The sequence below is a fragment of the Aethalodelphis obliquidens genome, unplaced genomic scaffold (genome assembly GCF_003676395.1).
Source record: "Aethalodelphis obliquidens isolate GAN/ISIS:26980383/991018 unplaced genomic scaffold, ASM367639v1 scaffold1, whole genome shotgun sequence".
In the NCBI taxonomy this organism is placed as follows: domain Eukaryota; kingdom Metazoa; phylum Chordata; class Mammalia; order Artiodactyla; family Delphinidae; genus Aethalodelphis; species Aethalodelphis obliquidens.
In genome coordinates this window covers 22,427,671-22,496,379 of record NW_020837945.1, presented here as the reverse complement: position 1 = coordinate 22,496,379, position 68,709 = coordinate 22,427,671, and the positions used below count along the sequence as shown (strand labels likewise).

General features: G+C 35.1%; 1 pseudogene; it reads right to left on the bottom strand.

The window, feature by feature from the left end:
• Positions 1-9,808: 9,808 nt before the first annotated feature.
• On the bottom strand, positions 9,809-56,937 carry LOC113624778 (malate dehydrogenase, mitochondrial pseudogene; annotated as a pseudogene).
• Positions 56,938-68,709: the final 11,772 nt, after the last annotated feature.

Sequence of the window (68,709 nt, the reverse complement as noted above, 5' to 3'; positions counted from 1 at the left end):
GGCCATGGCTCACGGGCCTAGCCGCTCCGCGGCATGTGGGATCTTCCCAGACTGGGGCATGAACCCGTGTCCCCTGCATCGGCGGCAGGCGGACTCTCAACCACTGTGCCACCAGGGAAGGGAAGCCCTTAGCGCAGTCCTTTTAAAGTAAAGCTATTGTCTTAGTCTGTTCATATTGCCATAACAAAATACCACCGTGTGATTTAACTAATAGAAATTAATTTTCTCACAGTTGTAAACGCTGGGAAGTCCAAGATCGCTGTTCTGGCAAGGTTCAGGTTCTGCAGAAAACTCTCTTCTTGGCTCACAAAGGTGACAAAGGACTCTGCTGAGTCCTCCTGTGTGCTTGTGGAGAAAGATCTCTGATCTCTCTGCCTCTTTTAAAGGACACTAGTTCTTTGGATTTAGGCCTCAACATTATGACCTCATTTAACCTTAGCTATCTCTTAAAGGGCCTGTCACCAAATACAATCACATTGAGGGTTAGGGATTCAACATATGGATTTTAGGGAAGCACAATTCAGTCCATATACCATCCATTTACAATGAAGGAGTGTGTTATACTCAGTAGATTCTTTAGCATCTTCATTTTATCTCAATTTATTTTCCAAAATTTTCCATTTTTAACATTAGTTCAACAAATATTTAAGTAAATACCATGTGATTGGGGATGCAGGAAAACAAAAAACAAAAACAGCTTGACTCTCCTGTTTACTTCAGACTGATACTCCAGTATTATTTATGGTTAGGAACATGTATTTTAGTGTCCAGCGAACATGAGATAGAGTACATATTCCAGCACATAAGTGTGCTTAATTTTGTTAAGCCTGTTCATCCTTTTTAAAACTGAGATTGATGATTGTGTCTATCCATAGAATCATTAAGAGAATTCAGTGTGACTAAGCACAGAATGTGATCAGCATGGCTCCCAGCAGAGAACCCGTGAATCACTGGTAATACCCATCATCACCATTTGCAAGATCACTTGTGAGGCTGGCATTCATTCCACTGTGTCATGTTTGCCTCAGTGTTAGCTCCTCTCTTTCTCCACAGCACTGTCATTTTCTCTATTTATAAATGTATACACTGAGCAATATATTTTTTAATCAGTTTGTCCGACCAATATTAAGAATGATAATATCAAAATGTTTATAATGGATAAGGGTAACTCAAAAAGATTTAATGCATCATTTCCTGTTCAGTAGAATTTTACTTAAATCATTCAAAGAAAGTTGTAATCAATTTTTATTTTTGTCTTTATAGCAACTTATGTTGGTATTTTTTCAAGTATTTGGAAATCATCCCTCATATGTAGTCTGTCATGTTACTCTTAGCTCTTAATCCCTTCCAAACTATAAAGCTTGGTGGAAGTGGCCTGGACACTACCCTTTGCAGAACATAACTCTTAGTCACCTTTCAGTATGGTCAGTTCTTATTTACTCTTCCTTTATTGAAGTTATTAATTAACAATTTATATTTCCTTTCTGCGTATCTGCCCCATTTTCCACAAAGCTCCTTGATTGAAGTGTAAAAAAAAGAAAGAAAACAGACAAAACACTGAGAATATAATTTGAGAATCTGCATTATCTCCGGGTATACTGTTGCTACTTAGAATTTAACACTACATTTGCTTTCCCTGGAGCTGATTCACTGATCATGGCTAGTTTGTTATCTACTATGACACTTAGCTATGTATCTGCCACACTTGCACATCTTATATTTTTGCATTTTAAAAATTATTTTCCTCTCCAGTTTTATTTCCCTCATCTCATCTTTAATGCATTTTGTTCTGTGTCTTTACACTCTTGGAGGTCACGTTAAATCGTTATCTTAGCCTTTTAGTTTTAAGCCACTTCCTTTCCCCCTCTTGCACTTTAATGTTATCTGAAGAGTTAATGAGCACAGTCCATATTCTATCATCTTGATTTCAGGGGTCCTTCTATTAAGTGATTCACAGTTTAACAGTGATCATACACTTCTAGTAAGAATTCAGTTAATGAAATGATCATTCTGGTTATCTTTAATTAACTAGAGCCTGGAATTTAAACACTCATGTTCTTGCCTGAATTCTTCTTAAAAATTTTCTGTGACTCCACACTGTTTAACAAATTAAGTCCAATTTACTTTTTCTAATATTTGTCATTGTTTGTTATTTGATCCCAATATATTTTTCAGGTTTATATTTCACTACAGTTATAACTTGCGAAGATTGGACTGTGGCATGCTTCTATGGAAAGGGGAGAAAACTGGGAGAGATGGAACCAAGGGGTTTCTTTTATTCACGCTTGCATTCATTCATCTGCTCAGTATGAAGACAGACCTACTGTGAGCCAGGCATTTTGTAGGTGCTGGAGACACAATAATATAAAGAGATTATCATGCTTTGTTTAGAGATAAATAATTACAAATGCAATTGAATTACCAAAAGTTAATTGGAGGGGAGATGAGTACAAAAGTATAGAAAGAGAAAATGGTGTGGACAAAGGATTAGAGAATTAAGAGAAAATAGCCCCTTTGTAGAAGGGAATTTTTTTGTAAAGGGACTTTTGAATGAATGACGGGGGTATCATGAGATGCTATAAAAAAGCTCAGCTTATAAAATGCTTCCTGAGCTAAAAATTTGGGCTTGAAATAAAAATATCTACATGGATTTTTGTGTCATATACTGAGATTGGTAGTACAAAAAGAAAATTTGTCTGGTGAAGAGATGATTTATTTTAGTTTGCTCAAGTTGAAATAAAGATGCAGTCATTGTTTCAAATGGAAATGCCAAGTAGTTCATATACTGTATAATACTGGTACTTGATCTAGATTAGAGGTAAATTTTGGGACACAAGATCATAAAGATGGTAATAAAAGCCATGCTAGTGGAGATGGTTCAGTGAGTGTGTTTGAATGTTTTCTCTCATGTCAAAGTCCAGAGGTTGGCAGTACAAGTCTGGAAAGTTCTCTCAGGGTTCCAGAACTCACAATACTTCCCTACTTATTACTCACTGGACTTGGCCACTGTGTTGAACAACGCGATGTACTTTCAGGTGCCCACCACTGAAGGATCTGTTTTCCCAGTTGTTGGTGAGCTGTGAATACACAGTTGTCAACCTCTGAGCGGTTACTTCAGCTGCAAAGAAGTTCCTCACTCAAGGTCTTATGCCTTCCCAGCGTTACCCACAGCCAGTGATTGATCAATACATGAATATAAAGCTCTGGCCACTTTATCCCGCCATAGGACTATTTTGAAGGGCAAGTCTAGCTCCAAAGATCTCATAAGATTTCTGGAGGTTATTGTGGGACCTCCATCTCAGTTCAGCTTTTCCCTCTGTCTAATCCTGTTTCCTTCTCCTAACTTCTAGTGTGGATGGCCCAAATGGCACTATTAATAAATATCTTGCATGTTACACTTTATTTCAGTGTCTGCTTTAGGGACTCAACTTGTGAGAGTCTCCATTCACAAGGATTTCTCATGGTCCAGCATGGCATCTCCAGCTATAACCATTATGTACTCATTCCAGCCAGCAAAAAGGAAGGGAAAAAAAGGATATGGGTTAGACTCATTCCTTATTCATTTCAGTAGTTGCCAAGGTTATGCATGCTTATATCTTAGTGTCCTGAACTTAGTTTCAAAACTATACCTCTCTGAAAACTAGACTTACAAATATAACTTTTATTTTGGTTGGCCATGTGCCAAGATAGAACAGTCCCCAGGTAGAACAGTCTCTATAACATCCACCTTACCTCCTTCATTATAAGAAGCTGTCTTAAGCCTTGGCAAGTCATCTCAGCAATGTCTGTGAATTCAAGTCTTGAGTATAAAGGATAGATGAAAAATAAGGAGGGTACATTCTTCAAATCACAGCTGAGTCTTATCATTTTTCCACAGAAAAATGTGACAACACCTTATTTGACTAAGCATTTCCTGATGTTGAAGCACTATTTTTTGTGTGTGTGTACTCATCTCGAAAATAAATTATCTGGGTACAGATTTTTTTTTTACAAATTACATTAATGAGTTCTATTCTATATACTTTTACTGATTACATGCTATGTCTGAGGTGCTATACTAACCATTAGAATAGGTGAAAAAGTTTTGCTTGAGTGACTTTAGATGACAATGAATTTTGAACTCCTGGGTTTACCATTGTCAAAAAGGAGACAACATTTTTCTTAGAATATGTATTGCTATGCATGATTGTGTCTAACGCCTAACTATGCTATATCCCATCAAGGGTGAAAATTCTAGTTGAAGAGATATTATATAAACATACAAAGAGTTAACTAACAAAGATGACAGCACGTAATAGCCCAATTAGTGGCACATAGACACTGAGACTCATGTCTTGATTAAGAACTTGTGAAGATCTGAATTGGCACAGTTGTCTTGCCACAATAAGCCATGTCAAAATATGGCTAGGTCTCTGTTTGCTAAGGCACAATTTTCCTTTCTCATTTGAAATTAAAGCTAAGTATATGCCACCTGCTCTTACTAATCTGTGGTTTTAACAAAATATTTTAAACAGTATTTATGTTTTCTGCCATTGTTTTCTACCAATTGTAGAGTGGATCCAATCAGTCATGTCACACATACTTATAAAATGATCAATTATTTATCTGTCTATCTATAGTTTATATATATAGTTGTATATATATATATATATATATATATACACATACATATACATATATATTTATGTATATATACATATATACAAAAATATAAAGAATCCTAGACAATTTGTAGAGAGAAATATACATTATTCTCACTTCATTTTGGATATACCTGGTTCTTGATTTTCATTTGATCTCATGATATCCTGCTTATATTCCTACTCTTTCATCCATGGGCAAACACTTGCTAGGTAGCGTTTTTGACAGAAAAGTGCTGTGGCTGGGATATGTCCTCACAGTTATCCATTCTTGGAGATTTGTGGGTGAAGAAAGTGACTGCTTTTAGAGTTTGAGTTCAGCCTTGTTTACCAAGGATTTGTAGAGGCATGATTTTTTGACACCATATGCTCCTTTAAGTATGTAAGTTCTTAATTATTAATGGTTTTCCTGACAGTTTCCTTTTCATACATTAAAGGGAAAACACATTAGATACTGTGTTACAGATTATTTTATGCCTTATATGCTGTGGTAGGCTGAATAATGGATCCTCAGAAGATATCCATCCATACCCTAATCCATGGAACCTGTGAATGTTACCATATGGCAAAAAAACTTTGCAGGTATTATAAAGTCAAGATCTAAATGCTATCACATGTACCCTTATATAAGAGATATTTGACACAGACTACAGAAGAAGAAAGCCATGTGAAGGAAGTAGAGGGAAGCAGAGTCAGAGAGAAAAGGAGCTATGCCACTGACTTTGATGATGGAGGAAGAGTCCATGAGTCAAGAAATATAACTCTAGAAGCTGGAAAAGGAGAGGAAACAAATTCTCCCTTAGTTCCTCCAAAGGGAGCTTGGCCAGGTGGACATCTTGGTTTCAGTCCAGTGAAACTGACTTTAAACTTCTGGCCTCTAGAACTGTAAGATAATAAATTTGTATTGCATTAAGCCATGAAGTTCGTGGTAATTTGTTATACCATGACATAAGAAATTGTATAAAAACTGCATGCTGTATAATAGTTGACGACAGTGAACTTTGTCCTTGAGGGGCATATTATATTTAAAGAATTAATTTTTATTTTGGTTTTAAAGGGTTTTTCTTGTTTGTTACCATAATTTTTCAGACAATACTCAGGTAGAATTTTGATAAAGAATTCTCATACATACTCAAGATAACTATCCTGTATATAGAATAATCCTACATTGAAGAAATAACCAAAATAAATGCTATTGCACACAGACAATGCATCTGTGACTCTGATGCAAAGAATTTAGGTGATATTCCTCTTCATCTCATCTCTTTGATTCTTGTGCAAGATTTGTGTCTAGATGTTTCTAGAACTCCATGGGGGATTCCAGAAACAAGTGTTTTTCTAAAGCACCCCAATAAGTCTACATTCCATAGAAACTTTAAAAATCACAAGCATACATTTTTCTAGTACTTTTCATGGAATCCATAATTCATAAAGAAATTATATATTACAAGGAGCAGAGTTGTTGTTTATTCATTTTTTCATGATTTTCTTATTTTGTTTTCCCTCAAGAGCTGTGTAGCATATTTTGGACACTCAAGCACGTAAAAAATAGCTTCACAAATTAAAGATTAAAATAAATAGAACTTAAATAGTTAGAGAAATTAAATGAGATTTTTAAAAGTTAACTTTTAAAAATCATAAGAATCCTATGGACACTAAAACATTCATTGCTGATAAATCATTTAATGATAGACTTTACTGCCTTCTCTGAGCTCCAATGTAGATTATGGTAATTACGATTAAAAATCCTTTTCCATTTAACATTTTATGATGACAAAAATCCTTTATTGGCCCATTTGAGAATTCATTCAGTCTTAGATTTTACCATTGTCTGCCTACTTAGCACAATGAAATGAATGTCAAATAATTGTATTATGATAGTGAAATATGAGCCTTATATTTTAACTTTAAAAGATTGAAGTGGTTAAGAACTATATTCTTCCTAAAAGTGCTTGAGACATAAAGCTGACCAGTAGATGCCATAGACTTCATTGAAAATGTTTCTCTTCCTGACCCCTTAATACACTTCCTTACATGTCTATGCCATTTTTTTCTTCTCAATACTCTGCTCCCAGTCCTTATTCTCAGCATATTAATTTATTGGCTATCTTTCTGCAGCCATCCAGCTCAAAATGTTTTAGCTCCTTATCCCATAATTCCTACTGAAACTTCCTCATCTACTAGATTGTCTGTGATCTCTAATGAAAAGATGGGGTTTCTGATCTCATTTGCTCATGTCACAGAGAACACAATCCATTCACCATCCCTTCCCCAATTCTGTGCTTTAATTCTTTTTCTCCATCTGTTCTCTTCCCCCATCTCTAAATATGTTCTAGCTTGTCCTATGCTAAAAGTTATTTTTTCATTTAATCCTGACCAACTCTTTAAACTCTTTCTTTTCTTTCTCTGAAAACCTCTTGAAAGTACAGAATATCTTGTCGCTTTTGCTAGCTCATCATTCACTCACTACTGAAACTCTTGAAATTTGGTTTATATTTGGATCAGTTCTCATCTCTACAGACACTTCTTATTCCTTGACTGACTCTTCTTCCTGAGTTGTCTTGATATTCTTCTCTGTGCTATATAGAGCTTAATCTCTGACATTAAATTAAATAATATATGAGTTTAAATAAGATAATATGGGGTGGGATAGGGAGGGCGGGATAGGGAGGGTGGGAGGGAGACGCAAGAGGGAGGGGGTATGGGGATATATGTATACGTATTAGCTGATTCACTTTATTATACAGCAGAAACTAACACAACAATGTAAAGCAATTATACTCGAATAACGATGTTAAAAAAAATAAGATAATATATGTGACAAGAACTCCAGCTACAACCTAAATATAAGAATGAATTATTATAGTACATATTATAATTGTAATAACAATTATCATTATTAATAATGTTATTATTTCTACTTTCTTGGTTTAAATAACCCTCCAGTAGCTGAATTACAAATTGCTATTCTGATTTCTGGGCTAGGATTTAGTCCCACATATTACTTTTTATTTCAGATGTATTTCCACTTGTATAGCACACCTTTCGACAACTCAAACATAGCATATGTAAAACTTTTACTCATCTCCCCCATTTCTTGGGGGAAAAATATGAAACAGCATTTGCTTTTTCTGCCTTCCTCATTTCTACTAATAGAAATCCTCCCAGACACAAAATTGAAATGTGGACATTTTTTTGGACTTAAAAACAAGAACTCTGGATCCAAACTTCATGAGTTTGAATCCTGGCTTTGCTAGTTATCAGTTTTGTGACCTTGAGAAGTGTATTTATTCTTTTTGTACCTTAGTTTCTTCATCTCAAAAGTGTGAATAGTAACATCTCATGTGGCTGTTCTGTAGATTAAATGTATTAAAATACATAATACTTAGGAAAGTGGATAGCACACAGTAAGAATTATATATGAGTTTATTGTTATTATAATACCTTTTCTCCCTTAATTTCATCAGTCATAATTCTAATAATTTTATTAGTAGGATTTATGTTCTTACAAAAATAAAACTGAATTTAAATTCAGAAAATTTGAATCTATTCCCAATTCCAACTCTTTCTCAGTTTTTTGGCGAATCATTTAAATTTAAAGAAAGTTTTATTCTGTATGTTTCAAACAAAAGGTTTTATGTTATAATGCATAGACATTTCAACATTATAACTTGCATTTATCTCTTTTTAAAATAAATTGTTCTGAATCTATTTTTAAGGCTTATTACCTCACTACTTAGAACAAGAAACTGTGTAGTAATACTGCCTAGTTTGGGGCCTTAACTCCATCACTCAAGATTAAGTGACTGCAGGTGAATTATTTTATTAACCTGTGCTTCAGTTCTCCCTTCTACAAAATGGTGCCAGTAGTGGTATCTCTCTTGTAGGGCTGTCAGAAAGATTGATGAGTTAGTTAAACACAACAGTGTCAGGCACACAGTAAATGTGCAATGCAATTCTTATTATTAACACAATTCCATGTTCCTTCTTCTAATCCATTTTCAGTATATGCTAGAAATAGAGGTTCCTTAAATCAATAAATGTGCCTGACAGAAATGAAAACAGGTCAAGATGAAATTTCTACTTTAACTTTTTTCTTTATTCATCAATTGAAGATCACCTATATCATTTGATTTTATATTTTAATATGTATAACACTTTCAGTGACTTTTCCAGTAAAATCAGGGTTGACTTAAAAAAAAATAAAGCAACTGCATGCATTTAATTTTTAAAGGCAATTCCATTTTGATGACTGCCCTCAACATTTTCAATGTTTTTAAAGTCCTTCTTTTAAAAGAGAACGTGAAGCTTCAAAATAATGTAGAAAACTCTCATAATAAATAATTATTTTTAATATAAATATAACATCAATTCCTTCAAGCCAACTGAAACTATTATAACATCATTTCACAGCAACCCAGTCATTTACTGCTGTAGCAGAATTTTTTATCTGTTTAGGGGGAATATTACATGAGTTATTGATAGTTCAGTATGTTAGAAATATATGATCGGTTTGACCTAAAAGATAAAAAAGGTCACATTTAAATTGCAAAATTATTTTAATAAATCTTTCAACTTTTAATTGATTTCTAAAATTCCCTCTAAGTCATGCTGTTGTTTTCTTATTTTACAAGCCTGTTATATGTTGTGTGTTATTTAAATTTTATCTCATTCATCATGTATCAGTTAGAACACAAAAAAAGTCTATTGTTTAGGTCATCCTGCATCATTCTCACACAGAGTATTGAGATAATTAAATTAATCTAATTATTTTCTAATCTTTGTTTCATATAAAACTTCTAATTTTTATCTTATTAAATCCAAAAGTCTTCCCAGTATGACTACTAGCAATTATTTTCTCTGCCTGGAGTAGTTCAAAACTTTTACATATACTTTTACTTTTTCCTCTTCTCTTGAATTTGTTTTCTCCCACACTCAAAAATTTGAAAGAAAAAATATTTTTTTAATTGGATGAGAACTTGAAAAAGAAAATCAAAGCCTGCTTTTATTGATGCACTGATAGACTGACCCGAGATTTGGAAGGGGTGTTTTGTTCATACAATACTCATCATCAAAGCAAACTGAAAAGACAAAGGTGTCTGAAATGGCTTTACACTGACATGACGCCTTAATTCGTTAAGGAAACGGACTGCTCACTAACCACCTTCTCATTTCATGTTTTTTACAAACTCCTCTCGTTTCTTGATGGAGGCTTTCAGCTCAGAAATGGCCTTGGCAATCACCTTCTCTTCAAACGGGGGAGATTTTGCCGATGCCTAGATTCTTCTCGATGCCCTTTCCCCCCAGCATCGACGGTGTGGAGAAATATAGACGGTCTGTTTTCTTGGGACTTGACGAGGGAACATTCGACAGCTTTTCAGTTCATCGCATCCACGAGGGAGAAGACAAATCGGTGGGCTCCGGCGTACACCGTGGACAGGGTGGCAGGGTTTGTTGTGGCCTTAGCCTTGCCCACCTCCATGCCAGCCTCCTGGATCCACCCGGTGTGGGTAGTCAGCAGGTCCTGGGGAAAGTCCACTTTGGGGGTGCACTGAGATCAGGGGGATGATCCTCCCAGCATGGCCGCCAATGACAAGAACGTTGACTCGAGCCGGTCCACACCCTTCAGTTCGGCAGCAAAAGTGTTGGCTTGGACAATGTCCAGGGTTGTCACCCCAGAGATTTTACTGGGGTTGTAAACTCCATGTTTCTTGAAAACTTCTGCTGTGATTGGGATGGTGGAGTTAACTGGATTTGAAATGATGCAGATCCTGGTCTCGGGGCTGTGCGGGCACAGGCAGCAGTCAGGGTGGCCAGGATTGTGGCGTGGGTGTTGAGCAGGTCGTCCCGTGTCATGCCTGCTTTTCTTGGGACTCCCGCGGTAATAGCCACATTGTCGCAGCCCTCCGGGCAGTCTGGCAGCTGCCCAGCTCCGAGGTGGCCTTTCACCATCGCTCTGGTCTCGATGTGGCTCCCATCGGCAGCCACTCCGGGTGTATGAGCAATACCGTGGAGGGTCGGGCAGCTCACCAAGGGGCTGCTCTTCAGGAGAAGCGAAAGCGGCTGCCGGATTCCTCCAAGCCCCCAGCACGGTTGCTTTAGCACTGTTCTGGGCTGAGGTGCCAAAGCTGCGGCGGAGAGCGGCGCCCACAGGCCAGACAGTGGCAGGTGGGGCGCGGACCAGCACGGGAAGGAGCCCACGAGGGACAAAAGAAGAAAGAAAATTTGATATTTCTATTTTTATTTACTACTATATTGCAGAAGGAAAGTCTCTGTAAGGAAACATGTGACTGAACAAACTTTGTCCCTTGTAATTCTTACCTGTTTTGTTTTACCAATGTAGTCCAATAATACTCATGTGTATTTACAGATGCAAAGGTAAGTACAAAGATCAACGTGGTTCAATAAACCCGTGACTGCTTAGAAAATTATTAAGTAATTTGGAGGCATATGTTATATTGCTAATGATTATTTAGTTATTACAGAATTTTAATGTTAAGATTATTAATATTTTTAATATAACTTCTTAACAAATATCTTCAGCAAGGTAGAAAATATTATTCCAGTTTTTCTGCATTAAAAGTAAAGTCATAATGTGTTCCCAATAAAAGGCACCAATGTTCTTTGGAGAAATGGCTGATTCTATATTTGGGACAAAGTACAAGATAAGCATGTAATATGTTGTTCTAGGAAGCAAGTATGTGTTCAAATTCTGATGTGAAAGTGTGAAAAGAACAAGAAACTAGTGAAAAGGTGTTCCCATGGGCCAAACTTAATACAGATTGTGTATTAAAAAAAAAAAGAAAAACACAGAAAGAAAAGGATTGAGGGTAATACATTATAAAAATTCAAATAAAAGTTTCCATGGATCCATAATGATTTATTTATTTATTTATTTATTTTTTGTGGTACTTTGGCCTCTCACTGTTGTGGCCTCTCCCGTTGTGGAGCACAGGCTCCGAGGCCATGGCTCACGGGCGTAGCCACTCCGCGGCATGTGGAATCTTCCCAGACTGGGGCACGAACCCGTGTCCCCTGCATCGGCAGGCGGACTCTCAACCACTGCGCCACCAGGGATAGCTTTTAAATGCCTTTTTGGTTGGTCTACAGAGAGAGTCTAATGCCTGGAAATTATTAAAGTGGTGAGATAGGGCTTCCCTGGTGGTGCAGTGGTTGAGAGTCCGCCTGCCGATGCAGGGGACAAGGATTCGTGCCCCGGTCCGGGAAGATCCCACATGCCGCGGAGCGGCTGGGCCCGTGAGCCATGGCCGCTGAGCCTGCGCATCCGGAGCCTGTGCTCCGCAACGGGAGAGGCCACGGCAGTGAGAGGCCCGCGTACCGCAAAAAAAATGTGGTGAGATAAAAATATAAATAGGGTGGTAGAAGCAGAAATTTAAAAGTATCATGGATGCTTTAGAAAAATATATTAATAGTTCATATGGAGCTATTGATATTTGTGTCAAAGGAAAGTGAATTTCTAAAAATAGCTTCTGGGATTAAACTACATGGAAGAATATGGTAATATGGAAAGAAACAGGATTCTCCATTTCTACTGTAAAAAATTGACTGATACCGCAGTACAGAGTTATGTTTATGTTGAAGGAAGAATTTACTAATGGTAATAGTGAGAACAGTATCAAGGAGTAGTTTTATGTATTTGTCACTGAAGATTCTAAAAATTCTTCTTTTTCATTGCTTCTTTCTCTATTTCCTTTCCTCCCTCCTTTCCAGCTTTCCTTCCTGCCTTCCCCTCCCTCCTCTCCCTATCTTCATTTTTGTTGTTCCTTGTTTTCTCCCTTTATCCTTTCCTCATTATTTTAAAATTTATTCATTAAAAAATAAATATTCATTAAGCATCTATACTGTGAAAGTTTCTGTTTTCTTTCTGGGTCAGTAACAGTCTTATGAGTTAGCTTAACACTGGAATTAGCTATTTGAGTTTCAGATCATGAAGTCAGCTTGTTCAATCTGATAAACTACCACTTCATTTACATAAATGATGAAAATATCAACTTTGTTATTAAGACAAATTTGAAATGAATGAATGAATTATTTGGTGCAATAAATAAGCCTACATAATTAAAACTATGACCTAAAGTTTATTACAATCATCTATCAAAAAATAAAGCATGTGTGCATGGTTGTGTGTATGTGTGGATATGTTTGGTGTGTGTGTAGGGTCCCAAAGCCAATTATTGTATTATCAGCCAATTCTTCAGAACTAAGAGCTGAGACTTGGACTTAATGACATTTTGAACTTATTTCTGACATTTGGGATATGTTTGCCAATGTTAACTCACATTTTCTTTTTAAACCTGTTTCTTCCATGTAATTCTTCATGACTGTATGAACCATTATTGATATTATTTATTTCCATTTTGCAGGAATGTTTAATGTTTCTTTTCTTTGCTTCTTGAAATCTAATCACTAACCTTGTGAATACTATATGTTTCTCCTCGTCTTTCTCTGGGGTAAAATTTTAACGTCTGTTCTAGGGCATACAGATTTTTCCCATTGTTGCCAAACACATTACAGATATTAAAATTGTGTGTAGTTCATGTTCCAGTGAATTGAATTAGCTTATCAGCTGAATGGTTACCTATTCACTTGTTTTGTGAAGTAGAGCTAAAAGGCTTAGGTGCTCGCAGACTGAAGGTGAATTTAAGGACATGATTTAAGCCTTGCAATAGTATAGAAAATAAGCAGTGTGTAAAAATGTGGCTGAATTTCTTTTGCATGTGATAAATGTTGATTTTGTTGTTGTCCTTGTTCTCTCTGTAGTTCACTCTCTGTCATTCCAAAGCATTTAGGCTATTCTGTGTCCACCATAACTGGGAATGGAAGTTTTCAGCATTAAACACGTAAGGGCCACAAATAACCTTCCCAGGATTTCCATCCCCAGGGTGGCAAAGAAGCCACAGAATGTACCTGTGGCTTTAGGATTGGTATGAAAATAGCAGCAAGAACAATAGAATCTGAATAAAGTCAGCAGATAAGAAAGAGGAATATTTCAATGATAACGTGATGAATGAATGACTGAAGACTAGATGGGATGAAGAAAATCTCAAAATTCCCCTATTGAGATATTACATCAAGGATTAAGTGAACCCAGCAAAATCTCAGCACTGGGTAAAAACCCTAGATTGAGTGAGTTAAAATTTTCAACCTCAGTGCTATGGGCATTCAAAATAGAAATCAAGTTGAATCATCAGGAAAAAATATGTTATTTCTTTTATACAGTTGAATTTGTGTTGACATTCATACCTACAAATGTCAAAAGAGAAAACAAGCAATAGGCCTTTAAGGCTTGTATATTTCTTGCCATATTTTAACTGTGCTTCCACTTTGACATGCTGAGTTACTATTCTTTGAAAAGACACTAACCTGGCATTATTTAAGTTTTTATCAAATGACCAAACTTCCTTCTCACTTATGTACTAAACATTTCTTAAAATATTTCATTGTCACTTGAAATGCAAATTATTTAAGTAGTAACATTTACTATGAAAATTATGTTCTCTGGTTTCATCATACTGACTCATTGTTTAATCCTGGTTTCAATTCGTAATTGTGTGATCTTATTAATCTACCTCTTCTAGTCTGTTTCCACCTCTCTGATATGAGACTAAATATAACACTTCACAGCTATTTTTTTTAATTTAATTTATTTTTTTATACAGCAGGTTCTTATTAGTTATCTATTTTATACACATCAGTGTATATATGTCAATCCCAATCTCCCAATTCATCACACCACCAGCCCCCATGCTTCCCTCTCCACAACTGTTTTTTAAGAACTGTAAAACTAATCATAATAGTCATAATGGTATTAAAAATAGTACTGTAGAAATAACAGTAATAGTGGAAATAGTAGCAATAGTATCAAAAGGGGAAAAAAGAAAACAGTTAAAATTTCTGAGCAAGCATTGTGCTAAGCATTTTCTCCATGAACCACGGTAGACATTTTCTAGGGTTTAACTCATTTAATATTCACAGCAACTCTAGAGGTAGGCAGTGTTTTACTCCATCATATAAATTAGAGAATTTAGCTTCAAAAGATTAAGCCACTTCCTTATACTACCCAGATGTTGCATGTTGGCTATAATTCACATTTAGAGCTTGCTTTCCCAATCACCATACATGATATAAAGGGAAAAAAGTAGGTCAGGCAATAAACATGAGCTCTTTCCCTGACCTCTACAGTAGTTCTCAAACTTTGGGACATCAGAAATATCTGAAGGACTATATGATGCCAATGATGCTGCTGGTGCCGCGATCACACTTTTGAGAATAGCTGTTCTAGATCAGATATGTGAAGGAACCCATGAAGTTATAATGTGGCCTTGCTGAATGAAATGTAGGTGCTACTTATACATAGATAAGTACAGACTGTCACCTAATTTGAGGATATCATTGACAAAATATTTTCTGTTGTCTGAAATTTCATCATTAGAAAATCATTACTTTCCACTATTATATTTTCTCAAGTGGAATTAATATTTTGGAAGATATATAGTACCTATTCATCCAGTTATGATCACTTCAGTGGACAAAAGTGTAATACAAAGATGAATAATATATGACCCTTGGCTTTAAGAGTCTTAAAATCTAGAGAATGAAACTAAATCTATAAGCAAATAATGCAACAAAGCTTATAGACCTTATGCAAAAAGACAACAAGTATATATGGCATCAAAGCAGAGGATAATAATTCTACCTGAGTTGGAGTATGCAGTGGAAAGTTGAAACATTGAAAAGTAGAATAATTGGATAGAGGAGCTGATGTTTCAGCTAAATGTTGAAATCCAAGAATTTATACTAATCAGATAGAGCATAGGAATCAGGTTGGTAAAGCATGGGATGGAGGGCGCATGTTATAGTAGATGACTGAATAGCTAGGCAGGTACCAGATTAAGTATAGTTTTTTATTTATTTATTTTTGCGGTACGCGGGCCTCTCACTTCTGTGGCCTCTCCCGTTGCGGAGCACAGGCTCCGGACGCGCAGGCTCAGTGGCCATGGCTCACGGGCCCAGCCGCGCCACGGCATGTGGGATCCTCCCGGACCGGGGCACGAACCCGCATCCCCTGCATCGGCAGGCGGACTCCCAACCACTGCGCCACCAGGGAAGCCCAAGATTAAGTATAGTTTTATGTATCCAACCAAAACATTTGGACTTCATGCTGATCACAATAGTGAATTTCCAAATGTTTTTTGATCAGGTATGAAATATCTGCTTTGTGATTTACAAGGAATAGTCTGATAGTTTGCAGGGTTTACTGACCAGGAAGCAGATCAAGGTTAGTAATATTAATTTTATTAATAAACTAATCCTGAGAAATGAGGAGTTCCTCAAGTAAAGAGGTGGCAATATGCATATAGAGAGGGAATAAATTTGACAGGTAGTCAACAAGAGAGAGTAACAGGACTTTTTTGTTTTTATTTTTTTTAATTCTATGTGACTAGTGTAGCTAGAGACTAAATAAAGGATGAATCAGATTTTGGCTAAGAAATTATACAAATCAGTGGTTCTCAAACTTTTGTTTACTAGAATCTTCTGGGAACAACTATTAAGACTTTCGGTACACAGTTCATACCCCTTGCAATTAATCCAGAATCTTTGGTAGCAGCTGTAATTCCCACATGAGCCCAAGGTCCAGCCCAGTTAGGTATTCACCATTATTATAGATAATTGTGCCATTTCCTAGGTAGGAAACAGATATGTAATGTGGATAAGACTGTGCCAAAAAAGAATGTAGAGAGAAAAATAAATTGAAAATATAAGAAAATAAATAACAGTGGAATGAATGACCTGGAGATTTTAGGATGAAGAATGCAGGTGGAGACACTAAAGTTCAAATTTAAAAAAGATATAATTCTTGAAACTAAAGGAAAGGAGGTAATGAACAATTTAGATATAAATACAATCTCACTGAAATAGCAGGGAGCTGGAATGTTCATGCACAATTGCCTCAATTCACTCTGCTAAGGAGTGGCTGTGCTGCCTGCAATGACAGAGGAGAAAGAGAAAATTGGAGTAAAGAACTTGAGGAAAACATTCTCAGCTATTGAACTGTATAACTGGGCATAATTGGTAGTGGGGTGCTGGTAGAAATTAGGAATTTCTAAGTGAGAGAAATCATTTAAAAAGGAGAGAAGATCACCAATGGAAAGTGCCTATTTGCTGTTATTTGCTCTAACCATGAATTCTTTTCTTACTTCTGGAAACCCCTCTGTTTTTTTAAGCATTACATTAAAAAATATAGTGTGCTCATGTTCTCATATGCCTTGTTCTTTTGGTCAAGTTGTATGTCCAGAATTAAGTACCTGACCCCACTGAAACTAGTTACAGCCCTTCCCCAAGGCTTTTGTAATTTGAAATAAGAATAACCAGGAGTCATTTTTTTCTCTGGTTTGAGGTTCTAGCAAATGTGAGACTTGGATTCTGTGAGACTGCTTTCTTCACCGTGTGGGATGGATGGTCTGAAATCAAAGCTGAAGAAATGCCAAAAAAAGAAAAGCACTAAAAAGAAGACAAGATCGGGAGGAAAGTTATTAAGATGTTCCAGCTCCATTCCTGAACTTCCTGTTTTGTGGTTATCTAATCTTAAATTGGAAGTATACTGTTGTATCCTGGTGTATGTCAAGAAATAATTCCTTTCATTTTGTATTTTCAAAAAGATAGCTATCAAAAATGTGTAAACCTTATAAAACTGTAATGTGGAAACTACACTTCCCAATCCCCTGCAGTAACTTGAGGCCACGTCCACTAGAATATAACTGGAAATGATGTGGGTTTTTTCCAGGCCAAATGAACCAGGAAGCATGGATGCCTTTTCTACCCTCTCTTTTTCTTTAAACTTAGATGAAGAATACTCTGAAGCCCTTTGAAAATGCAGAAATACAAAAAGAAAATAGCCTAAATCCCTGAACTTTCAAGTGGAAGAAAACAGTTAAGCGAAAGTTACAGCTGCTACAGATATTTACAGGATAGAAAAATAGCCCTGATCGTGTTAAGTTACTGAAATTGTAGAATTAATTTATTATAGTGACTAGTGTTTCTCTATCTGCCTAAATGATGCACTAAGACAATTTGGACTTAACTACATCATAACAAAGAATTTCCAGTGTGGTAGTCATTGTTTTGTTTGCTAAATATTAACAGTCTTTAGGAAACATAACACTCTAAATTATCCCCTTGTAGGACTAAGTGATCAGTTCTGGCCAACAGTTATCAGCAGAATTGACTTATATCACTTCCCTGTAAGAACTTTAATTTGCATTGTGAAACACAATTGAACTTTTTTTTTTTTCCTATTTCTCCTTTCCTTTGGTAACTCTACCTACATACATATCTGATTCTTTGCAGTTGTAAAACATCACTTTTTCATATATTACTATTTATATTGTGTCTCAGGGCTTTATTTTAGAATGTTTCTTTTGCTATGTCTTTAAATTCATTAATATTTTCTTTTGCAGTGTCTAACCTGATGATAACCCCATCCACTATATTTTTCATCTTGAACATTGTGGTTTTCCATGCTTAAAGCTTTATTGGCACCTTTTCTAATACCTTCCATGTCTCTCTGAAAATTTTCATTCTTTCCTCTAGTTTCTTGAATATCTGAAATAAATTATAATAACTGTTGCTAATGTCCTTGTCTACTAATATAACATATGTGTCAATTCTGTGTAGGTTTTGATTGATAGATCATTCTTTTCATTGTGGAGAGAATTTTCCTACCTCTTTGTATGCCTGGTCATTTTAAATTGAATACCAGACACTGTGAAGTTTACTTTCCTGGAAGCTGAATTTTTATTTCATACTCCTTTAAATAATATTGTGCTTTGTTCTAAGATGCATTGAAGTTACTTGAAAACAGTCTGATGTTTTTGGGTTTGCTTTTCAACATTGTTAGCTTGGACCAGAGCAGAATTTATCTGAGGTTTCGACTCAATGCCCATGAATTATGTTGGTTTCAACTCCGACGGGTGGGAATTGTCAATATTCTCAGACAGGAGTGAGATCAAATCACTATTTCCTCTGATTCTTTCAGGTTTTTCTTCCTGAGCCTCCTGCAGTTTTTTCATATGTCTGCTGAATAGTCAAATGAGGTGATCTGCAATTTTCTGGAGTTCTCTATCTGTGCGTACCTCTCCTCTCTGGTGTCCTGTTTTGTCACTTCTAGTGCCCCTGCTTCCCTGCACTCTCAGCTCCATCTTCTCAAAATGGGAAATCCGTTAAACTCCCACCTGGGATCCCCCATTCTGTGCTGTGATACAGAAAGTCTTAAGTCTTGAACCCGTTACATAATTTGCAGGTCCATTGCAAAAGGAAGGTGCAAGAACTCTTGTTCAAATATTATGAAGAATTTCAAGACAGTGACAGCAGGCGCTACACCAAGTATCAGACTGTGCAGCAGCACCCGTTTCATGGCTGTGAAGCCAGCCCTGCTCAAGGAAGTGATTTAGGACAACACCAGTGCTCTTCTAGTTGTTTCCATATGTCATGGTTTGTTATCCTTCATTGTCCAATGACCAGTGATTTTTTTTTTTTTTTTTTTTTTTTTTTTTTTTTTTTTTTTTTTTTTTTCGGTACGCGGGCCTCTCACTGCTGTGGCCTCTCCCGTTGCGGAGCACAGGCTCCGGACGCACAGGCTCAGCGGCCATGGCTCACAGGTCCAGCTGCTCCACGGCATGTGGGATTTTCCCGGACCGGGGCACGAACCCGTGTTCCCTGCATCGGCAGGCGAACTCTCAACCACTGCACCACCAGGGAAGCCCTGGCCAGTGGTTTTAAAAACACATTTTCTTTTATTTTATTCTGATTTTTAGTTTTTTCAGATGAAAGGAAATCCTTTCTTTGTTACTCTCCCTTGGTCAAAACTGAAAGTTCCCCTTACTAATCAATGTTTCAATTACATAGCGGCCTTTTTACCTTGAAATGACGTTGGTATAACAATTATTTTTCTTGGATCTTAGCAATTCAGTTTATCGAGCAATACTAGATAGTAAATAACATTGTTTTATTTAGTATTCATTTAAAATCTGATACATATAGCTGGATTACTGTCTTTGGTACAGCTATCAGAATTATTTAAGAAGGGGATTTGTATTTGGTTGTGATAAAATTTGAGATTTCCTGAACAGATGTACTGTTTACTGTTGCTCAAGTACCTGGATAAAAACTAATTGCAGACTTTCTATTTAGATGAACAGATATTCTGGTTGTCTGGTCTTGGAAGCTACCTCTAATTAAATTAATTAGAGCACAAATTAAAAATTTCATTTTCTGCAGGAACTTGATAGGTGACACAAATAAGTTTTGAGGGCTAATATAAGGTATTAATGCAGAGGAGTGTATGGATGACTGAGGAGCGGGCATGCAAAAAATGTGTCATTTTTTTAAAAAAAGCTACAAATGTAGCTGTTGATGTGAAAAATAATCATAAAAATATTGTACAGGCCAAAGTATATGATATCCATGTGTTTCTTTCTGAGTATGGGTTCTGTTTTATGATCACTGCCTAAAAGCATTGTTATTTGAGTTTTTTTTTTCTTTTAATCAAGGAAAGTTTGTTCAAAAAGAATGATATAGAAACGTAAAATAACAAATTATAATAAACTGGAATGACTCTAGTTGAAGCTGTGCAGCTGTGAAGGAAGGTCAGTGCCCACAACTGCCCATACCTCCATCACATATTGATGGTCCCTAGATGAGAGTATATCAAGTTGTTTTCTTAGAAATCAAATGGATAAACCTTTGCACTGGACGGCCAGCTTTTTTTTTTTTTTTTTTATCCGAGGATGGTTAAAGCATTGCATTTAGAACTATTCTTTCTAATATAGTAACCACTAACCACATGTGGTTATTAGGTACTTGAAATGTGGCTCGTTCAAAATACGATCTGCACACCATATTTTATAGAGATAGTAAAAAGAAAAGGTAAAATACATTGATAGTAATTTTAGTAGTGATTCCATGTTGAAATGATATTTTGGATATATTGAATTAACTGATATATATTATTTATACTAATTTTGCCTTTTTTAATGTTTCTAATGCAGATACTAGAAATTAAAAATTGAATATGTGTCTCCTATTTTGTTTTAATGGACAGTACTAGGTTCAAAACACTTGGGCATTAGAGAATATCAGAGAATAACAATGCATAGAGCATGGTGGCAATGAATTATTTTTGAACTCTCAATTTTTTGAGATTGAACCAGAAGTTTTTTTTTCTTTGTTTTTTTTTTTGTTGTTGTTGTTGTTTTGTTTTTTTGCGGTACGCGGGCCTCTCACTGTTGTGGCCTCTCCCGTTGCGAAGCATAGGCTCCGGACGTGCAGGCTCAGCAGCCATGGCTCACGGGCCCAGCTGCTCCATGGCATGTGGGATCTTCCTGGACCGGGGCACGAACCCGTGTCCCCTGCATTGGCAGGTGGACTCTCAACCACTATGCCACCAGGGAAGCCCCAGAAGTTTTTTAAAGAAGAAAATGCATTAAACCTATTTTTATTATTGAAACCTTTTAAAATTTGTATAAATTAGCATTACGAAAAACATAAGATTTTTCTTTCATCTCTGCTTCTCTTCAGTAGCTTTGCTGTTTTTAATAGTCATATTTTTCCATATATATATTTTAAAAAATTTACCTTTATCTAATTTTATCCTTGTTATAACCCTGTGAGATAACAGACATTATCTCCATTTTATCTTTACCTTTCCTTGACTCATTTGCCTCTATTTAGGGAACAGGGCAGCTTAGAACAACGGTTCATCAGTGAATAACTCATAGTTTATTAATTCAACACTTACAGTTAAGAAATCTTTTTTATCTTATTTTCACAAAACCAATACACTTGAAAAATTGGCTGTCTCCAGTATCATTCTTGGAGTTCCACAGGCTACTTATCCATCTAGATGAACTCACTGTGCCTCCTTAAGCTAGCATTTCACCTTGGATATTACATCTGTGGCCCTTCGGAGACAATGCCATTGCAAAGCTACTTCTAAGAAACATGAAAGACAAGAATTTCAGCCCGTGGTAGGCTAGGAAGGAAGGCAGTATTATGAAGTCCAAATTTTCTATCTTTCCTCAAATAATGCCCCATAACGCAAATAAATTGGCTACAGCTGAACTGAGGTCTATTTCATGGAAATAATATGGAAGTTGCAGCTGTGCACAGTCACCAACTAAACCATCTGAGGTGCGCTCACAATGGCCTGCTGGTGGTAAACCATCAGTGGTGTGACCAAACACTTTCTTAAGTGCTAGATGGCCTTATTTGAACTGTGGAGAGAAAGGGAAGTTCTAGACAGACTATCAGTGTAACAAATAGTTGCCCACTTTGGGCTATCAATGTTGCAGAATATGGAAAAAAATACTTTCAAAATTAACCTTGTGTTTCTTTCTTTCGTGTTTAAACTTTATGATATGTCTCGATATCATAATTATTTTGAAAGCCTCTGTATAGTTTTCTAATGGTGCTGTGATAAATTACCACAAACTTGGTGGCTTAAAACAACACATATTTATTATCCTGCATTTCTGTAGAAGTCTGACATGAGCCTCATTGTCCTAAAATTAAGGTGTCAGTGCCTACGTCATTTTGTTCTGGAGGCTCTGGACAGAATCTGTTTCCGCATCTTTTCCAGCTTCTAGAGGCCACCTACATTCCCTGGCTCCTAGCCAACTTCCTTCACCCTCAAAGCCAGTGCCTTTTATTTTTCTGACCATTTCTCCCCTAGTCATGTCTCCCTTTGATCACAGATGGGAAAAGTTCTCCATTTTTAAGGATTCATGTGACTAAATTGGGTCCAGGCTAATGTAAGCATCTTGAGGACCTTAATCACATTTGCAACATCTGTTTTCCCATAGAGAGTAACAAACAAATTCTTGTGATTAGAATGTAAACAATCTTTTTTGGAGAGGTGGAGGTAGGGGTGCAGTACTCTGCATGCCACAACCTCTATCGCTCTGAGCATTTCCACAAGACATATGTCTACTAAAGGGAATAATTCTCATCTTTTCATTTCATAAAGATATTCTGCCGAAGAACACATTGTAAAGGCATTAAAAAAATTCCTGCTCATCTATCAATCAAAAACCTTTTTAAAAGCAGTTTATCTCATTATGACATCTTTAAGTCATTTAACCCTCTATCGAAATCAAAGCTTAGATTTACACATTAACATGGACACATAAGGAAAGTTAAGAAGTAAGATTTACCTTGGGCTTTATACTTTTCCTCTTTTAACCATGGCAAATTTTATAGATCTGACATTTTTACTTTACTTTCACCGACAAGAGAAATTTTTTAAAAATATTTCAAAAGACAAATCCTATTTATGATTCAAAATCTTATTTAAGATTCAAAATAAAGTGATTAGGAAGACTCCTTTACACTTCCTGCTGAGTTTACCATTTTTAAGACAGGGTAAATATTAAGCCATCATCAATAAAAATTTATTTACTGTTAGAGTTCTCCAGAGAAACAGAACCATTAAGAGATATATCTCTATCTCTATATCTATCTATTTATCTCTCGTCTATATACCTATCTAAAGAAAGATTCATTTTAAGCAATTGGCTCAAGCAATTGTGGCGGCTGGTATATCTGAAATTTGCAGTATTAGCTAGCAGCTTAGAAATTCAGGTAACAGTTGATGTTTCAGTCTTAAATACAAAATCTGTGGGTACACCAGTGGTCTGTAAACTCAGACAAGGTTTGTATGTTGCAGTACTGAGGAAGAATTGCTTCCTCTATTATGGAGGGTAATCTGCTTTACTTTAAGTCAGCTGAGTGTAAATGTTAATAGCATCTGCAACTACTTTTATAAGAAAAGAAAATCTAGACTAGAGTATGATTAAAAAATTGGTTACTATGGCTTACCCAAATTGACAGATAAAGATAACCATCCCATTTATGGAAATTATTATGGAATAAAAGCTTCATCTGAAGGACTCATTATTTTTTTAAGGACGTTTTAAAATTAAATCTGTTGATTCAATAATTATAGAGTGCTTACCACATAGATATTTACTATGTAACATTATATATCTATATAAATATATATATACACATATATGCACATATATGTTTTTATGCATATATATTTATAGCATTGGCCATATAAACATGAATGAGACACTGACCCTGAGTTCAAAAAGTTGTTGTCTAATGAAAAAGGTAAATATATGTGCAAAGCATCACAGCGTAACATTCTTGGTGCTAAAAGAAGTATGAATTCTGCAGCACGATTGCAGCATGAAAGGAGTGTCCACTGACATAGGCCCAGGTAGCCATGCTTGAAGGAGTGGAAAAAACTGGCTAAGGGACAAAGTAGAAAGGGCATTGCAGGTAGATCATAGACCAAATAACATTAGATTTCACCACCTGTTTGGAGAACTGAACATTTTAGTGTATCTGGAACTCAGGGCAGGATGTTGTTAGGAAGGTAATTGGATTCCTACTGTGAACAGCCTTGATTGTCAGACCATATCTGTCTTGGAGGAACCAAAAGCCCATTAAAGTAGTGGCTGTTGTTTAAGGGTGTACAACAGATTTAACTTCACAGTCCTTAAAAAAGGCCACTTCCCTTTGAAGAAAGATACTAACTCTTACTTGATCCCTCACCAGCGTGTCTAAAGATAGAAAACATGAAGATGCTTATTCAGTCGACCCAAATATTAAGGAGCTGAGAATTGGTTTTAATTATTCTTGTAGCCTTTTAATAACTTTCACAGATGATTCTGAGTTACAACACTGCTTTAGAACCAAAGCATTTAAGGGCTGTAAGTCGGGGGAGAATTGCTTGTTTTCTCCTGTCTACTTTTATGCTCATTTTAATGGATACAGGGCACAAAATAGAAATGAAATCATTTCCTTGTTAAATATTTCTCTTTAAAATGTTAAATAATTACTAAATATGGAAGTTTTAAAAAATAAATCATGGCTGGTTTCATATGATGCAGACTACTGCATTCTACTGAAGCTGCAGGCACATGAATGCATGAGTGTATTCATCTCTACACTGCATAAGAAATTACCACAAATTTAGTGTCTTAAAACAACATTTAGTATCTCACAGTTTCTGTAAATCAGAAATCCTGCTACAGAGAAACTGGATTTTCTGTATCAAAAATATATACACACACATATATATATGTGTGTGCATATTTATATATATATTTTCAATGCTTGAAAGCACTGAGATGGAAACCTTATTTGTATGTAAATAGGTATTTCTATGTTGAATTGTTGACTATCACAGATTTGCATTAAACATGTGAAAATTCAAAACAAGGTATATAATGATCCCACACATTGCATTTTTGCTACAGTAAATTTGATCATTCTCAAATTCTCTGTAGGAGGGCATTTCCATCTCTCCAAGTCTTTCCAGGGATGACTTAAATTCGGTAGAACGTTCACATTCACAGGCACACCTGGCAGCAAACAGTTCATGTGCTGTGGTCTCTACAACACAATGTATCACTGCACAACGAGAAAAGCACTGCAGAAGATGATAAACACCCTTTCAAGACTTCGGGATGGAGAGTAGTTAAGACCAGAATTAGATGATTCTGAGACTTATGAGCGTTTTGCATCAGAGGAAATATTGTGTTGCTAAAGTGAGTTTTCATTGGACTGTCAATATCTGCAAAACTATAACCGAAAATCTGAAACTGTTCATACCTTCTCCTAGAGGCACAGCTTCTATGTAGTTTCTACAGTTATAATGCTGTGGGTCAGGATTTCCATCTCATGTCCACTATCCAGTTCTGTAAATCCTAATTTGGGACAGAATTCCAATCTTTATATGAAACATTGATGCAAATTATTTCTCTGTTATAATTTGTATTTAGTGGTCCTTTTTTTGTTCCACTAAGAGAACCCTATTTAATGAAAAATAACAGTGCTATTTTGTGCATCATGTTGTCAGAAAAAAAAGAAATTGTTTCTTTGTATTCTGATCTTCTTTATTTCCTCTTTCAGGTCCTAACAACACAAAACAAATGCTCCCAACTTATCCATATCATTTTATCTCCATCAGCTTTTCCCACCATGGCTTTCTCACTCTTTTGTGCCCCCATCTTCATATATAACTAAGATAGCCAGGTAATACGCATTAAAATGTTTAGAGTATCTGAGTTGAACAGAATATTTCTAAAATTTGTCACCAGTTTTTTGAGTTCCTACCTTAGTCTTTCAGTGTTTTACACAGGAGAATTCATGTTATCCATTCATAAGTAAGCACTTAAAAGTATTGTGTCTGGCTCATGATTAGGTATTAAGCTTGAAATATTTTCTTTAGTAGACAGGTTAGAGCACACATATCTCCTGATAACATATATAATAGGATAGACTTAAATAAATGATTAACTAAACAAATGAGCAAGTTGCTTCATAGATCATTTATTTTCCACTGTATAGAAAAGTGCCTGACTCAGTGCTTGAAAATTGTCTGACTTTTCACCATATACAGTATGGTTTCATATTATTTTCAATAAGAGTTGGCATAAACTCTATTTACAATATCCCAGTGTCATAGTGGCCATAATAAAGAATATAACCCCTTGGTTCCTTCATTCTGTTATTTATTAATGTATATAACATTAGTAGATTATTACTGTGTGTCAGCCATAGTGCACAGAGTATGAATCAGACATGTACCCTGAATGCAAAAAAGATGCAATATAATAAGATACTTGATATTGCAATTGCAAGTTCCATTATGTCATTTTGGATATGTTAATCTTTATGCCTGCTCTCCATATGCTTTTGGAATGGAAGCTGCCTACTCCTGCCTCATCCCCACCTTGCATCCTTTCAGTTCCATATGCCTCATTGGTCAAGCTTCATGCTAAATGACCCAGACCTTCCACTTTAAGGTCATAGTGATTCCATCAGGATGTTGATGCATCACCAAAGCATTCAATTTACATCACCTACAGTCTATGCAAAATTGGCTTATAAAGATGATACTACCTTAAGACAATTTCTTGCAAAGAAATTTGAACTAAGACCATGTAAAGACTTTGAGTGGTGAAGTTTCTGAAAGGTAGTAAGATTGAATTAGGCTAAACAAGGTATTATGGGCCATGTTTCCCTGCATTGGAAGAGAACAATACTTCCTATTAGTACCTGAGGTATGTTGGATATTTTGAGGACTGTGACAGGTGATCTGGGGTTAGTTGCCCTGGGAATCTATTACGGAAGAGGATCCTCAGTGGTGCCATTATTCAAGTAAACAAGGCTGGGAAGACTTTAACATCTTTTTTTTTAAATTTGTTAATTTAATTTAATTTTTTTTTGACCGTGCCACACAGCTTGCAGGATCTTAGTTCCACGACCAGGGATTGAACCCAGGACCTGGCAGTGACAGTGCTGAGTCCTAACCACAGGACCACTGGGGAATACCCTATAATCTTGGTGACTTACTTTGGGAAGAAGTTGAATACCAAAATAATCCAAGCTTGGTGATCATTATTCTGTGTGTGGTTCATACGAGGAGTAAACTGAGACTCTTCCCACCATGCCATTTCTAGGCACGAGTATAAAACACACCATCTATAAATGGGGAACCAAATGAGGGAAAATATTATTTACCATGTGATTAAGTAGTTTATAAATCCACTATCACTAACAAATTGTTGGTTGCTTTAGAATGGGAGCCAGAAATTTCAGTGATGTATTTTGGTGTGTGAGGTATGTAGTCAAAACCATTGCTGGGGATTGAGTTTTCTAATGATGAACACAACAATATCTCCATTCCATAGGTTCTTTCTATAGTGACTTAGAATTTATTTTCTCCCCTTGAAACTGAATGGCTCTTTATGACTGTCTCAGTATATTGCATAATCATGCCATGCCCATCTACCATGGTCATTTGCAATGCTCGCTCTTGAAAAAGCAGAGACTCCACGGAAAGGGTCTGTGTATGGGTATTTGCTGACAGTATAGATGAGGTCCCAGCTGATAGCTAGTGCTAAATCGACATCTATGTGAATTTACCTTTTGAAAGTAGATCCTCCAGCTCTAGTTGAATTGCTTCAGCTGAACCTCTTAAAATAAAGACAAGCTTCCCTCTGAATCTTTCCCAAACCCTGCCCAAACTACAGATACATGTACAAAATAAATGATTTTTGTTCTCTTAGTCCACAAAGTTTTGTGATGTTTTTATGCAGCAATGGATATAACTAGCAACTAATACATTGTGTTATCCTTGATCTTTTTTTATTCCTGTTATAAATGTGAATTGCTATTGCAGTTTTTCTGCCATTATCCCATTACTGTACTTAAGTTTTGTCAGTTGTGGTTGTATTTACTATTTATTCCATTTGATTCACAGGAAATAACATTAGGATGGGGTTATGACTGAACTAGGAAATTAATGAACACAGCTTGGAAATCCTGGATTCTAAAACTGGAAAGTGCCTTTAAATAAGTTTTTTTTTTTCCTCACCTCTCGATTTAGTAACAGGTTATGTTTCTGATCAGACTTTTTATGAGGTGGTTAGAAGGATGATTACGGTGGTTATGTAAGATGGTTAGATCACATTTAGCAAACATCTTTATAACTGATGAGTGTCAAGTAAATAGAAACATGAATAATAATTAGAGAATGACACATTTTGGATTGGAGCTCATTTCATCCATACTTCCTTATCATGGAAATTTTTTGATTCATAGCCCATTTTATCTAGGCAGGCTTGGTTTATTCCATGTACTTATAGACCCAGAAGAAATAATGAAGAGAAAGAAATCCAGAAGCTTCTTTGGGACCCAGAATATAGATTTTGTGACATGGTTCATACCAAAATTAGCTGGATTATTCAGATTAGCTTTCCAGATTTGAACTAAAAATATGATTTTCTGGTTGCACAAAAAAGCAATTGGAACTGGAGCAGGACATATTGAGTTTTATGCATATTAAATTTATGGGGGCTTTACCAAGAAGAGAAAGAGAAATTTTGAGCAAATTGGAAGACAGTAAGAGAGTTTTAGAATGTGAATGCGTCATACAGAGCAGGGAGAATAAATAGAAACAATTCATATTCTTTTTTTTTTTTTGCGGTACGCGGGCCTCTCACTGTTGTGGCCTCTCCCATTGTGGAGCACAGGCTCCGGACGCACAGGGTCAGTGGCCATGGCTCACAGGCCTAGCAGCTTTGCGGCATGTGGGATCTTCCCGGACCGGGGCACGAACCCGTGTGCCCTGCATCGGCAGGCGGACTCTCAACCACTGCACCACCAGGGAAGCCCCAAAACAATTCATATTCTTAAGTTTACCACAGTACCTTGAAGCCAGAACTTGCTATAGAGCTAACCTCCATGAAGGCTGGCTCTCTGTGAATCATGTATTTAAATCCCCATGAAAACTACCTCTTCCTTACTGCACCATCTGTATTCTTGTAATACTAATTTCTGTCACCATTAACCACAATTTCTTGCAATCAAAAAAGCTAAAGAGAAACAAGAGTATCCTATGGCGAATGGGTTCACAAAGGAGACTGTGATCTATAAATTAGGGGTGGGTGAATCTCATTATGATAATGCTCTCAAAATGAATCTTCAAAGGTGAATAAGTGTCCAACGATGGATGAGGATATTAAAGGAAAAAAAAATAGCATAGAAAAGAATATGAAACATTCAGATTTAAAAGTCTACAACTAGTTTAGAATAGCTGAAGCAGGAGTCCTAGAAAGGACGTAGTAAAAGATAGGTCAGAGGTAAGATCGGAAATCTTAAGATTGAGGTACCTATATATCCCACTATGAAGTTTAGATTTGATGTTGAAGGTGATAAAAAAGTTATGAAAGACTTAATGCAGGACATGGCATGCCTGCACTTGCATTTTAGAATGTTTTAGAAATATAATTTCAAGGAGAGGAAGATTAAACGCTGGAAGTTCAATGTATATATAGCTAGCAATATTAACTTGGATAATGCCTGACTCTGGTAGGGAAAACAGACACAAAAAATATTAAGACCTTATAATCAACTGAATATAATTATTGATCCAATATGAAGTATGTAGGTAATAGAGTCTACAAAGTCTCCAAATGAATTACTTTCCTGGTAATGGACAAAAAGTTTCAGATTGGGAGCCAATAATAGATTCAGTTTTGCCAGGTTACATTTTGTTACATTCAGCCTCGTATCTAGTTTCTTATCTTGGGCACATCCTTGATTTTTCTTTCTCTATTACAACAACTCTACAGAGTAGCAGATAAAATGATCCCAAATCTAACCATTTCTTGTCACCTTTATCAATGCATCTTAGTGATTAAAAATATCTGCTTGCCAATCAGTACCTTGATGCATGTGTTAATGTTCTACCCTTTGCCATCAAGTCAATATCGTTGGAGCTTATTGCTGAGTGAGAAGACTGATGGAAGATGTCAGGCAGACAATCAGAATTCAGACTGACATGGCTATGCAGGCTAGGTAAGTCATTTGGAATGGAATTTATTTTTCATTTGAAAAGAAGTTAACTGGAGTTCTTTAACTAGACAAGTCGAGTATGTGATGAAATTTTTAAACAAACACTGATGTTTGGAGAATTGAATATAGGATGGCAAGGATAGAAATAGGAAATTATTCCTCTAATGTAAACAAAGATGGCTGAATTTCTTTTCCTTTACTGAATCAAACTTGTTTCTAGTCTCAAGGCATTATGCTTGCTGTTTCTTTGCCTGGATGGTCTTAGCCCCAGATTTTCATGTGGCTTATCGATAAGATTTCGGGACTGCCACCCCTCTGAGTCCTTGCTTCAACATCCTACCCAAGTAGCTTTTCCTCTTGTTGTTCACTGATTAATAATTCTGCTGTGGTTTTTCAAAACACATAGTAATCTCTGAAATTATATTATTTATATACTTGTTTATATTCTGTATTCTGCCATTAGAGTATCAGTCCCATGAAGACAGGAAATGTATTTTTCTTGTTGACACTGTGTTTTCCATATCCATCATAGTACTTAGAGTGATATGTGTATACAATATATGTTTGTGACTAGATTGGGAAGTGAAAGAAAAATAAGATATACTTTAAAATTTGTGAGTTATCTGCTTAGAGATGACAAGTGAAAGAGACTGTCCAAGAATAAGGGATTGCTTTAACTTTGAAGATAAGGGGGAGAATTTTGACCTGCACTGGTAATTTGTGGGTTGACAGTAAATAAAAGTATTATTTTTGAAGATTGTAGAAAGTAAATTATAAATTTAAAATTAATAAAAACGGAAAGTTTTTTCTTCTTTAAATAAGTTTCTATTGAGTACCAGGCACTTGCTAGGTACTAATATGCTTAAACTCATTATGCCTCCAAGAGCCATGATATGTTTTCTTTATTAATTCAGAATTATTTCAATAACATACATATATATTTTTTCCTCTCTCTCTCTACATATATATATATATATATTTAAGCATGAAGAGTTAAATCTGTTAAAATCAATGTACTTACAGAATAATGAAAAAACTACATGTAAAGCACATAGCATTCATTAAATTCAATATTGACAAATATTTATATCTCTTTGGGCATAACAAATACAGAAGCTATTTGTATTTGGGAAAAAAATGTTTTTTTATATATTGGTCACTAAACTGTGAAGTAACATGTCTTTGTTGTTTTATATTTACCTGCCTTGGATAAGCCCAGATTTGACTAACAATAAAATTGTCCACTGTTAAAATGCCTGCAGAAATATTGTTCATGTTAAATTATAACAAGATACTCATGCTTACAGTGCCAAGCTATCAATAAAACAACTAAAAGTTTATAGCACAGTGGTACATTGTACCCAGTGTTGTTATTGTGACATATTATGATACCTTGTGCTATATTATACTGTAATTCAGACACTAACTTATGTGACTACTATTCTTTATCCAGAAAAAGATAGTATTCTCATTTCCTGCAAAAAGATGTAATATACATATTTCAGACTACAAAATATATCTATTTCCATAGTAGTAGTTTCAATTATTTATTGGGATTCTTCATAATATACTAGTAAACATATTTTAAATTAACTTGTGAAAATAAGCAAATACATAAATAAAATAAGCAAAGAGCTTCAAGCTAATGAGATCCCGGAACATGTGAATATATTATTTTAATAAAGCACTGACTGTACAATAGTGTCCTAGTTCTCTTTCATCTGTGTTCCTCAGGCTAGTGGGAGAAGGGATTTACCATAGTACAGGTGTGGAAAACCATTTTGCTTTCTCTTTTCCAAACTTTTAAAAAACTTATCCCTTAGAGGTAAATTATTAGGCAAAGTAAATGGGATAATAAGGAGTTGTGGGAACTAAAAATAATTTTTTAGAAGGAACCTATATTATCATTCCTGTATGCTAGGGCTGAAGATGGACACAGCACCACCACCTCTGACCACACACACACACACAAACACACAAGAACAAACACACTTTATATCTTTAAAATATTACAATATTGTAGAAAATAAAATCTATACTTAGGAAAATATAGAGAGTTCAAATATAGTCCTCCTATAAATAGGTATATCCCCAACAACTCTTTTTTAAAATAAATTCTCTAGAAGGTTATAGAAGTGGGTTGAGAAGGTAAAATGAGAGGATGAAACACTGAACTATCAACCTATGATTAAATGATAGCAGGTTTGACTTTATTTATTTTACCTTTTGGTCATCAAGTATTCCCTGTGAACCAGGAGTTTCACAGCTAAATAAGACTGATAAACACTGAAGTAGGTTATTTGTGCAGTTCAGCAGTAACATTGTAAAAACTCAGGGGAAAAGAAAATGTAGGATATATACAAATGATAAAATGAATCTAAACACCAGTGCTTTGCCTTCATTTAGTATAAATGAATAACCTTGAGTAAAGATGCTAATATATATTTCAAATGATACACTAAGTTTTAATGAGGAAGTACAGTTTTCAAGAGAGTTTCAGGAAATTTAAATCCAGTATATCTAATTCATTAATACATTTAGTTTTTTAAAAATCTTCAATCTCTGTATTAATACCTTCATTTTAAGAGTAAGAATAATTTTAAGAATAATTTGTTGACTCATAAAACTAAAAATAACATACTCGATGTTACACATTTAATTAATTGTTGGAAAGAGGCTTTCAAAGCAGTTTAAAAAACACTACATAGCCTATTCTCTTAAACTACACTGCACTGCTATGAAATTTCATAAAAATCTCAAAAACTTGTGTTAAAACATTTTGGAGTATTGCATTCAGTTATATGAATACTTGTATGATTTTTCAAACTTAGATCGAAGAAATTGCATAAGTGAAATATCTACAGAGGTAGAGAATAAATAATAGAAAATGCTTCATGAATTGAATATTTTACTAGAGTTTTTACCATATCTTCTATTTGTGATTATCCAACATAAAAATGCATGGAAAAGACTTGGAGAGTTTTCGTAAGAGAGCAAATACAAGAATGATGGAAAATATGATATGTAAAGAAAGAGTAGAAGAATTGGGAATATCTTGCCTGAAAGGCCTAGACAGATTTAATAACTATACTCAAACATATAAAAGGTTATGCTTATTAGCATGGTTTCCAAGCAGCTTTACAGTGGAAGCAACAGAAAATAACAGCTTAAAGAACTTACAGAACAGGATGCAGCATCCCCTGCCTCTCCCTATAACTATAACTCAATCATTAGAGTTGAAATTTTTTACAGTTTCTAGAAATCTTCAAAGAATAGTAAAAATACTAAAAGTAATATATGGGAAAGAATAAAGGGCTATAGATGAGGAAAAGTTCTGGTTTTAATTTTATAACTAATTAACTCTGTGACTTTGTTTAAGACATTTCATTGGTCTGAATTTTATATGCCTTGTTTGAAAAAAGATACAGCTGGACTCTAATGCTTTTCAGTTATGCTTGGGTTTCTAGATTTATTGAAGGCCTTGGTAAAGGATCATTTGATACCTCTGCCAAAATCTTAAAAGAGAAATATGCCTTGATTAAAAAAAAAAACAACATATCAAATGAAGAAAGCCTTACTTTTCTGGTAATTAGAGCTCAACAGCTGAGACTCTTTTAAAGTACAGAAGGGTCTACTTCCAAAATATTCCAAAGTATCTAGAAATAACTTGAGATAATTTCATTCCTCAGTTCCCCATTGTAACAACAGCCTCCAGACCAAAATACCCTTCCCATTTCCCTTAGCTTGACTAAACCTTAGAAGGCTTCTTCCTGACTTTAGGCCCTTGACCTCCTTTTGCTTAGAACATTTACTTTAGAAAACCTGTAATTGAAAATTCTTTCTCTGTCCTTTTGAAATGTAAATCTTTTAAAAATCATCTTTCCAGTTTTGCAACCAAGGACTGTCTTTCTTAAGGACCTGGGAGGCATCTTTTTGAAATGTAATCATCAAGGAAGAAAGAGTTACTGCCTTCCAGTTTAATTCCAAGTTGTAAAATTCCTTCCTGCCTTGAAGATAAGAGAAAGTTGACTTTTCCATAGGTAGCATCAATTAGAAAACAGAACAGTCTACCATCCTTCACCCCACATCTTAAAAACTCACCAATCTTTTTTTAGTTTTTTCGAATGGAGGTAAGTTCAGACTGCTTTGTTTTCTCTTCCCTATTGCAATAGTATTTAATAGTCTTCATTATCAGTTTAACTTTTATAGTTTCAATTTTTGCTTGACACTGCCTGGGAACTTACCTAGTTTTTGCCTCAAATCTTGGTTCTACCCTTAGTTATTTGCTCTCAGGCTTTTGCTAGTTTTAATTATTCATATAATCTTATTCTTTACTTTTGATCAATTCTAATAAAGCTGATTATATCCACTAACCTTGCTGAATCTACCTTCGTGGTGCAACAAGGCTATCTTGTATGACCAAGCTGGCATTGTTGCAAACAGTCTTGTATTGTCTAAATTCCTATCTATCTCATGCCAGGTCATAACTGAGCCAGCCATGAAATCTGCCTCTTCATGAATCCAGACTTCCTGCTCCTTTGCTGAACTAGTCTATTCTTATTCCTTCTACATTTCCAGTCACAGATCAGTTCCTGAATTACCATATAAACATAAGTTTTCCCACTGTTGCCAAAATCTTGGCTCTCTCTTTGCACCGATGCCGAACAGAAATATGGATACAGAGTTATGGAGGAGAAAGAAAGAGTGGATTTATTTATTTGCCAGGCAAAGGGGGAACACAGTAAGCTAGTGCCTCAAGAACTGTGCCCCTCTCACTGAGGAATAGGGAGAGGTTATATAGTCGGGTAGTGGTCAGAGGTATGTGATAAGGATCAAGGCAGTAACTGTTTTACATTCTTCTTTCTTCTGCAAAGTTTCAAAAGGGTGGGGTTGCTGACAAGATTATGGTGTGTGAAGGGTCTCAGATGGTCTCCTAATCTTGATGAGCTTTTCTGGTCCCTTTAATTTTGCCTCAGGTGGTTTTGTGGCCTGTCCTCCCTTGATTAGGAACAGTTCAAACCTGACTTTTGGAACTCAGGGAATTTCGTGGAGGTTGGAGTCTTGCCTACAAGAAATGGGGGACAAAAAAACCTCTATGCCCAGAAGCCCCACAGGGCCCTGCTCGGTATCACCACCTTGTTTTCATGCTTTCATATGGCCCTTGTCCTTATGACACAACTAGTTACTTCATCAACCTTAATTCCACATATTATCTATTTTGTGTTTGTTGTGGTGACCGATGCTTCCATGGTAATGGATGAAGTGCTTCACTTTCTTTTCCCAAATCCATAGCCTCATTTTTGCAAATGTTTTCCTATTTGTTGCAAACATTTTCCTAACCTTTTTTCTTTTTTGGTCTACCCTCTTTACATTAGTGAGGATTTTCTTAATGAACTAGAAATAGAAATGGAAGGCACAAATTAGCTGGAAGAGATCTTGATCTATAAAAAGTAATCAGTTGAGGCTAGTTATATCATTGGTGGGATATTACTACATTGAGTCGGATTCTATGCTTACTTCCATTGAATATTTCACTGAATCTCTGACCTGGTGAATAAACTAATTCATAATTTTCTTTATGCATTACAACAAGAGCTCTCTCTATCTTTTACTTTTTGTGACCACCCTTACAGTACTTTTTCCACTTTCAGATCTGCTTATTATTCAAGGTGAAATTTCTGAATGGAGGGAGAATAAGGTACACTGATGAGAGAGAAAGAGAGAGAGAGAGACTGAGCAAAATATTGTATCTCCTGACAAAATAAATATCTCTGTATCTCTTTTCTGGAAGGGTGGCTACACAGTTTTGGTGTAGACCTCGGGTCTTTGAAGCAAGTACAAGAAGGTAAAACATTTTTATTTTTACTCAGTCATACTGGAGGTCAGCTTTTCTTAGAAAGTATAGTGACACAATGTGTCAATCCAAGTCCATATATCAAAATGAGCTCTTTCTTTGACTGTCTCTTATTATGAAGAATTCTGTTAATTTGACAGGTAGAGAGAATAGAATAATAAACCTCTAAATATATATCATTCAGGTTAAAAATGATTAACATTTTTCTAAACATGTTTCATCTCTTTTCAATTTCTCCCTTCTTCCCTCCTTTTTTCTCTTTTTCTATGATGAAGTATTTCTAAGCAAATCTCAGTCCTTCATAGCTTTTCACTCATCATGTGACTATAAAAAGTAGACCATTTTCTTAATGTCAATGCCATTATCATATCTAACAAAATTCCTAAGTATCATTAGTATCTGATTTATACAATGAATTCTTCATAGATTTTATTTAAATTTTCCCAGAGGTTGGCACAAGGTTAGACTTAAAATGAGATTTTTGGAGGTCTAATGAAGGCATTGGCATGCCTGACTTATTTGACAGCCAGAGTGAATTATTTTTTAACGTCCACCTTATCTATATGACACAATTATTTTTAGGAATAATAATAAGATGAAACAAGTATCAATAATGGCCAGAAAAAGGATAGTTTTATTTTATCAAACTTCATATGTATGAAATTATTGCAGAAAAATAAAAACATATATAAAATAAAGAGAAAAATAATGGATTTTTACCTTTCAATTGCATTATGTATAATTTTTGTAAAGAAGGAAAAACATATGCCTTTCTATTACTCTGTTGCATTAATAAATAACATTACAATTTTTTTTTTGTTTTTGACATTTAACTTATACAAATTTGTCAGTGACTTCTTTAAAATTAATCTTCTTCATGTCCAATAGCTATTATAGGCAGATTTCTCTATTTTCTCTCTTTATTGGTCAGTGTGTTTCTTATTAATTTTAATTTTGAAAAAACATTTTAATTTTCAAATTATTCTTTCACATGAAGTAACATATACAAATCGTTAAGAAAAGTCTTAAATATAAGTTGTGTAAAGATTCATAAAACCCCTACTTGGGAATCTATTATAGTGTTTTCTTTTCCTGCTGTAACAAATTTTCCATTAAAATATCTTAAAATACAAAAATACGTCATAAATTTCAATTATATTTATTAAAAAATTCTAAAGTTATTTTTCTCTACAAAAATTAATAAAAATAGCTAAATGTTGACATTGTTGATTCATTAATTCATAATGAGCATCCAGTGTTTGATGAAAGTAATCAAGGAAATAAAATATTTCTCTTTTGAAGTCTTTGGCAGTATAAGACGAGCATCTTTTGTCAGTTCTCCAGGCATTCTTCTTTGAAATTTGAATCTACTTTTGTTTGGAAGGTTCCATTTCCTTACTTTTGTGGTTACATAATTAATGGCCAACTCTGCCATTTCCATGCCCAGATTTTCAAAGAATGATTTCAAAGCTTAGTGTTTCACTGTACATTTTTCAAGGCTGATTCTGGCTGTTTGTGGATATATTTTGCTTCTGATTAACCTCATTTAAAGCTTCACTTAGGGGGGAAAGGTAACTGATAAAAGAAAAATTGCATACAGTTCTTGCAAAAAGAATTGCATAACACTTTTGAGGTTGGAGACAAAATGCACTGAAAGAAGGTAAAATAATTGTGAATTCTTACAAACTTACTCTCAAGATGAGCTTGTGTAGCGAAGTCTTGGAACATTGGGGGATGTCTGCGTAACTAGAAATTCTCCATATTAACTTCCACATAGAAATTCTTTGTATTAATGTTTATTAAAGGACAAATAATAAAAATGTAATAAGATGAAGCTTACAGATATATTACTGAAACTAAATGTTAACCTCAGTAATTGTTTAGAACTTAGGCTAACAAAAGATAGTTTCTGATATTGTCTAGCATTGTTAAATCACGGTGAGAAAACAAAGCTGACAGACTTTCAGTTGGTGTTTTTATGTTTTCATTTTCTCTACAATGTACACACACCCACATTGCCTTTACCCAAAGTAGACTGTTCTCATTACCCCGCTCTTGGCATACAACTGAATGGGGACACACAAGCCTTCTCTCATTTTTACTGTGGGAAATTGAAAGGTTGAATCAGGGCAGCCAGCATCTCTCTCATTAGCCCTTGCAAAATTTCCTGTTGTTTCCAGTCTCTTGTGTGCTGAGTCAACCACTGACACTGAACCCAGATTTGTAAAACAAATCTGTGCACAAATCCTCCAATTGTTTCCTCCTGCCTGTAGAATAATGCCTTAAATTCCTGGTGCAAAATCTTTCCTGTCTGTTCCCTCTCCCTCCACCCAAATCCCCATTCCCCCACCCTCACAATCTCTCCCTCTGTCAGCCATGTGTCCCAGGTTCTGTTACACCTATAAGCCCTTGCACACGTTGCTCTTTTTTTTTTTTTTTTTTTAATTAGAAAACTAATTTTGTGTGGGGAAGTTAGGATAAAATATTTAAAATTTAAGGCCCAGAAAAAAATACCCATTCATCTGAGAATATTCCTGACATCCATCACACAGAATGCACTTTTCTGGGTCTACAGCTTTAGGGCCAGTCTTATTCCTCTTCAAATCTCTGGTGTGAAGAATATGAACACCATATGTTCAGTAAATGTTTTTGGTTAAAAAAAAAGTATGAACTGGGATTCTGTTGGAGCAAAACACATTTATGTTTGTTACAAAAAGTTTCAAATAGATAGTTTAAACATGAAAACAAGTAACTATGTTTAATTACATCTTCAGAGATGTTTTAAATCCATAAAACTCACCTATTGTGAAAAGTTTATTTGCTATATTCTGATTATAGCAACTAACTTGAGATCCCTTTCAACTTTCTATATCTTACTGTATTATTTATACATATTTTTTACTGGTTTCCTCATCACTTTCTGTATGTCTATATTTATAATTATATAAATGAATAATGAGAGAGATTGGGGTGGGGAGAGAGAGGGAGGGAGAAAGAGAGCAAGTGTCTATTGTGCACAAAATTGTGCCTGTGACTGCAGAATTCATCATGGCTGGAACTGATTCAATGACCAATATCTTAGAAATCTTGAAAATATTGAGATGTGTACGTTTTCATTAATGTTATATTTCTGTCTTCAAAACATGCTTATGTGTAACCCAGTTTTTTAAAAAAAACAAATTAGGCCTAATTACAGTGAAAAATGATAAAATGTGGGTTAGTATATTCCTTAGCTACATTCACTGTCAAGTATTCATAAAGAACCCAGTGCGTACAATGTACATTGCCAAGTACTATATGCCATATGATATACACCATGTTATATATTTATCACGTGTTAAATTCAGTTATGGAAGACAATGTAACTGTGACCAAGGAGCTCACAGGACAGTGGTGCTGAAGGTCAGTATGCAACTGTTGACATTGTAGTGTTGCTATCAGTTTTCCTGGAAAATTTTTCTAGTATCCTGCTAGTCTTGTATGGAAAAGTATCACTTGATGTGCTCTCATACTGCCTAGGGAAACTCTCCATCACTGCAGTGAACTCATTATGTTATAGTATCATTATATAACTCACCAGAGTGTGAGTTCCTTGAAGACAGACATAAAAGATATCCTTATCATCTTCCCTCTCTGATGCCTAGAATCCAGTGCATTGTATATTCCTTATATGATTGTTGAATGCATTTATAACTATATTTATATAAATATATATATATATATAATATTTCACATGCATTTTCTTCGAGAAGGTGCAGTGTGTGTATATTTAAATTTCTTTAATCACTGTTATTTTTAGCGCTTTCACAAATTCTGGAAAATTTACCATAGTGTAAAGGATTGTGTTTGCCAAAAGAAAGACTGAAAAAAAAAAGATTAGTTAAAACTTTACTCTTTGGTTCTCAGGGATTTGAGAAACAGCATGAAGATGACCATGAGCAGAAAAGGTTTTGTTTTCCTTCTGACCAAACATTGCCGTTTCTATTAAGTTAAAATAAATTGTTTATCTGTCTCTCCAGAGGCATTGATGTGGGAAAAAAACATGGAACAAAAATGGGAATAATTATTTTCAGTTAGCTGTAGTTTATTTTCTTACCTTACAATTAGAATAGTTGTTATAAAGAGTTATGTTCAATTGCACACAGCTTCTATAATTTAAAAATTCAAAGTTTTGGGGAGACCTTCAAGATGGCAGAGGAGTAAGACGTGGAGATCAACTTCCTCCCCACAAATACATCGGAAATACATCTATATGTGGAGCAACTGCTACAGAACACCTACTGAATGCTGGCAGAAGACCTCAGACTCCCAAAAGGCAAGAAACTCCCCACATACCTGGGTAGGGCAAAAGATAAAAGAAAAAACAAAGACAAAATAATAGGGACGGGACCTGCATCCCTGGGAGGGAGCTGTGAACGAGGAAAAGTTTCCACACACTAGGAAGCCCCTTCACTGGCAGAGATGGGGGTAGGGGGTGGTGGGGTTCAGGAAACTTTGGAGCCACAGAGGAAAGCACAGCAACAGGGGTGCAGAGGGCAAAGTGGAGAGATTCCCATACAGAGGATCGATTCCAACCAGCACTCTCCAGACTGAGAGGCTTGTTGCTCACCCGCCAGGGTGGGTGAGGGCTGGGAGCTGAGACTCGGGCTTCAGAGGTCAGATCCCAGGGAGAGGACTGAGGTTGGCTGCGTGAACACAGCCTGAAGGGAGCTAGTGCACCACAGCTAGCTGGAAGGACTCCGGGAAAAAGTCTGGAACTGCCTAAGAGGCAAGAGACCATTGTATCAGGGTGTGCAAGGAGAGGGGATTCAGAGCACCACCTAAACGAGCTCTAGAGATGGGCGTGAGCCATGGCTATCAGCACGGACACCAGAGATGGGCATGAAACATTAAGACTGCTGCTGTAGACACTAAGAAGCCTGGGTGCAAGCACAGGTCACTATCCACACCTTCCCTCCCGGGAGGCTGTGCAGCCCATCAATGCCAGGGTCCCATGATCCAGGGACAATTTCCCTGGAGAAGACACAGCAAGCCTCAGGCTGTTGCAATGTCAAGCTGGCCTCTGTCACCGCCGGGTAGCCCTGCATTCTGTACGCCTCCTTCCCCCTGACCTGAGTGAACCAGAGCCCCCAATCAGCAGCTACATTAACCCCATTCTCAGACAACCTACACACAGAGGCAGAGCCAAATCCAAAGCTGAACCCCAGGAGCTGTGCGAACAAAGAAGAGAAAGGGAAATTTCTCCCAACAGCTTCAGGAGCAGTGGATTAAATCTCCACAATCAATTTGATGTACCCTGCATCTGTGGAATACCTGAATAGACAACAAATCATCCAAAAATTGAGGCAGTGGACATTGGGAGCAACTGTAAACTTTGGGGTTTGCTTTCTGCATCTAATTTGTTTCTGGTTTTATGTTTATCTTAGTTTAGTATTTAGAGTTTATTATGATTGGTAGATTTGTTTATTGATTTGGTTGTTCTCTTCCTCCTTTTTTTATATACAAAGTTTTATATATATATATATATATATATATATATATATATTTCTTTTTTCTCTTTTTGTGAGTGTGTATGTTTATACTTCTTCATGTGATATTGTATGCATAGCTTTGCTTTTACCATTTGTCCTAGGGTTCTGTCTGTCCATTTTTATTTTTTGTTATTTTTATTTATTTATTTATTTTAGTATAGCTTTTAGTGCTTGTTTTCATTGGTGGATTTGTATTTTGGATTGGCTGCTTTCTTCTTTCTTTTTTTTTAATTACTTTAACTTTTTTTATTTTTAATAATTACTTTTTATTTTAATAACTATTTTATTTAATTTTTTCTTTCTTTCCTACTTTTTTTCTCACTTTTCTTCTGAGCCATGTGGCTGACAGGGTCTTGGTGCTCTGGCCGTGTGTCAGACCTGTGCCTCTGAGGTGGGAGAGCTGAGTTCAGGACATTTGTTCACCTGGGACCTCTCAGCTCCACATAATATCAAATAGAGAAAGCTCTCCCAGAGATCTCCATCTCAACACAAACACCCAGCTCCACTCAATGACCAGGAAGTCTGGACATCCTGTGCCAAGCAACTAGAAAGACAGAAACACAACTCTACCCATCAGCAGAGAGGCTGCCTAAAATCATAATAAGGTCACAGACACCCCAAAACACACCACCAGACGTGGTCCTGCCCACCAGAAAGACAAGGTCCAGCCTCATCCACCAGAACACAGGCAGTAGTCCCCTCCAGCAGGAAGCCTACATGACCCACTGAACTGACTATAACCACTGGGGGTAGTCACCAAAAACAATGGGAACTACAAACCTGTAGCCTGCAAAAAGGAAACCCCAAACACAGAAAGTTAAGCAAAAGGAGAAATACACAGTAGATGAAGGAGCAAGGTAAAAACCCACCAGAACAAACAAATGAACCAGAAATAGGCAGTCTACCTGAAAAAGAATTCAGAGTAATGATAGTAAAGATGATCCAAAATCTTGGAAATAGAATGGAGAAAATGCAAGAGATGTTTAACAAAGACCTAGAAGAACTAAAGAGCAAACAAACAATGATGAACAACACAATAAATGAAAATAAAAATTCTCTAGAAGGAATCAACAGCAGAATAACTGAGGCAGAAGAACGGATAAGTGACATGGAAGATAAAATAGTGGAAATAACTACCACAAAACAGAATAAAGAAAAAAGAATGAAAAGAATTGAGGACAGTCTCAGAGACTTCTGGGACAATATTAAACACACCAACATTAAAATTATAGGGGTCCCAGGAGACGAAGAAAAAAAAATGAACTGATAAAATATTGGAAGAGATTATAGTTGGAAACTTCTATAATACAGGAAAGGAAATATTTAATCAACTCTAGAAAGTGCAGAGAGACCCATACAGGATAAACCCAAGGAGAAACACACCAAGACACATATTAATCAAACTATCAAAAATTAAATACAAAGAAAATATATTAAAAGCAACAAGGGAAGGCTTCCCTGGTGGTGCAGTGGTTGAGAGTCCACCTGTCGATGCAGGAGACACGGGTTCGTGCCTCGGTCTGGGAATATCCCACATGCCATGGAGCGGCTGGGCCCATGAGCCATGGCCGCTGAGCCTGAGCGTCTGGAGCCTGTGCTCAGCAACAGGAGAGGCCAAAACAGTGAGAGGCCCGCATACCGCAAAAAAAAAAAAAAAAAAAAAGAAGGAACGGGGAAAAACAACAAATAACATACAAGGGAAGGCCCATAAGGTTAACAGTTGATCTTTCAGCAGAAAATCTGCAAACCAGAAGGGAGTGGCAGGACATATTTAAAGTGATGGAGGAGAAAAACCTACAACCAAGATTACTTTACCCAGCAAGGATCTCATTCAGATTTGACGGAGAAATTAAAACCTTTACAGACAAGCAAAAGCTAAGCAAATTCAGCACTACCAAATCAGCTTTACAACAAATGCTAAAGGAATTTCTCTAGGCAGGAAACACAAGAGAAGGAAAAGACGTACAAAAACAAACACAAAACAATTAAGAAAATGGTATTAGAAACATACATAATGATAATTACCTTAAATAAAAATGTATTAAATTCTCCAACCAAAAGTCATAAACTGGCTGAATGGATACAAACACAAGACCCATATATATGTTGTCTACAAGAGACCCACTTCAGACCTAGGGACACATACAGACTGAAAATGAGGGGATGGAAAAGGAAAAGAAAAGAAAGCTGGAGTAGCAATTCTCATATCAGACAAAATAGACTTTAATATAAAGACTATTACAAGAGACAGAGAAGGACACTACATAATGATCAAGGGATCAAACTAAGAAGAAGATATAACAATTGTAAATATTTAGGCACCCAACATAGGAGCACCTCAATACATAAGGCAAATGCTAACAGTCTTAAAAGGGGAAATCAACAGTAATACAATCATAGTAGGGGACTTTAACACCCCACTTTTACCAATGGAGAGATGATCCAAAATGAAAATAAATAAGGAAACACAAGCTTTAAATGATACATTAAACAATATGGACTTAATTGATATTTATAGGACATTCCATCCCAAAACAACAGAATACACTTTCTTCTCAAGTGCTCATGGAACGTTCTCCAGCATAGATCATATCTTGGGTCACAAATCCATCCTTGGTAAATTTAAGAAAATCGAACTGATATCAAGTATCTTTTCCAACCACAACACTATGAGACTAGGTATCAATAACAGGAAAAAAAAAAACTGTAAAAAATAAAAGCACATGGAGGCTAAACAATACACTACTTGAAAAACAAGAGATCACTGAAGAAATGAAAGAGGAAATCAAAAAATACCTAGAAACAAATGACAATGAAAACACAACGACCCAAAACCTATGGGATGCAGCAAAAGCATTTCTAAGAGGGAAGTTTACAGCAACACAATCCTACTTCAAGAAACAAGAAACATCTCAAATAAACAACCTAACCTTACACCTAAAGCAATTAGAGAAAGAAGAACAAAAAACCTCAAAGTGAACAGAAGGAAAGAAATTATAAATATCAGATCAGAAAAAAAATGAAGAAGAAAGGAAAGGAACAATAACAAAGATCAATAAAACTAAAAGCTGGTTCTTTGAGAAGATAAACAAAATTGATAAACCATGAGCCAGACTCATCAAGAAAAAAAGGGAGAAGACTCAAATCAGTAGAATTAGAAATAAAAAAGGAGAAATAACAACTGACACTGCAGAAATACAAAGGATCATGAGAGAGTACTACAAGCAACTATATGACAATAACATGGACAACCTGGAAGAAATGGACAAATTCTTAGAAATGCACAACCTTCTAAGACTGAGCCAGGAAGAAATAGAAAATATAAACTGACCTATCACAAGCACTGAATTTGAAACTGTGATTAAAATCTTCCAGCAAACAAAAGCCCAGGACCAGATGGCTTCACAGGTGAATTCTATCACACATTTAGAGAATAGCTAACACCTATCCTTCTCAAACTTTTCCAAAATATAGCAGAGGGTGGAACACTCCCAAACTCATTCTACAAGGCCACCATCACTGTGATACCTAATCCAGGCAAAGATGTCACAAAGAAAGAAAACTATAGACCAATATCACTGATGAACATTGACACAAAAATCCTCAACAAAATACTAGCAAACAGAATCCAACAGCATATTAAAAGGATCATACACCATGATCAAATGGTGTTTATCTCAGGAATGCAAGGATTCTTCAATATATGCAAATCAATCAATGTAATACACCATATTAACAAACTGAAGTTGAAAAACCATATGATCATCTCAATTGATGTAGAAAAAGCTTTTGACAAAATTCAACACCCATTTACAATAAAAAGCTCCAGAAAGAAGGCATAGAGGGAACATACCTCAACATAATGAAGAACATATATGACAAACCCACAGCCAACATCATTCTCAATGGTGAAAAATTTAAAACATTTCCTCTAAGATCAGGAACAAGACAAGGTTGCCCACTATCACCAGTATTTTCAGCATAGTTTGGGAAGTTTTAGCCACAGCAATCAGACAAGAAAAAGAAATAAAAGGAATCCAAATAGAAAAAGAAGAAGTAAAGCTGTCACTGTTTGCCAATGACATGATACTATACATAGAGAATACTAAAGGTGCTACCAGAAAACTACTAGAGCTAATCAGTGAATTTGGTAAAGTAGCAAGATACAAAATTAATGCACAGAAATCTCTTGCATACCTCTACACTGATGATGAAAAATCTGAAAGATAAATTAAGGAAACATTCCCATTTAGCACTGCAACAAAAAGAATAAAAAAACCTAGGAATAAAACTACCTAAGGAGACAAAAGATTTGTATGCAGAAAACTATAAGACACTGATGAAAGAAATTAAAGGTGATACAAACAAATGGAGAGATATACCATGTTCTTGGATTGGAAGAATCAACATTTTGAAAATGACTATACTACCCAAAGCAATCTACAGATTCAATGCAATCTCTATCAAAGTACCAATGACATTTTTTCACAGAACTAGAACAAAAAATTTCACAATTTGTATGGAAACACATAAGACCTCCAATAACCAAAGCAATCTTGAGAAAAATGGAGCTGGAGGGTTCAGGCTCCCTGACTTCAGAGTATACTACAAAGCTACAGTAATCAAGACAGTATGGTACAGGCACAAAAACAGAAATATAGATCAATGGAACAGCGTAGAAAGCCCAGAGATAAACCCACCCACATATGGTCACCTTGTTTTTGATAAAGGAGGCAAGAATATACAGTGGAGAAAAGACAGCCTCTTCAATAAGTTGTCCTGGGAAAACTGGACAGCTACATGTAAAAAAATGAAATTAGAACACTCTCTAACACCATACACAAAAATAAACTTCAAATGGATTAAAGACCTAAATGTAAGGCCAGACACTATAAAACTCTTAGAGGAAAACATAGGCAGAACTCTCTATGACATAAATTAGAGCAAGATCCTTTTTGAATCCCCTCCTAGAGAAAAGGGAATAAAACCAAAAATAAACAAATGGGACCTAATGAAACTTCAAAGCTTTTGCACAGCAAAGGAATCCATAAACAAGACAAAAGGCAACCCTCAGAATGGTAGAAAATATTTGCAAACAAAGCAACTGACAAAGGATTAATCTCCAAAATTTACAAGCAGATCATGCAGCTCAATATCAAAAACAAACAGCCCAGTCCAAAAATGGGCAGACCTAAATAGACATTTCTCCTAAGAAGATATACAGATTGCCAACAAACACATGAAAGGATGCTCAATATCACTAATCATTAGAGAAATGCAAATCAAAACTTCAATGAAGTATCACCTCATACTGGGCAGAATAGCCATCATCAAAAAATCTACAAAGAATAAGTGCTGGAAAGGGTATGGAGAAAAGGGAAACCTCTTGTAATGTTGGTGGGAATATAAATTGATACAGCCACTATGGAGAACAGTATGGAGGTGCCTTAAAAACTAAAAATAGAACTATCATATGACCCAGCCATCCCACTACTGGGAATATACCCTGAGAAAACCATAATTCAAAAAGAGACATGTACCACAATCTTCATTGCAGCGCTATTTACATTAACCAGGACATGGAAGCAACCTAAGTGTCCATCGACAGATTAATGGATAAAGAAGATGTGGCACATATACACAATGGAATATTAATTCAACCATAAATTGAAATGAAATCGAGTAATTTGTAAGGAGGTGGATGGACCTAGAGTCTGTCATACAGAGTGAAGTAAGTCAGAAAGAGAAAAATAAATACCATACGCTAACACATATATTTGGAATCTAAAAAAAAAAAAATGATTCTGAAGAACCTAGGGGCAGGACAGGAATAAAGATGCAGAGATAGAGAATGGACTTGAGGACACAGGGAGGGGGAAGGGTAAGCTGGGGTGATGTGAGAGACTGGCATGTACTTATATATACTACCAAGTGTAAAATAGATAGCTAGTGGGAAGCAGCTGCATAGCACAGGGAGATCAGCTTGTTGCTTTGTTACCACGTAGAGTGGCCGGGTACAGAGTGTGGGAGGGAGACACAAGAGGGAAGAGATATGGGGACATATGTATATGTACAGCTGATTCACTTTGCTATAAAGCAGAAACTAACACACCATTGTAAAGCAATTATACTCCAATAAAGATGTTAAAGAATTAAATAATAAATAAATAAAATAAAAATTCAAAGTTTCATCACCTATGAAATATAATTGACAAATGCACTGTATTGTAGAGGCAATATTTTTACTTTTATAAGGATAAAAAGTAATTTATAATCATGGAATGGAGAAAATATAGGCAAAACCATAAAAAGTTACTCATAAGCCAAAGGTTATATATTATACTAACTTTTACATAGATGTGTAGATAGATAGATGGAAAGATAGATGATATAGAGATATAGATACATTTCTTTTTCTTTACTTGCAATATCTATTTGTTTTACTCTGAACACTTCTAACACATTTCACACAGTGAGCTTTAGGCTACAGCTGTGCAGTGTTTTATGTTTCATTTTGATATTAAACCAATAGTCATTGCTTACTTTCAATGTTTTTAGTGTAAACTAAGTAAAATATGGTACATTTTAATTTTCAGCAAATTGATTTTTATAATTATCCTTTAAATTAAAAATGGTTTTAGTTATCCTGTATCTCTTAATAATTTATAGATCATGATATCTCCTGAGATATTGAAAACTATTGATTTTTTCCTCACCAATTAGCAGAGATGCACATAGATAATATCTTTTGCATGCGTTGTCGATATATCCATGCACACATTGAAATCCATTAATGAATCCCTGAAAGTCTTTGGAAATGAAGGAAGGGAAAAATCCTGATTTCATACTCCATGATATCTTATTTTAACTCCAGAAAAATGTATTAACTACATAATTTATCTGTAATATCTTTCCTTTATTACTATTTAATGGTTTTGGAGAGATAGGTTACAGTGTTTAAATAGTATTCTCCAATTCTTAATTGATTCGATATATACGTAATATTTCCCATGTTCCAATAGGTTAAATTAACATCACATTATACACTCATATATGTATATGTATAGACATGAAAATAAACGTGCACACTATATATATCATGCTATGTGTGTTAATGGTTATACTTACATTAAAAGTATTATGACCTCCAATCTTGGTAACAGATAATAACAGGAAACAATGAAATTTTCCTGATGAGACAGTTTGGTCTTAGAAGTGTTTTAGAAAACAAGAAAAGTGCAAAGTTTCACTAGGCCCCTCAAATAAAAATGATGTAAACCCACAGATGACAGTTTAATGGGTTTAGGCAGGAGGATGGGACTATATAATATCAAGATATATGGTGCTGAATCCCATGGATAGATTCAGTTACTGGTTCTACAGATCAATAATGGCAATCATGATGATGATTTACTATTAGGGAAACATATTTTGGTGGTATCTAGGGCTTGCCTGACAATGCATATTCAGAAGACAGATTGACTGCCCTGAAATGTTAACCTTGTCATTGATGATTTTAGAGTTTTTTTGAAATGCACTAAAAAAGACTACTTTTTTCTTTTTAAAATTATTTGGCTGAATAAAAATATGTAGTTATATCAATTTTAGCTGAAGATTTTAGTATGTTTCAAAATATGACACAAAGGTTAAACTGCATTTCAATCAGAAGGTCTAATATTAATCTTTATTCTTTTAAATGCAAACTCACTGTGGATTAGGAAACAAAATAGTTTCACCTCTATTTAGCACATTCCAAAAAGAAAAGCTTACATTGAAGGATTCTTGTTATAGTAAAATTGAAAAATGATATATTGTGTTGTATTCAGAGAGGGTGTCAGGATTGCATGAAGCTGGACCACTGCATCTGTTAGGAAAACAATCATTGACATCTTTGCTATAAGAAAAAACGCACTTTTTGTTATGGAGATTGGTAAAAATGTAATTAATCAAAAGTCAATTTCAAGGTATTTGAGAGTTCCTCTTTGCTCATCTAAAGTAACAATAGCATATTCAGAATTTTATTCCCTCAAGGTGTTAATTTTTTTAACTATTATTTATTTTTGGTATGTCTTTAAATATTACATACAATTATAATGTTACATAAAACAATAACATGAATAATAGTTTAAGTCATCTGCATAGGGGAACTCCTACCATTAGGCACTACAATTAAGTTTTCTTATGTCTGTTGCTCTTCTCACACAGTGATACAAAGAGATGAGGTTGAACATATCTATCAGGGAGGACTTGTGTTTTTTTTTTCTTGAAAGCACTAGCAAGGGTCAATCTCTGAGTCTAAGTCCTGGAACCTCTATCAGCAAGCCATTTCTTTATCCATGCCTTTGTTTCCATATCTGCAAAATGCCAGCCAATATAAGTAAGAAAAACAAATGCAAACTTCCAATGTCATCTCAGTAACCAATGTCAAATTACAAATAAAATACTAAAATGTTTATTTCATGTATTGGGTTCAATTTGGCATGATTTTAATAATTTTATTTTTCCTAATGAAAATAGTAGTGTACTATCTTATTTTATTATTGTTTTATTATTTTTATATTAATACAAACAATTTTACTTTTTAGACAAGAATCTTTATTATGTTATACATTACCAATATATGCAAGCTTCATTTTATGTAAGGATCCAGGTTTAGAACAGTGTATTCCCTATTATTCCCTCATTTACGATATTCCTTGATCTACAAAACATATATTTCATGGATTCTACACAACACTTTTTTTCAACTGTTCTTTGCTGCTTTGATGATTTCTCTGTCTTGCTAACTAAGTTTAATCCTATGGTCAGTCTTGATAATCATCCTTTGCCTACATCCCCAGAGCACTTTCCCTTTCTGGTTTCACATACATATTTTGAAAAACCTAATTAAATTTACCTCCCTGACTATTCCATGCCTATATTGCATGCAGCTGATTGTGGTCAGAAAGTATATTTTCAATCCCCTTCATCTACCCATTCTCTCCCTGTCTCTCATTCCTCTCTCTCCTCTCTCCCTCTATTTTCCAAGTACTTATTTGCTTTCAACATTATATATAATTTGTATACTGTGATTACTATTTATTTCTTAGCTACCTCCTTTCCTAGAATGTACATCCTTACAAGAGCTGGGATCTTTGGTGTTTTGTTCACAGATATATGTCAAGTGTCTAATATATTAAACACTCAAAGATATCTGTTGAAAGAATCAATACTATGTGTCACTTAAAATTTAGGTTCTCGTCTTCAAATTATCCATATTATATGGGTTTTACAGAAAACTGTTTTATTTTTGACCTACTGAGATTACTAAAATCACATCTACTCTGTGTGTGTATGTGTATATTTGTATGTGTTTTGCAGATAAAATGTTGATTCACTTTTCTTTCTCATTCCCAGTCTCCATCCTGGCTGGATATATTGCTATTGAAAACTTTCACAGAATAATTATAATGGGCTCTGGACAGGTTGTCTTCCTTTTGACACCTCCTTGCTGCTGGGTCACGTGATTTCCAAGAGATGCATGGTTTCTGCAGGAGACAAAAGCAGAGTTGCTCCAAGCATATGTGGGCAAAATATGTTTACTGAGTTGTGGTTTTTACCATTTTTCTATAAAACACTTTTTAATTAAATTGCAGCTTTCAAGGTCAATCAATTTAATATTGTAATTGCTTCAATCTCATTAAATTGAAAAATCTCACTGCATCTTTTCTTACTTAAAAACTGATTGTTTTCTGGACTCATAAAACTTTTGATTAATAATATGGTGAGAGGACAGTGGCTTATAATTCTCACTTTGGAGATGAGGAAACTGAGGCCCTGAAAGATTACAGAACTTGTCCAAAGTCACAAATATGAAGTACTTTGTACTTTGAAATGGTTCCTGAGACTTTTATTTTCAGAAGCTAATATAAAACATTTCATGCATGCAGGAAATTATACCTTCATGTCTCTTTTGGGAAAGGAAAAATTACAATTGAAAGTATTTCTCATTCAGATAGCCTTGATTCTATTTGACATTTTAACTGTACTATCTTTATCCCATATAATGAATGGATTAAGTAATTACATTACTCTATACATTCTGTTAGCATAGGTAGACATTCGAATTTGGGAAACCAATTTGGCTGGTAAATTAGAAGAAGTTAGTTGGAATAGCCTGAGGAAAATGAAAAATGTGATTTCTTTTACTCTAAGTCACAGGTTACAAAATTAGAAGTTTACATTGTTCTTTGTTTTATTTTGTTTAGTTTTTTTTTTAGAAATTTATTTATTTATTTATTTTTGGCTATGTTGGGTCTTTGCTGCTGCACGGGCTTTCTTCTAGTTGCGGTGAGCGGGGCCTGCTCTTTGTTGTGGTGCACAGGCTTCTCACTGCGCTGGCTTCTCTTGTTGTGGAGCATGGGCTATAGGCATGCAGTCTTCAGTAGTTGTGGCACACAGGCTCAGTAGTTGTGGCACACGGGCTTAGTTGCTCTGGCATGTGGGATCTTCCCGGACCAGGGTTCGAACCCGTGTCCCCTGCATTGGCAGGTGGATTTTTAACCATTGCACCACCAGGGAAGCCCTGTTCTTTGTTAAAAAAAAAAAAATCCTATCTCATTCACATGATAATACATACTACTACATTTTATACAAATTCACTGACGAATATCATATTTTTCCTCTTGTTACCTGATATTACAATTCTCTCCCTTTAATGTAGTTAATAAGATGGTTGAGGTTCTGTAGTTCTTTATCATGTTCTTCTTTATTATAACACACCATCACTTCAGAGTGGAAGCTAGATGAATTTCACCTTTTGGATTTTTTACACCTGAATATGCACATCACATGGTAATAGAGTAGCCCACTGTGTCTGTTGGCTCTGTGGCCACAGCTGTGATGATCAGAGTCTCTGCTTATAAAAGATACTGATTATTTGTTAAGGCATTCATTTGTAAAATGGAAACTGAAGCAAACAGAGGTGCTTTTTTTTTTTTGAGATGTTTTAAAGTACCTGAATAAATATAAATGATACTTATACTTCCAATAATAGTCGTTGTGTCCTTAAAAAACTCGACGTCATGGGCTTATGTAAGATTCTCTTCTGTTCTTTGAAAAATCTTTACAGCTTCATCATTTTTGTTTCTTATTACATCAAATGAGGGGAACATAGTCAATAAAAGCTCAGATATGTGTGTGACACACAATGGGAGAGCTAGAAGTGTCCATATTAAAACAATATATTTATATTAGCTACTTCGGAATATATAAAGAATATAACTATAGGAAAACACCTCCAGGGCCTAGTAATAGCTATCATTAAGTGAGCATTAACTATGCGTTTCACTAATAACTCACTCTGTCCTCAAACCATCTGTATTAGGAATTGACAATTAGAGAAGTTTAACACTGTGACATGGCTGAAATCTGCAACAAGGAATTGTGAATCCAAAACCCATTTCCTAATGGCTTGTGTTGACTGGCTTTAGATTATAAACTGTAATAGAGACTAAATAAATAATATTGCAAGCTCAACAAGTATTTCCATAATTACTCTGTCTACTTTATTCAAAGACTTTTGTCTGAATTTCACATGTGTTTAAGACAATTCCAGAAATAAAATGATGCTTAATGTCAATCATTCAGGGAGTTGAATGATTGCATGCACGTAATTGTTTTTAAGTATTACAAAAAGCATAAATAATTGTATTAGTAGTGTATTCTGACTAACACATTTGTTTACTAGTCAAGCATAAAATATTACAGATGAATTAACCAAATTGAAAAAAAAATCTTTAGTGTGTAATGTGCTTTAAAAAGTCCATTCTTGTCCAAAATTTATGTAAAAATCCATTGGAAAATATTGAACATTTGGTAATCTCAACAGATCAATTAACCAAATTACTTTAAGAATTAGTTGTTTAGCTATTTTAGGAGTTACTTCAAACACAGATTTGTTTAGAACAAGTTTATAAATTAAATCTGTTTCTAAAATATGAAGTCCAGGGAAGTAAGCCAAGGTCAGGATCTTGAAACTAATCAAGTCAAGTACACTAATAATAAGAACTCCCATATTAGCTAAACTGAATTATTCAGATGTAATTAGTAGTGTCTGAAATTACAAATTCCATAGAGCAGTAGCAATATGATATTATGTTCAAGTGGCTGGAAGGCTCCACTTCATCTCTGCACTCTGTAGTTATTGCATTCTTAATACTTGGATAACATTTTTGTTAGGGCAAGCCATTGCTCTACCTTGAAGGAGAGAATAGAATTGAATTCTTTATACCACATGTAAACAACTTCAAGTACATGTGTAATTGTAAGTGGGCTAATTGCATCATCTAAACATTTTTAAAAGACTTACTCTTATGTACATTGTACATTTTTTAATGCATTCATTTTTAAAGTGTATGAGAATCAGATCCCTCTTCCTCCATCCTTGTGATTCTCACTAAGTATTTCTGGGGTGTGAATCAGGAGTTTGCATTCTGAAATAGCATCCAGATGATTACAGGTGAATCAGGTATTGTACTCTGAGAAACATTGATAGTATCTGTGATTTCCAACACACATAAATGTAAATATAAGTTTCTGGGATGCATTGGTATTGAGAATGACTTAGTTAGATTAGATAATTTGTTAAGATAAGCCTATCATGATATTTGGAGTGGCTGAATTGATTGAAGACTTAGTAGTCTGTTGAGGAAAGTTATTTAGCTTGATCTTGATTTTTATCTGTGATACATACATATATATTAAAAATAAGAATATTTGGTGATTTGGGTCTAATTAATGTGTATTCACAAAGATTGGAATGATAAAAGGAGAGAATCTGCCTTATCCCTGGACTAAGTGAGTAAGGGGAAAGTTATAAGAAAAATGGAAGAGTTGGCAAAGAAGCTTGTCCCTAAGCAGAACTTTATCCATTAGGCTAAGACTGCAAGGGAATAACTGAAACTGGGAAACTCAGAGGAAACTGAATCTCAAGACAGACTTATGCCCAAAATAATGGCATGGTCCTAGAGATTTTGCTTACATAAACATGGCTCAAGGGAAGAGGATAGACATTGTTACTGGGTTTCCATAAAATGGGTTCTTAGATAACTTCACAGATTTTCTGCACATCCTAGCAGCATGACTACATAGGGTATAAAATAATTTTCTATGTAAAGCAAAGTAAAACTGGGGAGGGTATGGGTTTCCCTGGTGGTGTAGTGGTTGAGAGTCTGCCTGCCAATGCAGGGGACACAGGTTCGAGCACTGGGCCAGGAAGACCCCTCATGCCACAGAGCAACTAAGCCCGTGTGCCACAACTACTGAGCTTGTGCTCTAGAGCCCCTGAGCCACAACTACTGAGACCGTGTGCCACAACTACTGAAATCCGTGCACCTAGAGCCCATGCTCTGCAACAAGTCACTGCAATGAGAAGCCCACGCACTGCAACGAAGAGTAACCCCCACTCACCACAACTAGAGAAAGCCCATGAGCAGCAATGAAGACCCAACACAGCCCAAAATAAATAAATAATAAATAAATAAATAAATTATTTTTAAAAAATCCCAAAAAACTGGGGAGGGTAAAAAGACCAACACAACCCTGCTGAATTTTTGAATTTTCTGCAGTTCTAGAGTGCCTCACAACTAGGAGAGAAAGTAGAAAGGGAGAAAAAGAGAGAAAGAGAGGGAATTTAATGGTAGAAGTTGAGGGTGCTTCTGAGACTGACACTGATTTGTATCCGGAGATCAGATATAAAAAGGAACTTCTCAGATGATGCTTGGACAATGAAAGATAAAGAGGGGTAGTAAATATATCTTTTTAATACTTTGTACTGCCCAAATTCATTTAGTCTTCTTTAGTCTTATTCAAAATGCAGAGGCTCAAGAGCCACAAATTAAAAGATTTGTAGTGTTCACTACTTGGTAAAGTTGGGCTTCAAAACAAAAATTAATTCATCTATAGAAGAATAAGGTAATAATACTTATCAAACACCTTAATTATATCTGGAAAAGATTCAAAATTTTTTCTGGGAAAACTCATATAGAATGAGCAAATGTATTAAAGAATGGTATTGACAGTGTGTTATGATTACAAATACACTTTTAATTTCTTTATTATTTCAAAAAATATTCATTGACTTCTTAGTATTTGTCAAAAACTGTTATAGGTTCTGGGAGATATGAATGAAAAAGCCAGGTCAAATCATGCTCTCTGAGAGCTCACAATATAGTGGAGAAAATGCAGAGAAAAAAGAAACAAACAAAAAATCAGATGGTTACAAAAGTTATGAAGATAATTTAAAACAAGATGACATTTTAGAGAGTATCAGATATACTATTCTAGGATGGTAAGGGAAAGCCTCTCTGCTATAATTGTTAGCTTTTGCTTCATAAACCACCCCCAAATTTAGTGGATTAAAACCACAACCATATTTTTTTTTTCCCTCAAATCTATGATATGTCTGTCTGCTGTTTTTTTGGTCTGCACTTTCCCATGTGTTTGCAGTCAGCTGGAGAGTTGGCTGGGGATGGCTTATCTTGAATGGTCTTTCTCACATGTTTGGAGATTTGTGGGCTATTGCCCAAGGTAACAGGGGATACTGGTCACATGCTTCACATCACCCAATAAGCTAGTCTGATTTTGTTTACATGAATGAGATAGACTAGTCAAAATGATTTCAATTGTCACAAGAGAGAGTTGCCAAGTGCAATTAATTGGAAAGCTCTACTTGTATCACATTTGTTATTATCGCATTAGCAAGTCCCACAGCCAAATCTAGCATCAGAGTGGGAAGGCACTACCAAAGAAAATGTAAAAAAGAGAGGGGAAGCTTTGTGCTGTTTTGTTTTGTTTTGGGCATGTATCAAGGTAGCAGGATAGGAGGCTCTTAATTTTCTCTTTTCCTACAGACCTGCTGAATATACAACTACACATTGATCAATCTTCTCTGAGAGAAATCCAGAAACTAACTGAAAGACTCCTACATGTCAGATGACTAGAAAACACCCACATGGAAGCAGGTAGGAAAGGCTGAGATAGTTTGGCCATAAATCCCACTCCTGGCACAGAGTCTTACAGTTAGGAGAGAACCCCAAACTCCCAGTTTCTCCCTGAAGAATAAAGAGTTTGGGCAACACACATAGAGCCCAAACTTTTAAGGCTCTCACCTGAGGTATGGGTGACCAAACCATCCAGCTCTGAAAGCCAATGAGTTTCGCATCCATGAGTCCCACAGGACTGAAATGTTTAAGGCTGAAACGTTCCACATGATAATAAGAGTTAAGGAGTGAAATGGCTTTTCATCACTGACATACAATTAAAGTCCCAATATTGGACAGGCAGCCCACATGGAGTTTGGTATTCCAGAATAAGGACAATTGAAGTGAGAAAGTAAGTAAGCATCTTAGTTCTCACCGAATGAAGATATAGGATCAAAAAGCTGATCAAAAGTGTTCTCTGGGTGTTTTTGAGTAATCATGCTACTATTTCACCTCGTGGAATCAACATATAAGATATAAAAGGGTGCCTTGGCAGTTATAACTGGCTTATGTGTTTCATTTGGTGAGAAATGTTTAAGGTACGATTCAGAATGCTGGAAATACTTATAATGATAATCCTTCTACATCTTAAGGTTAGATGACAAGAACTTTTCTATTCCATTATGTGATGTGCAGTAAAATTTTGCACAGTGTTTTAATGGCAATTGATGTCATAAAGGAAACAATGGGAATATGTTAATTGGTTTGAGAATTTTTTTTCTAAGTAACCACACTCATTTCCATTTTGGAGTGAAGCTCCAAAGCTAAATTCAAGTTTACTATATTCAGTTATATCCTAAGTGACCTTATTTAATGCATGGTTATAATTACACTGAATAATCAATGAAGAAACAGGAAACTTCAAAGGCTAATGCATAGAATACTTTATGGTATTTAAGATAAAATATGACTAATTTTTCATTTTTTTCTTTATGCTTTTTGAAAAACTAATTCCCATCTTTCACCTTGCATGAACCATTACTGGGACATGTGCTATTCTCTTGACCATATAGATTAGTTCTATTAAAACTCTATTGCTCACAAAGATAGATTTGCACTTTTCATCCATCACTTATCACTATTGACTTTTAAAATAAATTTGCTCTGACACAGGGTGTTTGCACACTTCATCAAAATAGGAATCTGGGTCAAAATGATATCTCATAGTATTTTCTGTTAGAGCAATTCATGGTCTCTGATTATATCTCCTATCCTATTGTGGTAATCTAATATTAACAATAAAATTTTAAGTATTACCAGCTTTCATGTGTACTCAAAGTCTCCCTAGACAAACTATGGTATTTGGGTCATTTCTAAAAAAATCTTTCTAAAAAATATAAGCCAAGAAAATTATAAATTTAAGAATTTACTCAAAATTCTCCAGAAAATATTTGTTCTTTGCTACTCAAGCAATAGATCTAAAGGACAGTTGTTTGCATTATAATGTTTACTGAATAGAAGAAAGTTAATTTCTTGACTAATGCAAGTATTTTATAAATCTGTGCAAATGAGTGATGTAGAAAACAGACAAGAATTTTTCAGTGCATATTTCAGAAAACACTAAATCCACAAAATATTTTGTAAACATTCCTGTTAACATAAAGATATAAAAGGAAGTTTAAAACAAACAAACAAAAAGACCATCTATTTATCAGATTACAAGTACCATGTGAAAATCCAGGGTTTGATTCACTAGGCTTTTAGCTATGACTTCAGGATATTTGGTTTTCAGCTATTCTTCTGGTTCCCCAGGACCATCAAGTTTCTGGCACCATTTGTCTTGCTTTCATATCCATTATGACTGTTTCTTCTCCTTTCTCCACTTTCCCCAATCTAGTCATTCATTTAATTTGTACTAACTGAGTGCTTACTTTTTGCCACTGTGCTAAGTACCATGCTAGATATTACTAATTCTGGTTAGACATCATTTCTTTGCAAATGCATTTTCCTCAATTGCCTGGACATGGCAGCTTCTACTATACTTACACTCAAAAGTCATGGAAAGAAGTCTCTAATCATCTTCTGATCATAACTGCATAGCACAGAACTTGAGAACTCAGTTTGAAAATAGAAAACACTGGTATAGAATCCTTATGTTGTCTTGTGACGTGTCAACATGGCTATGCTGAAATACATTCACTATGATTTCCTTTCCTGTATGTTTCTGTTTAGGGTGGGTTATAGGAGAGACTTCTGTGAGAGATTCGAGGATGGCTGTGAAGCAGCAGCCATTTTGTAGCCCTCACACCTTGTTGCTGATGGCCTGACTCCTCTTTTTTATAAAAGGCTGTAGCTGGGCCTGCAGTTGCTTCACCTTTCCTTTGTTCCTTTTTTGGCTTCACTTACTCCTAAGTTGGGTATGTGTTAGCTCTGTGACAAAGCCCAGCTTCTGTAGAACACCTAAGCCACTGAGGACAGAGGCAACGACAAGTGACACAGGTTTCAGCTTCTCCTCATGGGCTATATAGCTTGTGCTTTGGGTTCTTGCTCTCACCCTGACATGGCATCTATCCTCCCCTCCTTGCTGCCTGTCGCTGTGTACCTCAAGATCCAGCATCAGACACAAGAAAACAGATTTATAAATACTGCTTAACCAGTTCTGGATAAGGTCAAACCACTGAAATTACTGCAAAGGTCAAATCTCTGAAACAAATCTCTCTGTCTCTGTCTTTCTCTCACAGAAATACAAGCATTCAAACATTGCTGCTGGGAATATAAGCTTTTATAACTCTTAAGAAAGATAATGTTTTAATATACGTTAAAACAATATATGGATTTAGGAATTTCAATTTTTATAATGAAAAAATATCTCAAACTATATGAAAATACACATGCACCAAATTATTTATTGCTGCATTATTTATAAGTGCAAGATACTGGAGGAAAATGTAATCACAAACATAGGATATTGGCTGAAAAATCTATGGTACAATTGCACACTGGAGTCTATACAGTTATTAGAAAAACTGAAGAAGCTCTATATTAACTAATGTGAAATAATTTCACTTAATAATATTAGGTCAGAAAAAAAACAGCAACAGATTGTATATTGTATGCTACCATTTGCATAAGAAAGAAGGGGAAATAGGAAATTTATATGTTTTTACTTTTAAAAATCAAAACCTAAGAATGATGGTTCTAAAACATCTCAGATCTCCCTTCTTTTGGTATAGCTCTGACATTTGGATACAAATTAAGGTTTTATATAGTCAATAAAATAAAATAAATGATGCTGGGAAAAAAAACGTTAAAATGGAAAACAAATTAACCTAACTGTATTTCAAATGAATAGCACAACCAGAGTGATGAGTGGGACAAAGAAACAACCCAAGTAACTTGTAAACATATTACCATTGTATTTTGCCTATAATGCCTTCAGTATAAAGACAAAAATATTTTTTAAAAGGTTCTGAAATCTAGTTAGCAAGATTTCTGTATTGGTATGGATTAGTAAATTTGAAACCGCTTTCTACATATTCTGGGATTGACAAATGAGATTATGCATTGTGGACAATTACAGCAAGGTATTTCACTGTTGAAAAAGGGAGTAACAGTAATGGAAAGGGGTGGGGGATAGTAGAATAGATCTTCCAGTGTGGAATTGAAAGGGGAAGTATCAGCTTGTTATAGCTAATTACAGGACAATGATTCTCAGATTTCCACACGAAAAGAGTAACTCATACTCAGTTTTGAATATTTTGCTAATAAAATTTATGGAACAATGTTAGGTCAGAAAAAAAAACATTCTAAGAATGTTCTAACTACTGGGATTCATTTTTCTTTTCTAGCATTTCCATTTCTCAAAATAAAAATTGATTAAAAATTATATAAAAAATGAATTAAGCTGTCTCAGAGTATGTGGACATTGGAAAAAGAAACTTCAAGTTTGTGACTATTTTGTCTTTTTTTATGAAGAGAGCTCTTAGAGTGATGTTTCTTTCCAATTTATTACAACCATCCTTATAGACTGACAGCAAAGATGCTGCTGAAACCTTAAATTTGAGGGTTAATATTAAATCACCATTCTTATATTTCTCTTCCTCATTAGTTCAATAATGCAAAAGGCCTAATGTAATGTCAAAGGAATTGCATTTATAAAACTGGAAATATCTTGTGGCTGCTTGTCAGGATCGACTCCCCAACTCATTTTTTAAAAATACTACTGAAAAAAATTTGGATTGAATCAGTGAGTAACTATAGGAGATTTTATGAGTCAAGTTAGCAAGTAGTTTGGGAAAAAAAAAAGTATGGATAATTGGTTAATAGAATGAAATATAATAAATATAAGATTATGTAACACAAGTTCCTTCTTGTCCCATATTTAAAAATCAAACATATATAAGATTGTTTAAAACACATATGTGATGGATTTGAAGCCTCTACTCTATCATAGCTTACTAGATATAACATTGGTGTTTAATACACACTGAAGAATTTGAAATCAACTTTGCAGTCATATTTTATTGATTTTAATGTTTAATTTTCATTTCTTAGTTGGGTGATGTTCAGTATGGTGCCTCCAGTCTGAAGCAGTTGTCTGAAACCTGTTTTGGGACATTTAAAAGACATCCAGTGAACCTCACATCATCCTGCAGTTTCACCATTTATTTTTGGTAATATGCTTAATTTCTCACAAATGCCTTGCTTAGTACTATAACAATCAAAAATTACCCTATTATTTCCTAAAAGCAGCTTTCTTTGATTAACAGTCTGCCACATTAACACCTATACAACTTTTAACTAATTAAACAAGATGTTATAGGTTTACTGAGTTACTAAACCAGGAGATGTTTATTGAAATAATAAGCTGAACAAAAGTTCATTTAATTATGACTGGAATGTTGTTTAATCAAGGAACAGACAGACCTGGAGTCACTTAAAGTCATAAAATCTGTCTAATTTCTATAATTTGAAATGTTCAGTTTTAGGTAAATTGCAAATATACACATTAAAATATGCTCAACATCATTAATTTTTAATGAAAGGAAAATTAAAATCACAATGCGATACCATGACATGCCCATTCAAATGGCTAATATTAAAAAAGGCTATTCATGTCAAGCACTGAAGAGGATGCAGAGCTATTTGAACTCTTTCAATCACTGCTGGTTGAATAGAAAATTATACAACCACTTTGGGAAATGTTTGCTGGGTTGTTCTTTTTTAAAAGTCAAGCATATACCAACCGTATGACCCATCCATTCTGCTCCTAGGCATTTACCCAAGAGAAAAAAAGGAAATATATATCCCTACAAAAAAATGTACATTTATTCATAGCAGAAATATTTGTACTAGACAAAATTAATCTAAATGTCTACTACCAGGTGAATAAATTGTGGTATACCTAAAAAATGAAATATTAGCAATAAAAATGAGTGAACCATTGATACGAACCATTGATACAAGAATACCATGGATGAACCTCCAAATAATTCTGTGGAATAAAAGAGACCGGACCTCTCCTCCCCACAAAAGAATAGATGCTATATGATTTCATTCATATAAAATTCAAGAAAATGCAAACTAATCTGTAGTATAATAGGTTAGTGGTTATTTAGGGATGGCAAGGTGGGGTGAAGATAAGAAGGAGGAAAGGATTACAAAGTAGCATGAGGACATTTTGGGAGGTGATGATATGTTGACTATCTTGATTATGCTATGGTCTTACAGAAGCATGCATCTGTCAAGCTTATTAAATTTTACACTTTCAATTTGTGTAGTTTATTTTATGTCAATTATATCTCAAGAAAGCTCTTAAAAACAAGACAATTAGATTGTCTCCATCACCTCCTGCTGAGGCTTGTTGCAGATGAGAACCTACAGTTTTAGAAGTAGATTAGGGGTCTTTCTGCTCTCTTCTATCTGATATTTTACTTTCAATAAAAGATTTTCATCCTTCTCAGAGCTGGTCTGAGAGAAGAGAGGAAGGGAAAGAAAAATCAAAAGACTTTACCAAATAGGTATCATCTTAAAGTGTTTTGGGGCTTTTGTGGTCTGTGATCACATGTCCCATATAGGGCCCCTTCAGCTTCAACTCTCTCAATGTAGACCAGGCCCAGCTTTCATCTGCACGCTCCCGAACCCCTTTCTACTTTGGCATCTGAAGATAGACTCCTAGGACATCTCACTCTCTGGCAGAATTCATCAGAAACTGGAAAACTTTTAAAGAGGTCACTGGAATTCACACCCCTTTGACTGGCTTGAGAGAAAAGTACAGTTCATTCCCAGACAGAGTCCTGCTCCAGCCAGACCCTCACCCTCATCTTTGTCAGACATCAGCTCCCTCGATCTCAATGGCAGGAGACACATAGTAAGCTTTCAAGTGGTACTGCATCCTGAGGACTTGGAATAGTGGCCTGCATTCTACTCCTTGCTGGAGATTGAAATTTTAGCGCAGGTCTTTTCGATTATACTTTCTTCACAAAATTCTACAGACAAATCTGACCCTTTTATATATTAGATATGGGTGAATCCTCTAACTAGTTCTCAATCATCTACCATAAAATGTCTGCTTAGAGTTATATCTTACAAGCTACTTTGGAATGTAACATCGAGAGGGGATATATGTATACGTATAGCTGATTCACTTTGCTGTACAGTAGAAACTAACACATTGTAAAGCAACTATATTCCAATAAAAATAAAAAAAGTAAGTTAGGAAACTTTCCTTTAACAACCTGTTACAGATTTACTGAGTCAGGAGATATTATTGAATATGTCTTTTGTGTAAGAAACTGTACCAGATTCTATAAAAAATAAATTGTAATAAACATATTATATCTTCAAATACCTTTTTTATAGACTTTAATACAGAACATAGGTATATGGGCACATGAGTATAATTCAGACAGACAGTGGTGTGCCAGAAAAGAGATTAAAATGTACAATGAGAAATTAAAGTTACAAAATAATGCTTTATTCTGGTTTGTAGGATTTGGGACAGTGGAAAGTGTTGGGAAAATCTATATGAGTAAAAGATGATTAAAACTAGAGAGTATGATACTTTATAAGAAAAATAGCCTTTCATCACTGGTGATTTCTATTTAATATAATAATTCAATTTTAAAACCTCAGACTTCATGACTTTGGTGTTATCCAAATATCTATTAGTATGTTTCTGAATATATTTGAAATGAGCAAATTGAAATATTTATGTGCACATTAAATTCTAAAAATATAATAAATCACAAAGTTTCATGTACAGTTTATTAGTGAATAGATTACCTCCTATGTTTCCTGGCTACTTTCATATTGATCAGAGACTTAATAGCCAGATAGAAATGATACTTACACTTTGTAATTGCCTTTAATAATAAGGTTTTTTTTTGGGGGGGTATTCTATGAACAACATAGCAATATCTTATTTTGCTTAAAAATATGTTATGAAAAGTAGACTTTCTAGAGATGATAAAATACAAAAAGGAAAAGGCAACATAATATAATAAATCTTATATAATAAAAGTTTCTCTTGTTTAGATATGATTATCTGAGGATACGTATGAAATGGAAATATGTAAATCAAGCTTGAGATACCAGATATTTTAGGGTAAGAATTTTTTGGTACCAATTATAAGCTGGGATAAGGTGGTGGCAGAATAAATGATCTCCCAGAGCCCTCACTTTGAGGACAGTAGAATACATACCATTCATAGGGAAAAAAAGAAACTATTAAATACGTACATGTGTGTGTACTTGTGCATGTTTTTGTATATCTGTGTATACACATTCTTTCATGTCCCAACCAGAGTCAGTGGTAGTTTTCTTGGATCCTCACTACTTCTTTTTGTACCATTCACTGTAACTTCCCTTGGAACACAGCAACATTGTTATGTAAATTATTTTTTAACATCTTTATTGAAGTATACTTGCTTTACAATGTGTTAGTTTCTGCTGTATAACAAAGTGAATCAGTTATATGTATACATATATCCCCATATCCCCTCCCTCTTGTGTCTCCCTCCCACTCTCCCTATCCTACCCCTCTAGGTGGTCACAAAGCACTGAGCTGATCTCCCTGTGTGATGCAGCTGCTTCCCACTAGCTATCTATTTTACATTTGGTAGTGTATATATGCCAATGCTACTCTCTCGTTTCGTCCCAGCTTACCCTTTCCCTTTGATTTTGGTCTCAATGCCATTATCCAATGTCTAAATCTTTTACTTTTTTCTAAACCTAGTGCAGTCTTTTTATTTCAAAAGAAGACAGACAAGCAGCAAAATTAAATTCACAGATTTAGTGACAGTAAAGAGATGACCATGATGAATATTTAGACCTATGTAAGTACCATAAGCTGGTTATGGCCCATATAGCAAATTTACTTGAGAATAATTGTATCAAAACTATCAATATCATTGCCATGTTAATTTAGGCACTTAAAAGTTTAATTATATTTTAACCAAATAATAACATGATAAATGAATTTGTTGACATTTGACATTTGCAATAGTATGCAAAATCTGATGTAGCATTTTGTTTTAAATTATTTATAAAGTATTCTCAATTAGTTGGAACTTAAATAATTTTAAAATTTCTGATCTTTCCAAAGAATAGCATATTTTTATTGTTATTCATGGTTTAAAAACACTTTCATATTTTTAAAATTAATTTTTAACTGGAGTATAGTTGCATTCCAATGTTGTATTAGTTTCTACTGTACAGCAAAGTGAATCTGCTATACGTATACATATATGCCCTTTTTTTTGGATTTGCTTCCCACTTAGGTCACCACAGAGCACTGAGTAGAGTTCCTTGTGCTGTAGAGTAGGTTCTCATTAGTTATCTATTTTATACATTGTACCTTTTTTTTTTTTTTTTTAGTTCTTCTTTATAATTAAATAGAGACTGGATTTTCCATATTTTTAAGAGAATGCTAAGAAGCTCAGAGGAAAAAAAGAGATCATTATTTAATGGTCTTCTGACTCCATGACTTTCGATTTTTCTACAATATTCTAGACATGTTATGACAATATTCAGATATAAGAGATATGACTATTTTGAATAAGTGGTCACAGAATAAAAATTAAAGCCAAAAAACAAAAGAAAAAGCAAAAAATTAAACTCAAAACATAGATTAGTCTAAACAACTATACGTAGTACAAAATCAATAAGAAAATTACATTCATTAAAAGGAAATTAATTATTAGTATGGGATTAAAATGTATGGTAATAAAATAACCTCATGAAACTACAAATGAAATAAAATAGACCCGGAAGGTCCACGTTGACCATAAGCTTGAAAGAATGTACTCAATAGTCAAACATACTGTATGATGTAGTAGGATTTTTTTTTTTTTTTGAATTTTAAACATCTTTAATTTCTAGAGAAAAGGGTAAAAGAGATAATTGAGAAATGAGGGAAAATAAGATGTTCTTGTTGTGGGATTTTTTTTTTTTATTCCTGGAATTTTCTCATTTAGAATAAAGTTCTCCAGTAGGATTTATTCAAGAAGTATAAATGTTGCCAACTTTCCCAAGAAATTCAAAGTCAAATTGCTGAATAAAGTCTAATAAATAAACATGAGCAATATAGATTCAATTAAGCGCTAAATTGTGTAGCTCTGAGATCCTAGCATAGAGAGAGAAAAATGAGTACTAGGACCTAGAAGGCAGAAGCTGACTTAGTTATTAAAGATCAGTAGTAGCGGGAATAGAAGAAAAAAATAAAAAGTGAGGTGATTCATGAATAAATACACGAAAATGGGAAACTATGCAACACAGTGAAGAAATAGATATAACTACAGAAAATTTATTTAGAGTAGTATATTAGTCTGTTCAGGTTGCCGTAACAAAATACCACAGGCCGGGTGGCTTAAACAACAGAAACTAATTTTCTCACAGTTCTAGAGGCAAGAAGTTCAAGATTAAGGTGCTGGAACATTTGGCTCCTGGTGAGACTTCTCTTTCTGATTTATAGATCACCACCTTCTCCCTGTGTCCTCACATGATGTTTTCTCTGTACAGAAGGGGAAAGAGAGTTTTGGTGTCTCTTACTCTTTTTATAAGGGTATCAGTACTATCAGATTAGGGACTCACCCTTATGATCTTATTTAACCTTAATTACCTCCTTAAAAGCCAATCTCCAAATACAGTCACATTGGGAGTGTGGTCTCAATATATAAATTTTGGGAGGATACAATTCAATCCATAATGGGAAGCATAGGTATTAAGACCAACTGGATAATAGGTTTGTACCAATACATTAGAGCTTAAATTTGTGGGCAGGTTTTGCACTCTGACCCTGTATGCAGCTTCAGAATGTTTACTCAGAGTTTGTGAAGGAGCAAGAAATTCCCATGAATCCAACCCACTGATGATGGGGCAAATGGTCTGTTTATAAATAAAAATGAAATTTATCTGTTGCTGGGTAGAATTTTTTCATAACATCCCTTAGGTATTCTAGAAAATACATTAGGATTATTTCCTATGAGCCTTTTCATTAGGCTCCAAAGTTTCCATTTCTGCTGAGGACAAGGGAGTTTTGGAAAATTACAGTTAAAAGTAAAGAAGCCTTTAAAAAAAAAAAAAAAAAAAAAAAAAACTTTTGAAACAGTCTCCTTTAGGGAAATGCCCTGTCTTCCAGGGATTCTTCTGCTCCTCAGTATGCCTGATGTGTGGAAGACTGCTTATGTGTCCACATGATGACAAGGTCTTAAGCCTAAGCTTTGTATGAGATCCTTCTCCTGTCTTCTGGGTCCTTACTGGATTGTACATTGATACTCTTTAGCATTGGGCGTCTTTCTGCCATTTATGGTGCAAACTATGGCTGCGAAAGCTCATCGGTGTCTTGGCCACAGTCAGAGCCTGCTGGACCCTCCTTGTGGACCCATCCCCACCACTGCTTTTGCTGGTACTGTTGAACCCTGGGACCTCCAACATGTCTGACTACTTGTCCTAGGCTCTTTAACTGTAGCCTTTGCCATGGGATCATCATCCTCTCTCAATACTAGCTATTGACCTACTAGCTCTCGACTAGCCCTCCATAGTGCCCAAGAATTGACTTGGGTGTAGGAGGAATATTCTTAAACACCTCTCTGGCTCTAAATAAATGAAGCACTATTTCTCTTCTCCTAAAATTGTATAAGTAATAGGGGTCTGGTCCAGATTCCCTAATGAGAAGATAAACAAAAGCCCCACTGGACTTAAATGTTGCCTTTATTCAGGGGCATTTTGTAGTTCCATGGTACCTTATCTATGAAGTTATAACCCAGATGAGTATTTAGGAACCTCAGGTCTGACTTCTTTCATCTCCCTATTTCTCCCTTGTTAGACCTAGAGTTTCTTTACCCAGGAGCTACTGCTTTGTCTTATTCTCCTCCCTCCAAGATAACATGCACCCTTGTCCTTTTTCTAGGGTACACAAAAAGTTTAGATTCAGACATGTCTAATGAGCTGCAGAGAAATTTTATTTATGAAAGTATTTAAATACATTGATTTCATATTTTTACATTATTTGCATGTTAATTCATTTACATATTCTGATAACAAGTATGTATGGACAGTCTTAGTGCTATGCTGTCAAGATAAATAGTGCATCACATAGTTAATGTTCTCAATGAATTTGGATTAGGGCAGGGAAGACAAAGATTTAAATAGAAAATTACAAAAGAGTATTATAAGTACTATGACAGAGGAGGAAGAGAGTATTATAAGAGAAATTATCAGGAATATCCAGCTCACTTCATGTCCAGGGATGTAATAAGGAACATCTTCAAAGTAGACAGAAGGGTTAATGGGACAGCTAACAGGAAGTGGTTTCCCATAAGATGTAGTGAAGCAATACTACTTTAGGATGGCCAATCTAATGGTTTAAGATAGATGGATTGGAGAGGATACATACAGAAGTAGATGGCACTGTCAGAGCCTTAAAATTATTGATATATGAATGAATTAAGAAGAGAACCTCTGGGGGAAATGTTATAAGATTTAGGGGAAAAAAAGTGTTACTGAAGATGGCATCTATGGCATTGGTGAAATCTACAGTGAAATACCATGATAAAAATAATCAAATAAATACTAAGAAATATTAAATAAAATAATCATGGAAGAAGTAGATGTAATCTTTCACTGTTCTACATCAATCAGGTTTCTATAATTGTATCTAGTTTTGGATACTGAACTTTAAAATGTAAAAAAAAAAGAGTAGAAGAACAGGAGATGGTCAGAAAAGAGAAGCAAAGATAATTAACCTTTGGCAAACAGACATTAAATGAATT